This window comes from Coregonus clupeaformis, unplaced genomic scaffold (genome assembly GCF_020615455.1).
Source record: "Coregonus clupeaformis isolate EN_2021a unplaced genomic scaffold, ASM2061545v1 scaf0001, whole genome shotgun sequence".
NCBI lineage: Eukaryota > Metazoa > Chordata > Actinopteri > Salmoniformes > Salmonidae > Coregonus > Coregonus clupeaformis.
In genome coordinates this window covers 1,251,419-1,322,552 of record NW_025533456.1, presented here as the reverse complement: position 1 = coordinate 1,322,552, position 71,134 = coordinate 1,251,419, and the positions used below count along the sequence as shown (strand labels likewise).

Sequence of the window (71,134 nt, the reverse complement as noted above, 5' to 3'; positions counted from 1 at the left end):
ATGCAAAGGTCAAGGACAACGCAAAGCACCCGATTCCCACCACCATTTATTGGGGCAGCTTCAACCGAACCAGGGCTCACAGAAGACATGTCTGAGGGGTGCCAGGCTCTGCCGCTGCCGGAGATCCAGGCCGTTGTTTGTGACTTGTGTACAGAAGACAGGAAGCCAGCACTGAAGACCTGCATCAAATGTGAGATGTCAATGTGTGCCCAGCACTTGGAGCCGCTCCTGACAGTGCCATTGCTGCTGCAGACACATACCCTGACTGAACCCATAGCACCGGGGGCTGGGGGAGTTGAGGCAGCCACCAAATGCCCCCACCACGGTAAGATTCTTGAGTACTACTGCTTGGATGACCTAACTAGTGCATGCATGTCCTGCGCCATCGAGGACCAGCATCGCGCCCACAATATGAAGACCCTGCCTAAGGCACACAAAGAACTGGGAGAGAAGCTGAAGGAAGAGCAGAAGGCTTTGGCCCAGAGAGAGAGCCAGAGCCTGGAGCTAGTCAGGTGGGATAAGGAGCAGAGGGAGAGGTTGGCTAGCTCCAGTGTCCGGCTCATTGAGGGAGTGTCTGTCCTGCGCAACAACACCCTAACCAGCATCAAGACTTCCGTCTCAGCTCGCGTAATGTCCATCAATACCTCCAAGAGGACCATGCAGGCTGCCCTGTCTGATGGGGACTCCTTCCACTTCCTCCAGGGTTATGAAGGGGTGCACCAGGCTGTGGAGAAAGCCCGTGCTGTGGATCTGAGGAAGGGGCTGGAGCCTGGGGCCGACCGGGACAAGCTGGTCCAGGAGCTACAGCAGAGCGGAAGAGAGCTCGTGGAGCAGACAACCCAGCTGTGGAGTTCTCTTCTGGCTCAGGTCGACCCCGAGAACCACCAGGAAAAACAGGGTTCCCCAGGGTTACCTCCCACCACCATGTTGACCTTTGACCCCACGAGCTTGGGAAGGGACATGTCTCTTTCCCAGGACCACAGGAAAGTGTTCTACACCCCGCTTGCCAAACTCACCACCCATACTCTTCTGTGCCAGGATAGCGGCTCTGATGCCAACCTTAGGTGGGTGGTCAAACTATCTAAGGACTGTGATTGGACCGTTGGCTTACGTGTCAATGTTTCATCTGCTGAGACAGTCGATGCTTTTGACTACATTTCATCAATGTTTTTGCTCTGCACTGGCAGAAGGACCAACTGACTTCACAGGCAGACTTCAATTCTCAGTGTATCTATCTTCCTGGGCACTATAGAGTACGGTCTCTATGGAGTGAACAGTCAGCCAGAGCAGCAGTGGGGTTGCCCATGTGGAGCGGTCCATAATCATCCCAAAACCCAGCAGCAGTCTTTCTACGTCCAGCATGTGTCTCACCAGGGTCCCATGTGCACATGTGGGAGGGTTATCGGTACGCCGTATATGGGGGTGTTCTGTGAGCTGGTGTAATGTCTACACTCTTAGAAAAAAGTTGCTATTTAGAACCTTAAAGGGTTCTTTGTCTGTCCCCATAGGAGAACCCTTTGAAGAACCCTTTAAGGTTGCAGTTGGAACTCTTGGGTTCCATGTAGAAGTTTGGATCCTGGCTAGTGTTAACAAATAATTGTGCGCAAGTTTTTCTTGTTTTTTCCTTGTGAGGGGCTCAGATCACAGACAGGTGTGTATACATAGACATTCAAAAAATACATAAACAAAGAATCGAAAGACAGTAGAACATAAGAACAAGGATACAAGCCAAAACACCAAACTAGAACAAAATGGATGGTTAATTAGTTCAAATTAATTAATTAATTAAGGAGTCTGTAATTGTCCTGTCTGTTTTCACATTGGGGCATCCCCACATTATATGCATGTATGTTCCAATGTTGTTGTTTTTGGCCAGTGTGTTGTACTGTAGGATTCTAATGTGTGTTGGACTGACAGTGGTTTGAGGTGAGTTTACATGCAAGGCAGGATTTGTCTCCCCCTGCTGCTCAAGTCACCTACCTATCACAATGTTGTCCCACTATTCCAAAAACATTAACCTTTTCATGCCCCTTAATCACATTTAGCTGACCTCATCATTGTACAATAAATCATGTAAATAGTCAGTTAATTGAATGTTAATGCTGATGTTTCTGTCCAGTTATAAAAAATGGCTAGCTTACAAAATTGTAATACATTGTGATTCATGAAATTACATGAGCTGGTACACAAACAGAGTACAATTGATATATGTACTGTATATTGTATAAATGTATGGATCTTTAATTGTCATCTTTAATTAACTCTAAAACACAAATCATATGGAATGCTCTTTATTGGTCAGAAGTGACAAGACTGAAAAAAAAAAGTGGATTAAAACTGCATAACACGTTTGACTAAAGCCAGATAGATATAAAATGGAATTAACCTCCAAAACACTGTGAAGTAAAGTAAATATACCGTCATAGTGAAAACTAGTCAGTTACAAGTACATAATAATGCATAAACAGAGACAACATTCTCGCAAAGTAACTGAATACACAGTCAAGTACAATAATGTGAAATTCTGATTGCATGGACATTTTATATAGTCTCTAAGCCATTGAGAAAAGTGTGAAATCAACAATAAGTCAAGGTAACACTCAAAGCTGTCCTGTCTCCCTCACCTCTTTAGCCTACTTTAAGTTTCCCCTCAACAATTTGACTGACTGAGTTTCTACTGTAGCTGTACAGTACATGAAACAGCTGTTTGTCAGTAGTTTCACTCTGTATCTATTCCATCCTAGCTTTAATATTTGGTTCGCATGAGAATAACAGAAAAACTTGGAATATTATATAATCTAAAACGTTTGCAAATCATTAAAGTGCAATATATATATATATTTATTTATGTGAGTTTGAAAAGGATTAAGTTAAATAACCAGAAATATCTTAACATAAAAATCTGCAATATTTCTCATTATAATGAATGTTTTCATCTATTGAATCTATCTAAAAAATAAAAACGGATGCTTTTAATTTGGGATAAACTTGACCTGTAATCTTGATATAGTAAATACTTCATACAGTGAAATACAGTATATTTATTTATTGCATATGGCTTTCAAATAGCATGGCGGTGATGTGCATAGAAGTGTTAGGAAAAGATGGGATTGAGAGGTAGAGAGAGAAAGAGAGAGAGAGTGAGAGAGAGTGCTTCAGTGAAATGCTAGGACTTGGTGGATAATAATGGACAGAGAGAAGAACCGTGTACTCAAGGCCTGCAGAGCTGAATGGGAATGATTGAGCAAGATAACACAAAAGTACATCCTGACGTACCACAACAATCCTCGGTTCACTTATTAACAAAGAAATGTCAATTTCTGGTCATTTACAGAAAGAAAGTCAAAAATTTCAAAAATATCAAAACGTAAATAAGACTCTTAGATAAGGGATTGTTTGATAATATACTCTAAAAAGGTTTTGATTTGGCCAACCAAACACTTATCCTAGGTTTACGTTTCTCCAAATAACAGATTCTTACTATCAATGGTTACAATATTTTCTGTATGTGCGTGTGTGTGTGTGCGTGTGTGTGTGTGCGTGTGTGTGTGTGCGTGTGTGCAGTATGTGTAATAGCATCCATGTGACAGGGGCAGGCAGCATTCAAAACACACCACCACCTCTCCCCGACCCTGTTAGGCCCAGGAACCAGCCTGGACCTCGCCTAGTTATCGTTCCCAAAGACGGTGTTGAGCTGCTGGGTAACCCTGATGAAGGTGGTCCTGCGGCTGAGCTCCTTGAGCTTCCCTGCGCCCACGTAGGTGCAGGTGGAGCGGACCCCACCCAGGACGTCGCGTATGGTTACGTCCACGGGACCCTTGTAGACCACCTCCACTGTCTTCCCCTCAGATGCCCTGGGAGAAGAAGAGGGAATGTTTTAGTGAACTCTTAAGCCTAATGTATGTATACCCTACGTACACGACGCAAGAACGATACGCAAAATGGCCATCCTGCATTCTTGCGTCGAGTTATGAATTGCGGGGATGCACACGTCTGCATATTTCTGCTACGCAACGCAATTTTGCGTAGCTACTTGTAGTTCCATGAGTACGTACGTGGGATATAAACTAGGCTTTAGGTTTCAAGTTTTATTAGTCGTATGTACGGGATACACATGGTATACACCGTCTTAACCACATGCTTACTTGCAGGTTCCTTCTTCAAATGTAACAACAATAAGAAATAAGAAAATATAAGAATATGAACATAAAGTAAATGTCTCAGTAGAATAGAATAAACATTTTAGCATAAGTATAATACAGGAAGGCACCATTTATAGTCCAATATTTACCTGTGTATTGGGGAAGGGTGTTTTTCCTAAAGCGTGCTACAGTGTTTAAAGCTGCTCATTTCCTGCTAGGCGGCCAGTAACATCTCTGACCTGTACTCGGCCACGCCCCCGGCGTGTCTCTTCATGGCCGTGTCGGAGCTCATGCCGTAGAACAGCTTGTACTTCTTCCCGTTCTTCTCGATGACCTCGCCCCCGCTCTCTGAGTGGCCGGCCAGCATTCCGCCCAGCATCACAAAGTCTGCCCCCGCGCCTGTGAGTCACACACAACCACAGCTGGGGTCAGACACATTCTCTTGGGACCATCACACAACGTCCTAAGAACCCGGCAGGGGTCGGACAAACCGGGAACTAGACAAAACCTCCAGGGGACCATGACACAACGTCCCACTAACGTCCTAAAATCATATTTGAGGACGTCCCCGGGACCAACTGGGAACTAGACAAAACCTCCAGGGGACAATGACACAACATCCCACTAACGTCCTAAAATCATATTCGGGGACGTCCCCGGGACCAACTGGGAACTAGACAAAACCTCCAGGGGACCATGACACAACGTCCTGACAACTTTAGGCAACCATTTTGTGACATCCCGGGGACATCCTAACGACTCATTATTGTTAGCAGTGTCGTCAGAACCTGGCTATGGGATGCAGTGGGGAAAGTGTGAGGTTAGCACGAGACGACAAATTCAAAGACAGCCTACTTTTCTATACTCAAGGAGAGAAAGAGAAACAGCTAGACTGTTGTTTTACTATTCAACTCAATACTAGTATTGTTTTCAATTTCGTAAAGCAGTTTGTGTTTCTTAACCAGGCAAAGCTAAATAGTACGCTAGTGACTGGCGGTTATGTGGAAGTAAGAGAGTCGCTTGCGCGATGTGTAGCCTATGATGGGAGGCGGAGCCTGCCTGCCTGTCTGCCCACACTCATCGCTTGCTCCCCCGCAGCTCACCAGCTGATGTAGGCTGTGTGTGGCACGTCCTTCCCACTGCTAGAGAACAGAACCCTCACTGCTCTGCGCACCCAGTGCTGCTAATATTATGCTTATCATAGTAGCCTATCCAGTCCAAGTGCAAATACAAGTCACGAGAAGCCAAGTCTGAGTCATCAATGGTTGAGAAGGCGAGTCCAAGTCCGAGTCAGCAATGGTTGAGTCCAAGTCGAGTCACTAGTCCTGAAAATGTGTTGTAGTACTCCAGTCCGAGTCCGGGACTTGAGTACTACAACCCTGGTTGTAGAGTCTCTGTAGGCTGATCAAAGTAAGTACTCTTTGCTCTCCTAGTTTAATTGTTTAATTTTACTGCTACAAAACTCACCAAAAGCCTTGGAGACGTCACCTGGGCAAGTGCATCCGCCATCCTTTATGAGAGAGAAAGAAAGGGGAAGAATAAGGTACTATGCATCTTCAGGCAAAGTCTCTGTCTATTCAACCATCTTGGTATGCATATGTACTGTATGTGTGTATGATGAGGTTCAGGGTGTAACGCGGTGTAGAAAGAATGTTGAGCCAAAAGGATGTGAGTGTATAACATAACTATAAGTGTATCATAATGATGGAGGCTTACAGAGATGATGTGTCCGCCCAGGCCGTGGGCAGCGTCTGCACACTCGATCACAGCGCTCAGCTGGGGATAGCCCACCCCGGTCTTCTTACGGGTGGTGCACACAGAGCCTACACAGACAGACAGATAGAAAGTTAGGAAGTTATGAGTATGATCACACTAAGGCCCCAATTCAATCAATTGCAAAAAAAGGTATGAGGTATGACGAAACAGCAAAACCGCAATGTGACAGAGTCGCCCGATTATGACATCACCTGGTCCGATGCCCACTTTGATGATGTCAGCACCGGCGAGGATCAGCTCCTCCACCATCTCCCCGGTAACCACATTCCCTGCCTGTGGCAAAGACAACACAATCCCTTTTGGTGTCTTAACTGGTGCACTACTCTATAGTGCACTTCTTTTGACTAGAGTCCTATATGGGCTCAAATAACACCCTGAGTGTACTACTTTGACAAGAACCCTCGGGAATAGTGTGATTTGAGACGTATCATCAATATCATCACTGTATAAACACTGCAGGCATAATCACATGCTCATAATCACAAGTTTGCACACTATAAAAGAGAGCGTAGAGGAGTCACTGACCATGATGGTGTGTGTCGGGTACTTCTGACGCACGTCTTTGACAAAGTGGACAAAGTGCTCTGAGTAGCCATTGGCTACATCCACACAGATGTACTGCAGCTGAGGCACAGCGGCTAGGATCTCACCCAGTCTGTCAAAGTCCCCTTCACTTGTTCCTGTGCTGACTGCCACACTCTGAGAGAGAGAGAGAGAGAGAGAGAGAGAGAGAGAGAGAGAGAGAGAGAGAGAGAGAGAGAGAGAGAGAGAGAGAGAGAGAGAGAGAGAGAGAGAGAGAGAGAGAGAGAGAGAGAGAGAGAGAGAGGGAAATAAACACAGAATGAAAAGTTTGGCAAAGTAAGATACTTGTCTTATAGGGTGCTATGTAAATTATATCCCAGACAGCATTGCTTTAATGTACCTGTACACATTCTGGATTCTTTGTTGCAAACTCCTTCCAGTCATCTACTGAATAGTGCTTGTGAATGGCAGTGAAGAGAGTGAACTGGGGGGAGAAAGAGACGTGTTTGTTAAACACCTTTAAATGTATAAAATCTATGGGAACAGAGACTTCTAATAAACATAGATTTGGGCTCCACTTTCTCTGTGAGCCAGTAGGGGATATTTGAGTTGTTTAGTAAAATGAGTTGTTTAGTATTAGAAAGTCTGAGGACGTTGAATTCTGATTTAAGCTATTTTGTTGTTTTTGCTTGTTGCTGTTTATAACACAATATGTATGTCTATGTCTATACCTTGGACAATACCAGGGCCATGTCGAAGGTGCCGACGGTGTCCATGTTGGCTGCAACTATGGGGATTCCTCTGTAGCTTCCCTTGGAGTTCCTGAAGGTGTAACTTCTCATCAGGTCCACCTGGGGGAGAAGGAGAAACAGACATAGTCAGAGAGACAGAGAGACAGAGACAGACAGACAGAGCGAGAGAGAGAGAGAGAGAGAGAGAGAGAGAGAGAGAGAGAGAGAGAGAGAGAGAGAGAGAGAGAGAGACAGACAGACAGACAGAGAGAGACATAAAGACAGAGAGAGAGAGAGACAGACAGAGAGACAGACTGACAGAGAGACAGACAGAGAGACAGATAGGTGGAAGGTAGAGAAAAGGTACCACCATTGAAGAGTGATATACCATTGAAAATGTAAAATACTGTGTTTGGAAAATGACACTACTGGTACAAACTGGTCATTGAATACAATAGAACAATACTGTAGACATAACAGCACATTACAGGAGAAAAGGAAGGAGTTATGCACCTCACTACGGGACTTGAGTGTGCTTCGTTTTGGACGGAGAAGCACGTCTTTGAAGTCCAACTTGATGTCATTCTCAATGCGAGGCATTTCTACTGCTGGTTATCTGTAGTAGGAACACGTTGTATCTTCTTCTGGTCGGTCTGCAATGGGGTCGACAAAATGAACAGGCTGAACAGCACAGAACGGGGCTGATTCACACCAACCCACACACAAAAACAAACAACCAAACACACACACACACACACACACACAGGAGAACATGTGATAAACGCTAGAGATAGTGAACAATGAGTGCCTTACAAATAGGACACAGAATACAGTAGAGTAAGCACATTTTCAAGGTTCCATAACGGTCTGTTCACTCATAAAAATGGCAGTAGACAGGGACTGTTCAAGGTTCCATGAGGGTTCCATGAGGGTCTGTTCATTGTCGCCAGAGTGGTGCGAGGAAAAATACCCCCTTTAAATGTTGCATACTTATTTTAATTGCAATATCCAAATCGGCAATAATGTAATAGTAATACATTAACTACTGACCATTTAGCTAAAGCTGGTCAAATAAGGCCTAATAAACTAGCTACTCGAAAAATCTAGTCAAGAGGCTATCATTCTGTCTGCCTCCATGGCCCTGTCAAAATTCAAGGTTAGCAAATATTTAATTAAAACCGCCAAAAGAGATTAAAGACCTTATATCTGTACGTACAGTTAAGTTTAGGTATATAATTAACCATGTTTCTTCTCTACGAAATGAGGCATAAACTACTTACCTTTATGAAATGTATGAGGAATATTTCTTATTTCAGCAGAACGCTTCCGTTACAAATGCGAGGCAGGAATGTTTAAGAGGGCGGGTCTTTACTGTAAAGCTATTCTTGTAGTTCTATTATTCGGGTATCTGTGCTTCTTCTGTACACCGGGGGTTGAGGAAAGACTACAAATAAATACTTTACGTCACTCCTTCGTCGTAGAGTCTACTAAATTGTAGTTTTACCACTAGTAATGGGCTACCTATAAAGATTTCTCGCACACTAAAATATTTAAATAAACATATTTTATGTAATAAAAAATGTTGATGGAGAAAACATATCTCCGAAGTACCAACGCACATAGCGGAACCTATTCTTGTGAGCAACGTGAATAGTGGGACCTATCTTTGAGAAACACGGGACATTTTTGCGACGAAAGATTGGTGTTGAAATTTGCTTATATTGTGAACTAGAAACCAAATTTAGCTGGTATTACACAGATACCAAATCACTTATAATATAATTAATGTTTTTAGAATACAAAAGAAGTCAAAATGTTGATTAAAGTCAAGGTAAGAGAACGTCAGACACAGATATGCAGCCAGTAGCAAGTTAGCTAGTTTTAGCTTTTAATTCAGCTGCTCAGTGCACACAATCAGTAGCAAGCTAGATAGCTACATGGCTCCATAAATCGAATAACTTGACATGTTAAATGGCTACATAGATCGTAAGTAACTGGCTGGTGCTGGTTATGAGGGGTCAAATAATAGATCATCCTTAACATGATTAAGTATTTTCTAAATGTCTCTCTCGCAGACACTCACAGGGAAGGAAATTGAGATTGACATAGAGCCCACAGACAAGGTATGTATGTACTTTTCCCAGTATTATTCCCTTTGTTCCTGATCAGTGTGTGTGTGTGTGTGTGTGTGTGTGTGTGTGTGTGTTACCATGCACTGATATTATGTACTCATTGTGTGTATTCTGTTTGTCTCTGTCAGGTGGAGAGGATCAAGGAGCGAGTGGAGGAGAAAGAGGGGATTCCTCCTCAACAGCAGAGGTTGATCTACAGCGGGAAACAGATGTAAGCCACAGAGGCAATATCTTGGAATTAATCACGTGGAGATGGAAAAATAGCTTATATATTTTCAGTGTACAAATGACTCCCTTGCACTAGTCTCGGAAATCCCAGACATAGGGCAACAGCACGGGAACATTGTTAATGTGGGAGGCAACCCATCTGCCTAGGTATACTACACCTCCACAGACATACTTTAGACAGTGGTCAGATAACAACAGCCAAAAAGAACAGTTGGTGCATGAAAATGATATTGGCCCTCTTCCTAATATCCCCTTTTTCCCGCTGTTTCTTTCCGTCAGGAACGATGAGAAGACAGCGGCAGACTACAAGATCCAGGGAGGTTCTGTACTACATCTGGTCCTGGCACTGAGAGGAGGGCAGGTCCTCCACTGTCCCACAAGCCTTCTGCTTGCCTTGTAACCACCACACTTGCCTTAGCCCCGTTTAGATGTTGCCCGTAGGCACAGATCTAGGATCAGCTTAACCCTCCTCAAATCCAAACTGTAACCGTTATGGGCGACAAATGCGAAACTGACATTAGATCAGTGCTTGTGGGCAACTTCAGCTCTATCCCCTTGGAATCGGCCACTGTAGAGCTTCTCTGAGACATATTGCAACTGTAACGAGGTGTTGTCCTTTAGTGTTGGGAGTATTGACATGTCAGCACTCTCTCCTGTCCCTTCCTCTTTTGAGAGCATCAATCTGATGCAATGTTAAGTTTACAATGCGTGAAAGTGTGAGAAATTATTATTCTTTAGAGATTGATTAATGTAATGGTTTAGTTTGTCATAAAAAAAAAACATCAGTTATCTGTGATGGTGTTGCATTGTCATTAATTATGTGTTTAATGTTATGGAACTGAGAGGCATGTACGCTTTGTAGGAAAAATTCAAACACCACACCAGTCATCAATTATTTTACCCCAGTATATATATTTATTTATCTCTTGTTACTATAGCTTTGTACATTTATGCTGGAACTCACAAAAATAATCCGTAAGAGAAAAGGAGGTTGGTAGAAAGTTAAACAGTTCTCTTTGAAGTATGTTCAAGTAGGGCCAGGAGTTTCTCTGTCTGCTCATGTGATCAAGAAAAACGTCTGGCCTCACACATGTATAATAAGGTAGGTGGTGGGACTGACACATACAGTCAAAGGCCTAATCCCAAATCAACCCCTACGCCCTATGCACTTGTGGAGATTTGACAGGTGTAAGCAATATGGTACTAGCCCCACCTGTGATAGGCTAGGTGGAAGTTGCACCATATTGCTTATACCAATCAATCCTCTCAAATCTCCACAAGATTTAGTTAAACACTTGTACAAAATAAACCATCAGGAAAAGCATTTGCAGCAGAAAAAAGTATACAGAAAATTGCTTAATTTCTTTTAATGATCAGTCTCGGGGCTCCCAAAGGGGCCAGGAAGATCACATTGCTTGGAACAAAAAAGCACTGAGACTTCACATCATATATTACATGGCTTTTGGAACTTCCATCTATTGTACATCAACACATAGATAGGAATATACCATAGAGATAGATGGAGGACTCATCTTTGTATCTGTGCCATTATAGTGTCTGTGACAGCATGGCCAGCGCCATTGAGGCTATCTCCATCTTAAAGTAGTCAATTTTCTTCTTCACGATTGGCTGATCCCTCCTGATGAACCGGTTGGACATTACTCCAACAGGGTCACCAGGAAGGATAAGCCAATGAAGTTGGAAGTCCCTCCCGGAAGACTACATTAAAATGGTGGAAGCCCTCAATGGCGCTGCCCATGTTAACACAGCCGTTTTGGCCACTAGAGGCCTCTATCATTCTCTATGGCATAGACATAGGCTGGTTAAACCTTACCAGACTGAACGCCGCACACTCACTGTTGTTCCACTTGGTGAGCGCAATGTTCAGTGTGGTTTAAACCAGGCTAGCATTGACAGGATGTGGGCAATGATTTACTGAGGTGTGTTTTGCAATATACAGTATATAATCTACCAATTTTTTTCTATGTTGCAATGCAACACACACCAAGGCTACTACTGTGTATTCCTGAACCAACATTGAAGGCTGGCAGTCCTCTGTTTGGTCCGGGTCTTATCAGTTTAGATAAGGCAGTGATTGAGTAGCCTAGTTCTATCTGTAGTCTTATGTGCTTTAGCCATTCATTGTACGGTATGACAATAATTGTCAGGGTGGGTGGTAGGGCCAGTAATCTGAAAGGTTGCTGGTTTAAATCCCCTGGCCAACTAGTTAAAAAATCAGCCGATGTGCCCTTGAGCAAGGCACTTAATCTTAATTGCTCCTGTAAGTCGCTCTGCATAAGATCGTCTGCTAAATGACTCAAATGTAAATATCTCCAATGATTGTATATACAGTGCATTCAGACCCCTTGACTTTTTCCACATTTTGTTACGTTACAGCCTTATTCTAAAATTGATTAAATCGTTTAAGGCTATGTCAATAACTAAATTTGGACAAAAATGCAGATAGAACCTTTATAGTCTCAAGCTTTCGAAACGTAAATGTAACAATGTTGGCTAAAAGCACACAAATCTCTAAGACCAGGTTGTGTGACCAAGCAGAACTCTGAAATGACCATTATCTCTGAAACTATGTTATTACAATGTTGTTACAATGTTATTACAATGATTTCTCATCGTCATTATTATCACATAATAGTTTAAAATATTATTATTCTACTGAAGGACCTAGCAAAATGGGGATACCATATTTAAGTGGGATACCATATTTAAGTGCTATACCTGTGTTATTCTTCGGCATTAGTACACAAATGCTACACATTGGGTTTTAACAGTGGGTTACCATGAATGCCTACAGTATAAAGCGGTCAACCATGTCTGTAAGCATCATAATATCATTCTGTTGTAATTGTAAAGCCATATTGCTGCTGAGGTGACAGATGATGGTAATGAGATAACAAAGCACAGTTATGTCAATAAAGAGGATACATCACCCACTTCAAATAAAGAAAACATGTAACTTTTTTCTGTGGTGAGTTTCCATACAGTACATACAGTAGAATATATCATTAATGTGACATCTAGTGATATATAGGTACAGAACACATCCTTGTCATACAACTTTCAAAGACATCATAGACCTTTCAGAGCTACAGTATAGGCCTAAGTTCCAGGCTGACTACATTGCAGACGCATGCCAGATCTCACAACGCCTGGATAGGTGTTTAACATATCTGCTAACCACATAGCAATCTGATGCCCGACGGCCCATTTGATGACGTAGCACACAACCATCGGTTGATGGAAGGCAACATCTGCAATGTAGTCGGCCTTGGAACTCGACCTTCAACCTCTGAACCGTGTGATCCTTAAACCTTCACATGGACAACAAGACTACGACCCATACCATGACGTTTGACTTGTGTTAGCACTGCAGAGAGCAAACTGTCCCTATACAAACTGGTTGACTTATCAGAAACCTGTATCTGTACACATTAGCTTCACTGATCTGTCATATACTGTACAGTATGTGTGTGAGGCCCAAATCATTATTATTATTGTACATTCTCTAATGATACAACTGCATCCATGACATTCTTCTTGTATCTGTGTGATCACTAAATGACCATTGGACATAACGTCAATGTGATTTTAGAGGGATTATGTGTGTCTGTGTGTATAAATGTATGAAAGATTAAGACGTGTAGAGGAATGACATCTTCACTGCACTTGACAGAGGTCTTAAGACAAATAGTTGGATTCTCATAAAGCCACCCCTCTATAGAAACCTACCTACGGCTCAATTCAAATTTAAAGGTAATTTCCGATTGAGCCGACATATGCAGTGTTTACCGTGAACGCAGTCTCCACGAACATTGCCTTTACATTTAAATTGCGCTGAACTTCCGCAATACGGATTGAATCGAGCCTTTATAAACTCTTAAATGTTCATTGGCTGAGCGGAGAAGGCAGTAGGAATGTCCTGAGAATGCCTCAAACTGATCATACAAACTGTAGAAGAAGAGGAGTGTGTGTGTGTTTGCATGTGTGTGTGTGTGTGTGTGTGTGTGTTCCAAAGGTCCAATAGCAAGGACATAGTGGGTAGTGTATACTGGGCCACACCACCACATAGTATATCTATACATTACAGTTACCTGACAATAAGCATATTTCTGATTTATATAGGGATGCACATTTAAATCCCTGAAGGCTTTAACGCCACATGTAACTGTACATGTATTTCATGTACCTTTGTGCTCCACTATAGGGTGGCAGGTAGCCTAGCAGTTAAGAGCGTTGGTCCAGCAACCGAAAGGTCGCTGGTTCGAATCCCCAAGCCGACTAGGTGAAAAATCTGTCAATGTGCCCTTGAGCAAGGCACTTAACTCTAATTGCTTGTCTAAGTTGCTCTGGATAAGAATGTCTGTTAAATGACTAAAATGTAAATAACTCCAATTATTGTTTTTATATTATGATCAATTATATTTATTCAAATACCCCTAAATAAAGCACTATCAAACTTTTATAGTGGATTTATACTGAATTAACTTTATGATATACATTTACATAAACACCGAAAAACTTGACAACATTAGAGTAAGCTTAGCTACACACGATTAAACTTGTGTCAATTCTCTCCGTGGAGGTGTGCATGTGTGGTCAATATTGTCGAAAACCCTGCTCAAAATGCTCTTCAGGGTCTGCTAGTCTACCTCTATATTTTGTCTGAAGGTATAGTGAGATTTCAAGATTTTTCAGTTCATTAGTATCTGTAAAGGTTTACACCGTAGTCAGTCTGTACTACTAGTCTTTCATTGAGCAGACAGTCCATCTGTAGTTGATTGTCTGTCTTTAATGAAATCGTTCTCAGGTGTCCAGTAAAATGAAGTCACTGAGTCAATGTGGAATATTCAAAATGGCCACTCCTTTCTTTTTTTCTTCAACATGAAATGTTTTCTGAGCTCTTTAAAAATATCAGAATAAAATCATCTGTCAACATCAATGATAACAAAAACAGACTAAATCCTAAGTACAAAATATATCAGAATTAGGGTGATTAAAGAGTTGGAACTGATTTTGCACCAGGCAAGGATCTGACAGGCACCGAACCAGATTACGCTGTTGCATGATGTAAAAAAAACTTTAAAAAAAAACTAAAACGAACATAATAAAACTAAAATAATAACACTGACACATGATATAAACAATTATGACAAATTGAAAAATCCATTTTGGAAACACAGACAGTATTTAGTGTATTTGACATAGAACATGAAATGAATTTATATTAATTTGATGTTTTTGACAATCAAAAAATCCAGCTTTGGTATGTTTTCAGTAAGACAAGGCAAATTCAAAAGGTGGCAAAAAGAAATACAAACTAACACAGAAGCAATACTGATGATGAATCTGCCACAGTACAGTGCGAGTACTTTAAAATGACTGCCACTCTCTCACTCATGGAGTGCGCAGGGAGTGTGTGAAGGAGGAGGAGGGGGAAGAAAAAGAGGAGTCCTTGTTATTGTCAAAATAAAATAAATCAGGGGATGAAAATATATGTGTATCTGTGAGGATGTCAGGTTGGATATGTCTTCTACAATTCTACAATAAGCCGCATCGAAAGGAGGTTGACTAAATTGTAATGACCAGATATAGGTCTATAATCTTCCCTCTCCTCTAAATGTTTCTCTTCTCCTCCTTCTCACCACCTCCACCTCCTTCTCCTCCTTTTCTCTATTTGGTACAGCATTCGTGATTGAAACAAAGCTACAATCAGATGTCTGAACACATTAAAAGAACAGTGTGTGTCACTGAGTGTTTCCTTGTCTGTGAGTGTGAGTGTTTACTCCCCTCTGCCATAGTGATATACCTGAACCTCTGACTACCTCAACGAGAGTGTGTTTCTCTGAGTTTGTGTGTGTGTGTCTGTGTGTGTATGGTGAGTAGTTGTGGGGGGGGTCTGTGTTCAGCAGTCTGCAGACTTTTGAGCCCGGGACTCCTTCAGCTCCTCGCACTCCTCCCTGCTCCCTGCCTCCTCGGCTCCCTTCGTCTCTCCTGGGTACACCACCACACAGAACTTCTGCCCCAGGTAGGTCATCTTGGCTGGAGAAGAGGAGAGGTTAGGATCCTTGTCTAGAGTACAACAGTACAGTAAACACACAGTAGATATAAAGAGAAGCCAAGGAAGTTAATACAGTATAAATAGTCATAGGGAAAAGATCCACAAGACAGAAGAAGAAACTGTGTTAGTAGTGAGATCTTGTGAATCAACATTCATTATGTCAAGTGACTAGAAAGTCAGTCATTTTAATAATAATATCAATGCTTTTGAAATAAAGTTACATTCATCTTAAAAGTAGACTGACATAGAAATGACGTTTCCACGAGCAGCACCGCAGATATTGCGATGAGAGAGATGCAAGACTTCGTTCTCACACAGTCACACACAGCTTCACGCTGTTCACAGAGTGGTAGCCAGGGCACCAAAAACGGCGGAGAAGTTAAGCCTCGCGCTTCAACGCGCTTAGTTGTTGACCCACTATGCTGTTTACTTTCTGCATCTACGTCATATCGCTGAGTCTACCTTTAATACAGTTACAGGCCATCCTTGTATATACAAAGTTATTCTTAACTGACTTGCCTGCTAAAATAAAGGTTAAATAAATAAATAAAGTTGAAGGAATTTGAACGAGGCTGACGTACCAACGAAGGTGTTGAAGCACTCAGGCTTGTTGTCCCAGTAGACACCCAGGAAGTAGACAGGCACTCCAGTCAACATGATAGCCATACCGAGGCCACACACCACAGGCTCAGAGTACAGGGAGAAGATGAGCAGGAAGGCCCAGAACAACAGGTAGATCACAGGCCACGCCAGACTGATCTGGAGGAGAGAGAGAGACAGATGGTGGAGTCAGTCATTATGCAAACCACAATAAGAATGCATATAATATGCCCTGAAATACCTAGGGTCAGATTGACTAAACATTGAGAACATAACAAAAAGGTCAAATAAAAACTTTGGAGAAAGTCTAGCCCCTATAGAACTTAATAGAACCCAATGCCAGGAATGGGTCTCCTACGAAACTCACCCTGATTGGTCGGTGCATGTCAGGTTCCTTGATGCGCAGCACAATCTGCCCGGCAACAGTGACCCCGTAGAAGAGGTAGTTGATAAAGCCCACGTAGTTGATGAGGGTGTACATGTCACTGGTGCACAGCATCAGCAGGGTGGACAGACACTGGGGGAGAGAGGGAGGGAGAGAGAGAGAGAGAGAGAGAGAGAGAGAGAGAGAGAGAGAGAGAGAGAGAGAGAGAGAGAGAGAGAGAGAGAGAGAGAGAGAGAGAGAGAGAGAGAGAGAGAGAGAGAGTAGAGAGAGAGAGAGAGAGAGAGGTTAGAGGGTGCCAGATTGCTTGCTAGAAGCTTCCCACTGGGCACGGACGTCAGTTTAACGTCTATTCCACGTTGGTTCAATGTCATTTCATTGAAATTCATTGATTCAACCAGTGTGTTCCCAGTGGGTTGTGACAGTGAAATTTAAAAGGCTGGCTTTATTTAACTGTATATTTGTTGCGTGGACAGGGAAATTGCGGATACTGCATGTGGGTATATAGTGTATAGATCAATGGTAAACAGTCTGAGACAGAGAAGGACGGAGCTGGTACTCACAGTGAAGAGCAGAGCAGGGATGGGTGTGCAGCGCTTCACGTGGATCATGGCCAGGAGACTGGGGAGGTGGCCCTCTCTGGCTCCAGCAAAGAACAACCTGTTAGAGAGAGAGAGAGAGAAAGAGAGAGAGGGAAAGAGAGAGAGAGAGAGATAATCAGAATAAACACCCATATAATCTGCATCACAAAATACTGTAAAACACTGTAGAGGAATACATGGTGATATAAAGGTCTGGTGCAGAAGTACAGTAAGAGTGGGGTTCCTAGAGAGAGATTCAGAAGAGAAATACAGTATAATTAGACTAGACATAAGGAGAGATAAGCAGATAACTCCTGGTTGTTAAAGGGATGTTGACACTGACCGTGAGGAGGTGAAGAGGGATCCGTTGACCCCTCCGAAGGTGGACAGAGCCACAGAGATGGGCATGATCCATGACATCACTCCCAGCAGCTTCTCACCAAACGTCTGGAGGGAGGGAGGGAGGGAGGGGAGGGAGGGAGGGAGGGAGGGGAAAAGAGATGTTTAAACACACTCAGACATTCAATGAACTGATACATATCTACATAGACATCACAAACATGTTTATATACTAAAATTGAAAAAAGAGTGGAAGATTGATAATTATTGATAATGTTACTATGATGCTACTACAAGCTTCAATTTTCAAAGTTTAATTTGAGGCGCATTAACTCTTAGTGACCAAAAGGGGCCGCCAGAGGTCTTTTGTAATACTGAATATGAATAAACCCAGAGCACGTCTGTCTGCTTCCTAATCCTGACAGGGTGGTGGGTGGAGCTACTCACCACGGCAACAGCGTTGGAGGCCAGCAGCTCCTGAGGACTCATGGCGGTGACGTAGGCGATGTTGGCGAACACGTAGACGAACGTCACCAAGGGGATGGAGATGAAGATGGCCCGAGGAAGATTCCTAGAATAGAGAGAGGTATGGAAGGATGGAGGATGGGGAGGAAGATAGATAATTCATTAAAGACATCAGGTAATAACAGGTATCAGTCCAGTTCAGAATAGAGAGAGGGATGGAGGGATGGGGGATGGTAGATAATTTATTAAAGACATGTAGATAATAGGTATTAGTCCATTTCTCTCAGAAAAATATCTAAATACGTGTTTTTCCCCCAACATTTATTTATTGGTATGTGCTTTATAATGAACGATTGATGATAATTCTGCTTCAATGCATTCTTCGTATGTTTGAGAACAACAGAACAATCTATGCCAGAGCAGGCTGCGTCCCAAATGGCATCCTATTCTCTATATAGTGCACTACTTTTGACCAGAGCCCTATGTGCCCTATAAAATACTGCACTATAAAGGGAACAAGGTGCTAAATGACGAATGTAAATGTGCCATTTGGTAGGCAAGCGTGTACTAATTGATGTGTCTTACACGTAGCGGTCGACAAGCTCTTCAGTGACGTAGTGACAGAGCCCTATGTGCCCTGGTCAAAAGTAGTGCACTACAAAGGGAACAGGGTGTCATTTGGGACACGCTACTAATGGTAGTGTCTTACACATAGGGGTCGACCAGCTCCTCAGTGACGTAGTTGAGGAAGTTCCATCCCCCATAGGCGAAGGAGCCTTGTAGGAAGGCCAGGGCTATCAGCCCCACATCGTACTCCTGGAAGGGCTCGAAGGCATGGGCTGGCTCCAGCCAATAGTACTCCCCTGGACGAGGAGAGAGGACCAGAGGCTTTAGAATTAGGATTGTATAGAGTTTGTAGGAATTCTTCATCTGTTTGAAATTGGTCAACTGCTATTACAGCAATGCAGATCATTAAACAAACTGCCAGGTCACACATAGGGCATAACAATGATGAGGTGTGTGGCAGACAGACAGATAGACACACAGACATACACACAGACAGAGTATGTACTATTGGTTTGTACACCATGTCTGCTTCGTAGCCCAACCCGTCTGTCTCTCTTCTTTCCCCTGTCTCACCTGTTCGTTGGCATGCCAATATGAACACTACATGTCTCTCTCTCTTCCTCCCTCTCTCTCTCCCTCTCTCTCTCTCTTACTCTCCCTCTTCCTCTGTCATTGTTTGCCTCTTCCTCCCCTCTCTCTCTCTCTCTCTTACTCAATAAATCAATCAAATGTTATTTATAAAGCCCTTTTTACATCAGCAGATGTCACAGAGTGCTATACAGAAACCCAGCCTAAAACCCCAAACAGCAAGCAATGCAAATGTAGAAGCACGGTGGCTAGGAAAAACTCCCTAGAAAGGCAGAAAGAAACCTAGAGAGGAACCAGGCTCTGAGGAGTGGCCAGTCCCCTTCTGGCTGTGCAGGGTGGAGATTATAACACCTCTCCAAGATGTTCAAACGTTCATAGATGACCAGCAGGGTCAAATAATAATCACAGTGGTTGTAGAGGTTGCAACAGGTCAGTACAACAGGAGTAAATGTCACTTGGCTTTTCATAGCCCGGCATTTAGAGGTTGTCTCTCTCTCCCTCTCCCCCCTTCCATCTCTCTCTGGTGGGTGATTCTCCCATACTCTCACCCATTGTGTTCTAACTCTCCTCTCCTCTTCTCTCCTCTCTCTGTGTCTACAGCCCTATTGTCACGGTTGTCTCTGTCTGTCTCTCTCATAACTCACCCTCATTACTGTTATGATAACTAACCCACAGAGACGCGCTGTGATGAAAACTACATTAAAACCCTATTAGCTCTGTGAGTTTTACCAGAGGGAGGCTATGGTTACATCCCAAATGGCACCCTATTCCCTATGTAGTGCACTACTTTTGACCAGGGTCCATTGGGCTCTGAATCAAAGTAGTGTACTATATAGGGAATTGGGTGCCATTTGGGCCCTGACTTTGTGTCCCCAGTGACCCAGTAATGGGATGTCAGTGGGGTTTTGTGTCTCTGTGTCTCTGGAACGAGAGAGAGATTAGAAAGATGGAGAGAACAACAGGCACAGATGGTGTAGAGACACGCACACACACACACACACACAGATGGAACCTAGTCCTACCCTTGCAGATCTGCACGATGCCCATGATAATGATGAGAGCCAGGGCCAGCAGCTTGCCAGCTGTGAAGATGTCCTGGACACGGGTGGCCCATCGCACACTGGAGCAGTTCACCCACGTCAACAACACTGCAAGAGCGAGAGAGAGAGAGAGAGAGAGAGAGACAGAGAGAGAGAGAGAGAGAGAGAGAGACAGAGAGAGAGAGAGAGACAGAGAGAGTGTTATTATTGATTAAATATGTGTTATTTCAAGTTCCAAGTTGATGCCATGATGCTCCTGTACTGCGCGCGTCTGAGTGATGGAAGCGGGGAGAACAGGTCGAGGCTTAGGTGGCTGAGGTCCCTGATGATTTCTTGGCCTTCCAACACTTGGTGTTGTAGGTGTCCTGGAGGGCAGGCAGTGTGCACCCAATGGTGCGTTCGGCTGAGAGTAGCACCCTCTGTAGTGCCTTGCGGTCAGCGGCGGTGGAGTTGTCGTACCATGTGTTTTTGCTGTGGCAATATAAGATAGGGACTTATAATGCCATGAAAGCTTCTTGAATTAAATTGTGAGAAACATTACCGAGATCAACACAATACAACTCACACTGGGCGTTGTGTTACATCCATTCATGTCCTCCGCTGCGCTCTGCTACATCAGACTACTGACAATAACATAGGAACACAATGGTGAATCCCAGTACAATAAACAACACTGCAGACTGGAGGAATTCTCACCATAGAATTCTCACCAACTCAGTATAGAATTGTTGCTAACAATGCACAAAGGGAGACATACAGTACACAGCTACACTATATTTCCCTTCTGTGCTGCTCATGTTCTAGCCTTTGAAGGCTTTACAACAGCAATCAGTGAGAGCATTGGACACATACAGTAGGTAGTGGCGATAGTACTATAAATAATGATGTAAGGAGAGAGGGCTGGAGGGAGAAAGAGAGAGATTGAGAAACAGATAGATATAGTAGTAGCAGGTAGATGGAGAAATGGAAAGAAGGAGAAGAAGGTGTGTGTGTGTGTGTGTGTGTGTGTGTGTGTGTGTGTGTGGGGCGGGGATGTTTTTGTGTGTGTGTATGTGTAGGGGGGATGTTTTTGTGTGTATGTGTGTGTGGCGGAAGTTACAGTAACACACATTGTGCTGCAACTGGCGTGACGTGTCATAAAAGGTGAAAGGCATGCAGCGACCTTTGACCTTTGATACCGCCCCACTCTCTGTACTATCACAATGAACTATGACCCCTCTCTCCTTGCCTATCAACTTCTCTGACACAATGACAATGACCACACCCCAAAGGCTGATGGGTCTGATTTCATCCACAGACACTGACTGGGGATTCAGCGTGTCTGTTCTAGAATCTGTCCCACCTCCACCTTTCTCTCAATACAGCACTACAGTACATTACATCATGGCTAATGTAAGGCCCTGCGATAGACCAGTCTAGGGGGTGTACATCAAGCTGCCTCACGCTACAGAAACAGGAGATAAACTCCTGCCCTATGGGCCGTTCTGGCTCGGCTACTTACTTACTAATGTTAAACATGATGGTAATAAATGAATGAGTGTAGTGGGGGCGGCAGGTAGCCTAGCGGTTAGCATTGGGCCAGTAACCGAAAGGTTGCTAGTTTGAATCCCCCAGCCAACAAAGTGAAGCATCTGTCGATGTGCCCTTGAGCAAGGCACTTAAAGGAATAATCCACTAAAAAACTATATTTGGGTATTTCTTTCATCAGTCAACTGTTTTTACAGTCCCAAAATGTTTTTCATGTCAGAAATCAAGTTTTCAATATATAGCACTTTCAAAAAGCTAATTATCACTTCTCACATCATTATTATTATTAGTGCAGATAGAGGCAGCAGTCTGGGCTAAATAAGGTTTATAGGACATTACAGACACATAACATTAGAAATACCTCCAAGCTGATCTGGTCTGGTCAGTCTGCCAAGGAACAGAGACAGGTTCCTCAGCCAGACACAGAGACAAATTACCTTGACTAACCTGTACCCTCACACATTGACTCGGTACCTGTACCCTCACACATTGACTCGGTACCGGCACCCCCTGTATCTAACCTCTTTATTTTAATTGTATTGTGTTACTTTTTATTTAAAAAATTAACTTTAGTTTATTTCGTAAATATTTTCTTAACTCTTTCTTGAACTGCATTGTTGGTTAAGGGCTTGTAAGTAAGCATTTCACGGTAAGGTCTACACCTGTTGTATTCTGCGCATGTGACAAATACAATTTGATTTGATTTGAAGAGGAGGAGAGGAGAGGAGAGGTGGGGGGGGGTGTTCATAGTTTATAGTTGTAAAAGAGTGTATGGTGTTTAGCAGTTTGGGGAAAGGAGAGGGGGGCAATGCGAGGGAAGGGGTAGGGGGGGGTTGTATGGCCTGATCTGTGGACATGTTGTCAGCTGGTAACACACAGTTAGCTGGTCCCAGGTCTGTACTTTAGCTCCTCTACAATACAGAAGTTGACTAAAGCACATAAAGTGTAGATCTGGGATCAGGCTAACACAAACTGCATCTGCAACAAACTGCAGACACCACTATGGTAGTGGTGTGTGGGAGAGCCAGTGTACTAGTACACCATATGGGATTAGGACTGTGTCTACGCCCTCTGCATTCATAAACAGGAAATACACATACCCACATATGAGCTGAGCAGTGTGTGTGTGTGTGTGTGTGTGTGTGTGTGTGTGTGTGTGTGTGTGTGTGTGTGTTTGTGTTTGTGTGTGTGTGAGAACATATAGCATAGATGCACTCTCGCAGGGTGACGCCTAGCAGCAAGTGTGTTTGCAATCATCTACAGTAACAGTAACCTATGTAATGGAAGATATCTGTGAAAGTTCAGAAATATGCCCGACAGTGCAGTTATATCCAATATGCAGCACTTTTTTTTTTGTTCCTGTGTTGCAGTGCAGGGAACATTTTAAATCATCCCAACTGAATCTCATAGTCCCCGGAATAAAAACAACATGAATCCTACTCCTAACACTCACTCCCACTCTGTTCTACACGTGGTCTGGCTGAGTAAGAGGAACATCCACTGGATAACACCTGGGAAACAGTTTGTTACTGAGTACACACTGGAACATGCTGAGAAGCTCCATAACATGACTGTTCAATAACACGACAACACGCAACCCCGCTCCAGGCCATGGAGACAGAGAGGGGGGGGAGGGGGGGGGGGGCTGGCCTGTCCCAGTGACCAACGAATGGTTAGTGGTTGTGTGTTTAGAAAAACATGAGTGGGGGTACATGAGAGGGAGGGGATCAAGGTAATTCAAGAAAACAAACAGTATATACATGCACTACCAGTCAAATGTTTGGACACACCTACTCATTCAAGGGTTTTTCTTTATTTGTACTATTTTTTTACACTGTAGAATAATAGTGAAGACATCAAATCTATGAAATAACACATACGGAATCATGTAGTAACCAAAAAAGTGTTAAACAAATCAAAATATATTTTATATTTGAGATTCTTCAAATAGCCACCATTTGCCTTGATGACAGCTTTGCACACTCTTGTCATTCTCTCAACCAGCTTCATGAGGTAGTCACCTGGAATGCATTTCAATTAACAGGTGTGCCTTCTTAAAAGTTAATTTGTGGAATGTATTTCCTTCTTAATGTGTTTGAGCCAATCAGTTGTGTTGTGACAAGGTAGGGGTGGGTATACAGAAGATAGCCCTATTTGGTAAAAGACCAAGTCCATATTATGGCAAGAACAGCTCAAATAAGCAAAGAGAAAAGACAGTCCATCATTACTTTAAGACATGAAGGTCAGTCAATACGGAAAATGTCAAGAACTTTGAAAGTTTCTTCAAGTGCAGTCGCAAAAACCATCAAGCGCTATGATGAAACTGGCTCTCATGAGGACCGCCACAGGGTTGGAAGACCCAGAGTTACCTCTGCTGCACTGGATAAGTTCATTAGAGTTACCAGCCTCAGAAATTGCAGCCCAAATAAATGCTTCACAGAGTTCAAGTAACAGACACATCTCAACATCAACTGTTCATAGGGGACTGTGTGAATCAGGACTTCATGGTCGAATTGCTGCAAAGAAACCACTACTAAAGGACACCAATAATAAGAAGAGACCTGCTTGGGCCAAGAAACACGAGCAATGGACATTAGACCGGTGGATATTTGTCCTTTGGTCTGGAGTCCAAATTAGAGATTTTTGGTTCCAACCGCTGTGTCTTTGAGAGACGTGGTGTGGGTGAACGGATAATCTCTGCATGTGTAGTTCCCACCATAAAGCATGGAGGAGGAGGTGTTATGGTGTGGGGGTGCTTTGCTGGTGACACTGTCTGTGATTTATTTAGAATTCAAGGCACACTTAACCAGCATGGCTACCACAGCATTCTGCAGCGATACGCCATCCCATCTGGTTTGGGCTTAGTGGGACTATCATTTGTTTTTCAACAGGACAATGACCCAACACACCTCCAGGCTGTGTAAGAGCTATTTTTCCAAGAAGGAGAGTGATGGAGCGCTGCATCAGATGACCTGGCCTCCACAATCCCCCGACCTCAAACCAATTGAGATGGTTTGGCATGAGTCGGACGGCAGAGTGAAGGAAAAACAGCCAAAAGTGCTCAGCATATGTGGGAACTCCTTCAAGACTGTTGGAAAAGCATTCCAGGTGAAGCTGGTTGAGAGAATGCCAAGAGTGTGCAAAGATGTCATAAATGCAAAAGGTGGCTATTTGAAGAATCTCAAATATAAAATATATAACACTTTTTTGATTACTACATAATTCCATATGTGTTATTTAATAGTTTTGATGTCTTCACTATTATTCTACAATGTAGAAAACAGTAAAAATAAAGAAAAACCCTTGAATGAGTAGGTGTGTCCAAACTTTTGACTGGTACTGTACATACATATATATACTTTATTGTCGCTTTTGTGTATAGTCAGCAAAAGTGGTCACACAGCACCATATACAGGTGCAGCACACACAAACACCACCATCTATGCCTGCTATAGATACAAATGTAGGATCTTAATTTGTTCACTCTTTTGTTGATGAGGATTTTCCTGCACAGCAGGAAATGCAAATGTGTAGGTGTGTTTGAGTTTTAACAAGGCTTCTAACATTTGTAATTTCCACTTTGAAAATTCAGACTTTCCCCTAACGAAAAATGTATCAACCCCTACAAAAATGTCCATCAATTATAATCCACATAATAATTCACATTTCCTGTTGCTGCAGGATTATTTCCCTCCTGTAGTAAACTGTCTTAAATGAAGATCCTACATCTGTATTATATAATTTTTCAAGGGCTACATCGCTATACCTAACAAAACTGAGAAAAATAATGTCTGGACTCTCACGACTCTCCTAGACACATGACATCCCTTGCATAACACAACATCCAGAACGTCCCTGAAACCCACCCTCACCAAGACACAGTCAACCACAGTCAGACATACAGAATGTCCCTGAAACCCACCCTCACCAAGACACAGTCAACCACAGTCAGACATACAGACTGTCCCTGAAACCCACCCTCACCAAGACACAGTCAACCACAGTCAGACATACAGACTGTACTGTACCTGCAGGGGCACAAAGAAACCTAAAACAACAGAGGCGGAGGAAGAGGAGGAACAGCAGAAAGAGGAGGAAAAGAGAGAGAAGGAAGAGGAGGATGGAAAAGAAGGAGAGTGAGAGAAAGGAACTTGTCCTAAAGTAACCCTTCACCCAGTTTTCTTCTTTCCGCCGCCGGCTGTAAGAGGAACAACAGCAGAACACGTAGGTAAAAAACAACAACAATGACTCTGAGCTCAACATTCTGCTTGAAAACATCTGACCAATTAACTTTGAGGAAACACACATTAGGGCTGTCGCCTCGGCCAATCAGATTGCAGTGTTCTAGTACTATTGCACATCGTCATCGGTATAGGAAACACTCTCGGCCAAGGAAAATTAATCTTTTTGGCAAGTCTCAACATATCTTTTCCCAGAGGTATTATGGCTTGCATAAGGCTTCAGGGAAGTAAAAAAGTACAGTGGGGAGAACAAGTATTTGATACACTGCCGATTTTGCAGGTTTTACTACTTACAAAGCATGTAGAGGTCTGTAATTTTTATCATAAATACACTTCAACTGTGAGAGACGGAATCTAAAACAAAAATCAAGAAAATCACATTATAAGATTTTTAAGTAATTAATTTGCATTTTATTGCATGACATAAGTATTTGATACATCAGAAAAGCAGAACTTAATATTTGGTACAAAAACCTTTGTTTGCAATTACAGAGATCATACATTTCCTGTAGGTCTTGATCAGGTTTGCACACACTGCAGCAGGGATTTTGGCCCAATCCTCCATACAGACCTTCTCCAGATCCTTCAGGTTTCGGGGCTGTCGCTGGGCAATACGGACTTTCAGCTCCCTCCAAAGATTTTCTATTGGGTTCAGGTCTGGAGACTGGCTAGGCCACTCCAGGACCTTGAGATGCGTCTTACGGAGCCGCTCCTTAGTTGCCCTGGCTGTGTGTTTCGGGTCGTTGTCATGCTGGAAGACCCAGCCACGACTCATCTTCAATGCTCTTACTGAGGGAAGGAGGTTGTTGGCCAAGATCTCGCGATACATGGCCCCATCCATCCTCCCCTCAATACGGTGCAGTCGTCCTGTCCCCTTTGCAGAAAAGCATCCCCAAAGAATGATGTTTCCACCTCCATGCTTCACGGTTGGGATGGTGTTCTTGGGGTTGTACTCATCCTTCTTCTTCCTCCATACACGGCGAGTGGAGTTTTGACCAAAAAGCTATATTTTTGTCTCATCAGACCACATGACCTTCTCCCATTCCTCCTCTGGATCATCCATATGGTCATTGGCAAACTTCAGACGGGCCTGGACATGCGCTGGCTTGAGCAGGGGGACCTTGCCTGCGCTGCAGGATTTTAATCCATGACGGCGTAGTGTGTTACTAATGGTTTTCTTTGAGACTGTGGTCCCAGCTCTCTTCAGGTCATTGACCAGGTCCTGCCGTGTAGTTCTGGGCTGATCCCTCACCTTCCTCATGATCATTGATGCCCCACAAGGTGAGATCTTGCATGGAGCCCCAGACCGAGGGTGATTGACCGTCATCTTGAACTTCTTCCATTTTCTAATAATTGCGCCAACAGTTGTTGCCTTCTCACCAAGTTGCTTGCCTATTGTCCTGTAGCCCATCCCAGCCTTGTGCAGGTCTACAATTTTATCCCAGATGTCCTTACACAGCTCTCTGGTCTTGGCCATTGTGGAGAGGTTGGAGTCTGTTTGATTGAGTGTGTGGACAGGTGTCTTTTATACAGGTAACGAGTTCAAACAGGTGCAGTTAATACAGGTAATGAGTGGAGAACAGGAGGGCTTCTTAAAAAAAAACTAACAGGTCTGTGAGAGCCGGAATTCTTACTGGTTGGTAGGTGATCAAATACTTATGTCATGCAATAAAATGTAAATGAATTCCTTAAAAATCATACAATGTGATATTCTGGATTTTTGTTTTAGATTCCGTCTCTCACAGTTGAAGTGTACCTATGATAAAAATTACAGACCTCTACATGCTTTGTAAGTAGGAAAACCTGCAAAATCGGCAGTGTATCAAATCCTTGTTCTCCCCACTGTACATTATGTACATATACGAGTGCTGATCTAGGATAGCCTAGATTGTTAGATTATCATCATTTTATGGATCAGCACTTCTATACTCTGAGACTCTTTGTGAATACAACGCCCCCAGATCTTCTCTGATTACTGGGTTCATGATTGGGATGGCACAAAGATGCCCACAGGGAGTCTGTCTGTCTGCACAGCCAAGCTATCATAGTATACTGCTCTATGGTTGAACTGAACAACATCAGGGCAACAGAATAGCCACAGGTGCATTCCAGCTAAAGTGGATACTAGGCTTGAATGGTGACACTAAAGAACAGTTTCCCACAGCAATTATTAGTCAGTCTTACAAGTAACAATTGATCCAGTTACAAAAACCCTATTGGTAAGATCAACTCATTCAAAAGATATATTATTGAACAGTTCTTATGGGTTTTTGGGAAAGAACTCACAGACAGATGAAAACATATTAAAGCGATCTGGGAGGATGTTGTTGCTTTCACAAACTAGCTTCACACTGTCACACTATCTCTGTTCCGTCACTCTCTCTGTCTCTCTCTCTCTCGCTCTCTCTTTCTATGACTCTCTCTCTCTCTCTCTCTCTCTCTCTCTCTCTCTCTCTCTCTCTGTCTCTCTCTCTCTGTCTCTCTCTCTGTCTCTCTCTGGCTCTCTCTCTGTGTCTCTCTCTCTCTGTCTCTCTCTGTCTCTCTCTGTCTCTCTCTGCCTGTCTGAGCCCACCTTGTGGTATTTGGGCTGCGTGTGGGAGGTTTGTAGAGAAGTCCGTCACTACCACTCTCAGAGTGGTGCAAACACATTTATCCATTTGTTTTAACACTCTCACCTACTCTGCTACCTCTTTTTACTCACTCTCTTTCTTACATGTTCTTTGACGGTGGGTCAAGTCACAAGTGGATGTTACAGAAAGAACAGAAGAGAAAGTAGGGCAGGAGGAAGATGTGAGTGAGAGAGAGGAAGAGAGAGATAGAGAGATGAAGAGAGAGAGGGGAAGAGAGAGAGAGGAAGAGAAAGATAGAGAGATGAAGAGAGAAAGAGATGAAGTGAGAGAGAGAGAGATGAAGAGAGAGAGCAAGAGAGAGATGAAGAGAGAGAGATAGATAGACAGAGAGCGAGACAGAGAGAGAAGAGAGAGAGAGAGACAGAGAGAGGAGAGAGAGGAGAGAGATGAAGAGAGAGACCTATCCAGTTCTCAGATCTGTGAAGGAACAATCTGTTGACGTTTCACTCCTCTCTCTTTTGCATGTCCTATTCCCACCCGTTCCACTCTTCCAGCACCAAGAGGCGCTACTACAACACTACTTCACACACCAATACAACAGAATCTTATACGTTTCCTAAAATCTCTCTCTCTCTCTCTCTCTCTCTCTCTCTCTCAACATCCTTCCACCCCCCTCCTCCACCTCTCCCTCCAGGGTATAGGGTACTCACGTAGGCAGACGCCGGCCAGCAGGCGCAGACCATTCTCTGGGGGGAAGCAGGTTGGGAAGAGGGGCTGTAGGACGTAGTTGGAGAAGGTGAGTGCGATCACCGCCTGGTTGGTGGGGTATATCACCAGCACTGCGATCCATAGACGCAGGAACCTAGAGGAGGCGGGAGGGAGGAAGAGAGACAGAGGGAGAGGAGAGGGAGGGGTAAATTAAGGATATGAACAGTAGACACTGACGCACACACATGCGCACGCACACACACACACACACACACACACAGATTGTGTGTTTTAAAACATATAGTAGGAGGAGTACAGTAGTTGGACTGGATAACAATGTATTGTATCATGAAGGGGGCAGAGCCTACTGTTAGAGGGATAGTGATCACTCACTCACTCATTCACTCTCTCACGCACTCAAACACTCACTCACTCACTCACTCACTCACTCACTCACTCACTCACTCACTCACTCACTCACTCACTCACTCACTCACTCACTCACTCACTCACTCACTCACTCACTCAGAGAGTGGATGGTGTGTTTGTGTGTGTGTGTTTGTGTGTGTTAAGGAGGGGGGGGGAGGGGGGTCATTACGCTTCGCTACGTTCCCCTTGGCTGTTACTCACAAAGAATGTGTGTGTGCGTGTTAGTGTGCATGCGTGTTAGTGTGCATGCGTGTTTGTGTGCATGCGTGTTAGTGTGCATGCGTGTTAGTGTGAGCCGGTGTTCAGCCAGTGTGTGTCTATGTGTGTGTTAACAAATGTTCACAAATGTTACAATACGTCTGTAAGATTCAAGTAAAACCCCAAAGCAGAGCCCTCAGTAAAGGAACTGATTTGCTAACACTGTGTGATAGTGTCTCATCAGGACTGTGTGTCACCACCATGGCTAGCCACTGGAATGCTTGGCCTGACACCCCCGCACCACTGGGGTGGGCACATCCACAAACACCTATGGAGACCTGTGGAGAGTCTCTGCGGAAGAGTCCACTCCCCCCATCCCCCCAGCAACGCAGGGGTGTCCTTATCAACAACTTTGTTTCTGCTGTACCCTCCTCCTACTCCTAAACAGTACACCATCAAAACAAATACTCCTTGATCGTAGTTTCGTATCACAGAGAGAAGGAAACAGCGAAAACAGTATGTGCCCCGAAAAACTTCAAACCTAAACATCTGAGGCATCTGGAGGAAACAGTTAGAGACCCATTCTAACATACTAAACAAAGCCTTCAAACAGAAAATATGAGTTGGTTCTGGGTAAAAGTTTCTTTCATTGTAAACTTCTCATTGATCTACTGACGGGACACTAACAATAGTCTGAGGTGTTGTTGGCTGGGTGGATTCCTCTCTGAAAATACTCTGATACAAAATGGATCCAGACTGTTACAACACAAGGTCAGGGCTCAATCTGTGTGTGTTTACCGTCTGGGGGAACACTACAAACACACAGACTGTGTTTAATCAATGTGGACAAAGGATTGGTGATATGGCCTGGGGAGAAGATACCAGAGAGGATAGGAGTGAGTGAGCGAGTGAATGAGTGAGTGAGTTAGATCAGTAAATACAGTTGTGGGTCAAAGGTCACCAAGCACCACAGATCCAGCCACTCACCCTGCCAGTCCTCCGAAGATGTCCTTGACGTATGCGTAGTCTCCCCCTGACTTGGGGATGGTGACACCCAGCTCGGCGTAGCACAGCGCTCCGATGGCTGTGATGATACCAGTGACGATCCACACGATCAGCGCCAGACCCACGGAGCTGGCGTTCTCCATCACACCCTTAGGGCTGACGAAGATCCCCGACCCGATGATGTTACCTGGAATAGAGAGAAGAAGAGGGGATGGTTATTGAAGTGTCACCAACAGTTATTTGAAGCACTGAGGAGAAGGGGGGGCGGTTATTAGCGTGACAACAGTGCCATTCACAGGCAGGAAGATTTGAAGGGGGTCGGAGAAATTAGGGTGAGAACATCAGTTCCACCATCTAATGACGAGGGGAGAGGGGAATGTTATCGATGTGACACCAGCATTCGTCACTGGGTGCAATCAGGAGATTAATTGGGGGTTACAGAGTGGAACCAATGGAGACAGTTTAAAGACGGATTCTTAACAATATGTGTAACAAAAGCACAGTTCAGAATCCCTATTCCAATCATGAGTGTACTCTATACCACTGAGAGACAATACTGTGTTACCATACCCATAGGAGGACGCATTTGATTACTCAGCCTTTTAGCTGATTTCCTCAAGAGAGAAGAAGAGGGAGAAAAACACAACATTGGGATTTAAAGAGTGGTGTAGTGAAAAATGGATGACAGAGGGAAAATGTGAGAGGACAAAGGAGACAGATAGAGAGATAAAGTAGAAGAAGAAAGAGAGAGAGAGACAAAGAGAGAGGAGAGAATGTAGCTTTAACAGCAATGAGCAGCCAGCCAGCAGACAGACTGGAAACGCAATGTGCTGAGTTAGCACTGAGGATGAGGAGACACAGAGAGAGAGAGAGAGAGAGAGAGAGAGAGAGAGAGAGAGAGAGAGAGAGAGAGAAGGGGGGAGAGGTGACAGAGTACAACGAGGAACGACGAGGCCTGTGTGTGTGTGTGTGTGTGTGTGTAGTAAGGAGGCCCCTACACTCCATCAGAACAATTCCCTGACCGCCTCTATAAGCATCAGACAAGTAAACATGACAGAGACTGTGTGTGTGTGTGTGTGTGTATGTGTGTGTTAGGTTAGACTTGGTTCAGATGACAGGTTAACGACTCGCACCCCATTAGTGATCTGACAAAGCAGTAGGGGTCAGAGGTCGAGGGTTGAGAATCAGATTCAGCTGACTGATTGGCTCATAAACCTCGACAGAGAATAGGGCGTCAGGGCTAAAGGTCGTACATTTGAACTTACAGAGTCAGAGTTGAGTGAGGAGAATACACAGTACAAAAGCCAAAGGTATTGATACAGACTTTTTTTGTGTGTGTGTGTGTGTGTGTGTGTGTGTGTGTGTGTGTGTGTGTGTGTGTGTGTGTGTGAGTGTGTGTGTGTGTGTGTGTGTGGAGTGTGTGAGAGTGTGTGTGTGTGAGTGTGTGTGTGTGAGAGAGTGAGTGAGTGAGTGAGTCCGTGAGTGAGTGAACATGTGCAGAAAGTGTCTGGAAGCACTAACCTACACACACACACACACACCTAAACACCTGTCCTGTATTGTCCCAATGGTTGCTATGATGTAGATGAACAGTCTGAAACCACAAGCCTTAAAATGCTCCATATGCATCAGGAACTGTACTCGCTGGTGCACTTATGTAACGTTGACTTAGTGCCTGAAGGGTAAAGGATGATTCATCTCAACCTTGACTAAAGGAAGTAACTGCTTCCAGTTAGTTTACTACATCTTTGAAACTGTGCAGTCAGTGTCAGCTTTACAATGCTTCAGTTCAGCAACTTTGTGTGTGACCCTTGGATGGTGAGACAATGAGAGGGGACTGGGTTAGGTTATAGGCTCACTGGTGAGACAATGAGAGGGGACTGGTAGGACTGGTGTAGTCATTGGCTGGAGGTAGTTTCCACCATAGTTAACTCCATGAAGGGGAGTTTGCAACCGAACACTTTGAGAGCATGGTGGAGAATCGGGAATGAAACCTAAAGGTCTCTGGAAGCACTAGAGCATGTACGAACTAAACCCAGCATGTGTAATCTCCAGGAGAATGTATACAAAAATATCACTGGCCTCAAACAAAGCTGGTAGGCCTAGAGCTCAGACATGTTCATGTCATGCGCTAGACTTACTTACTCAGACAAAGGCCACGTCCCAAATGGCACCCTATTCCCTACACAGTGCACTACTTTTAAGGGAATAAGGTGGTATTTGGGACGCAAGCATAGCTTACTTCAGCCTTATGATCCCCTTTCATGAACAATGTGCTGTGTAGTGTGTGCTAGTCTACTGCCCCCTTACCAGAGGCAGAGCCCTTAACCAGAGCTCCCGAGCAACAAGCTATGATGAACCAACAAGCATCCCAGAACAACACAGACAGGTGAACGCTGAGCACAGATGTAATGTGCAAAAGCCTCTCCAAGTCCTAAAACTTAGACTGGGTCAAACTATGTGCCTGCTCAGGCTTTGAGAGGGTTTTGCACATGTCATGCTAGATAGAGTGTCTGCAGCTGTGTAGTGCTACAGTTGTAGGGTGAAGTTGCCCCTAAAAGCTGATCTTGGGTTAGTTTTGCATTCCCCCCACTAATGGTTAAGGTTAGGATTGGGGGAGGGGAAGCTGATCCTAGATCTGTACCAAGGGGACTTCACCCCAGAGCATACTACTACAGCTGAGAGCAGGTTCTGTAGTATTACAAAGACCAGGGAGATTAGCACATTTGTACTTCCTCCCTGTCCAAAGCCCTCTACAAACTCCCCAGCTGAGGCAACCTGCTGCTTGGACACTGGCCAGAAGCTCTCCAAGGACACACACGCGCGCACATGCACACACACTCACACAGGTGCACATACACACACACAGACACTAAGACGCATACACACACAGACGCTAAGACGCACACATACACACACACAACTCCGAGGGCGCTGCCATCAGCACTTCTCATTCCAGCAGTGCCCAGCTTTGAGTTTAATGGGCCCCAAGTAAAAGAGTATGGAGGTGACGAATGAAGAAATAATGAAAGGAGGAAAGAAGGAGGGGGGAGAGGTGAAGAATGCAGTGAGCTGCTGCCATCCCCATCATCCACCTGACTGTAACTCCTGCCTGCTGACTCTGATTAGGCCACCTCCCCCTCCTCCTCACCCTCCTACCCCTCCTCCAAAACCTCACCCCGCTCAGTCCTCAGACCCCCCCCCTCAGTCCTCACCCCCTAACCCTCCTCACCCCTCTCACCCTCCTCACCCCCCTCACCCAGAAGGGGGTGGAGGTGGACTCAGAGGACAATAGATCTGACTGACTGTACCTTTAGCTCATAAAAAACTCCCTCCCTCAGCCCCCTTCGAGGAAACTCAGTGAAACGGACAGAGAACAAAGGCTGAGGGAAGAGTTGGAACTTGGCAGTTTGAGTTCAGTCATCTGACGATAAGGCCTCTCACGTGAGATAAGAGGAGAGAGCAGGGTTGTGTTCATTTGGCACCGAACAGAAGAAAACAGATTCAAACATGGAGGGACAGTACCTGAACTTGTCCAATAAGAAATGTTCGTTTTCGTTTTCTGTTGCAAACCATTTTGCTTCGGTGTGTATTAATGAACACGGCCCAGATGTGTTCGTGAATGAATGACCTTACAGTAGGCTAGGTTGTCTCTGCTGATCGACCACCACTATGTCTGAATGACTGTGGACTATGGATGGTGATAAACATAGAGTGTCATCATGACATGTAGCCTACTACGGTAATCGTTGGCTTGCTCTTTTAAACCTTAATGATTGGAGTTAAATGATGTGGGTTAAACTGTTAATGATATTTGGAAGATGAAGAACCTATGGACCGGGCGGGTGCAATTCACTACTCTAGTCTCTTCACTCTTTTACAATTAAAAACAGCAAGGGCTGCGACCCAAGTGACACCCTATTCCCTATATAGCACACCACTTTGGACCAGGGCCCATAGGGCCCATACGGCTCTGGTCAAAAGTAATGCACTTTAAAGGGAATAGGGTGCCATTTTAGTTTTTTAACCCTTCTGTTTTAATGATGGCGAGTCTAGTACTTATGTTGGAGATTAATTAATGATATTTGAATGGAGGAGAGTCTATGGGGCAGAAGTCAGGACATAGAGGCTCTCTTCATACAGGCTCACTCAATAGAGCTCAAAGGAGAGGGCCAACCAAGGGCCTACCCTTTAATATCTGCTTCATTTGCTGTTAGCTGTAACTCTCTCTCTCTCCCTCTCCCCCTCTTTTGTTTCTCTCTCTACCTCCATCTCTCTCTACCCCCCAATCTGTATCTAACCAGAAAGGCCCCTCCGACTATCCAGACCGTTCAGTTACCATGGAAACCTGTCAGCGAGTGAGTCATCTCCCTCAAGGTTGAGAGACCAGAGAACAGAGACCACACCACTGATTCACCTGGACCTCACAACAACACATCCTCTGTCTGTGTATCGATCTACACAGCATTGCATTTAATTGAACGACTGGTAACTGCTGAAGTGATGCAATAGCCATCAACGATAATTAGCCTACATTAGAAGATGCTGAAAATTATCCACTAATAAAGTGCCATTTTGAGTATGTGGGAGAGTGACCTTACGCTACCCAAACCAAATCTTATGAATAATGGCTCTGAGTCATGCCATTCTTCAAAGCAGCTCTCAGCAACTCTGAGCAGTGGTCAGTCCAATTCACTTTCATAGCACTGGTTGTCCAACTAGTTATGCACGGACGCGCGCGCACACACACACTTTCTCTGAGTCAATCAGTGTACCTAAAGCTCAGGTGGGTCACAGTAGGCTATTATTCAAAATCAACTACGCCTATTAATACTTTTTTCGCAAACCAGCCTTTGCAAATATGCATGAACATTATTAGAGACATTATCCATTCCAATGTTTGATTTTTGACACTTACCAACAATAATTCCGCAGGCGCTCACAAGGCCGATCTCTTTCTTCAGAGCCACCCCTCCTCCTGACTCCTTCCCGGACTCGGCGACAGCATCCCCGCTAGACGCGGCTGCGCTGCCCCGTTGCCTTGGTCCGTTCGTCATTTTGGTGATAAGAGTTGTTCAGTCCTCGCTCTGACACTTGCTGCTGCAGCTATGCCTGTGGTCACTCTCAATTGACAGCTAAAGAGCACTTGGACGTAGCAACTCAATGTGCGCTTCGGTAAGAACACACAGCACACTTCACAACACTTGTTGCAGTATTCTGGTGTAGCCTATTCAATACCTCACGAATCGAATTGAGCCTTCAGATGTTATGGGCAACGTACTGCCACAAATGGTTAATTTATATATACAATAAGTCAGTGCACTTACACTTTATGTAAACTTTGTTTTTAACCCTGTATCCTCATGTTGCTGTTGTCCAGGATACCAATGTATTTGTTGTTATAATGTTGCACTCGTGCACTACCCGAGCGCTAAGGAAATTGCAACAATGTAGCCTACCTAATCAATTTAATAAAATACAAAAAATGCCTAGTTTGCACTGCGGGCAACGACAACAAAAACATGAGATAACAGCTTTCTATCTCGTATTGACCGTTAACGCGACTGTCTAATTTGAGTAACAAAGTTGTGATATTTCACTGGTAATCTATTTTCACTGTTAGAGATATCATAAAAAAAACGTATTGTTGAAAATATCTAACCAAACAAGTAACATGTATTCAATAGTCCATTTAGTGAACAAGAATGGCGTATTCCAGTGACATACTGCGAAAGAAACCTCGTGTCACAATTTTTTTTGTCGTTTTGAAACAAAACTAAGAAGACTTTCACTGCTTCCAGGTGAGCGCTCGAGAGACCCGCCTTAGAGCATCCCTTTAAAACTGGTTGAAAAACACACAACTGTGTCTCCCACCCCAAAATCGAACCTCAATAAAAATGTCCTTTCTGGTCTTCAAACATGAGCTGTATCCTCGCAGCTTGGTTTGACTCAGCAATGAGCAAGATATTGGGTAAATATACATATCCCCTTAATTTGAGTACAGTAGGACCGCCCCCTTACCGCGCTAGCCCCTCCTCTTCTCACCACAAGGCTTTTCTTCCATCAGTTCGGCTTGTACTATATACCCTCCCCTCCTCCCAATATCCCCCTCCTCCCCCATATTCAAGTAATCAGCTTTTCCTCAACCCCCCTCTGCTTCATACAGTACGCCCCCATATCCCCTCAAATAGGGGTACTCATCGAAGAAAACACCAAACAAACATAGTGGAGTACTACACAAACTCTCTCTCCTCCTTTCTCTCTCGCCCCCTTTCCCTTTCCCTTTCCCTTTCTCTCTCTCTCTCTCTCTCTCTCTCTCTCTCTCTCTCTCTCTCTCTCTCTCTCTCTCTCTCTCTCTCTCTCTCTCTCTTCCCCTTTCTCTCTGTTTCTCTCTCCCCCTTTCTCTCTCTCTCACTCCCCCTTTCTCTCTTTCTCTCTCCCTCGTTCTCTCTCTCTCACTCACACCTGACTCTAAATTTAGCACGTTCACTTGCACCTCTTGTGTTTGCTAGTGGTGGAGTAGGCTATACCATTAGCCTACATATATATGTAACACATGGTGGAGAGAGTGCATTTTTCTAACTTCAGGGTGACGAAAGTCCTCTAAATTCCCCTATGACGACCTTGTTGTCATTGCACACACAGACCATACACACCACACACACAGTTCACACACAACACACCATGCACACTGTGTGAATGTACATGTGTCTCCAGCAGGTCTCTTGGGTGTGGCTGACATGCCACTCTTGTGCTCCTATCCTTGATTATCTGCTGTGTGTTTTTGTGTTTTGTCTTTGTGTGCATTTGTGTGTGTGTGTGTGTGTGTGTGTGTGCGTTTGTGTGTGAGTAAAACAGGTGTTTATTTGCAGGCAAGCTGTCTTTCAAGATGTATAGCTGACTCATAGCAGGTGTCCAAGGGCTTGAAACTTTGGCATTGTAAACTGTGTACATCGTGAGCCTCACCTCGGCTGTAAAGGACATCATTGATGTTTTATAGTGGTGAGATGCTGTAACAGAGAAAATGAACCATGTGACCAGTCAAAGTCTAGCCATACCATCAGACTAGAGTGTCCAGCTGGTTGGTTCTGGATGGGTTATTGCTGAGATAGGCTTGCCTCTACCAGATTATCCAACTCCTATTCCTAACCATAACCATTAGGCCGATCAACAAATATCTGACCCTGGATCTGTGGTTAGGAAACTCCCTGACACAAAGCTGTTCAGTGTTTCTGAGTGGCCCAGTAACCTGCTTCCCCAGGCATGCCCAGTGTGCGTGCCAGTGTGTGTGTGTGTGTGTGTCAGTGTGTGAGGTCTAAGTAAAGAGAGATCTTCTTCCCTACTCGCCACCGCGTTAATGGCCTCAATGACAGACAAGTGTCAGTGTGTGTGTTTGTGTGTCACTGTGTGTGTGTGTGTGTGTGTGTGTGGTGCGTGTGCGCATGCGTGTCTGTGTGTGTATGTCAGTGTGCGGTCACTGTGAATATGACCCACTAGGTAATATTTATGTTCTCTCCCACTCAGCAGTGCAGTCCTAAGGTCCCAAATGGCACCCTATTCCCTATATAGTGCACTACTTTTGATCAGAACACTATATAGGGAATAGGGTGCCATTTGGGACACAGCGTACTGAAGGCTATTTTGAGAAATCATTAGTTGAGGTTATGCAACTGTTAACACTGGTTTGATGAGCTAAATCAGCTTTGCTCATTTTAATTTGATACGGTCTAGTCATGACATGTTCAATAAGACTCATAGACAGTAAACTAGCACACCTTAACATGCTACAGTGGCTTGCGAAAGTATTATTTATTATTTTATTATTTTTAGTCATTTAGCAGACGCTCTTATCCAGAGCGACTTACAGGAGCAATTAGGGTTAAGTGCCTTGCTCAAGGGCACATCGACAGATTTTTCACCTAGTCGGCTCGGGGATTAGAACCAGCGACCTTTCGGATACTGGCACAACGCTCTTACCCACTAAGCTACCTGCCGCCCATGTATTCACCCCCCTTGGCATTTTTCCTATTATGTTGCCTTACAACCTGGAATTAAATGATTTTTTGGGGGTTTGTATCATTTGATTTACACAACATGCCTACCACTTTGAAAATGCAAAATATTTTTTCTTGTGAAACAAACAAGAAATAAGACAAAAAAAACAGAAAACTTGAGCGTGCATAACTATTCACCCCCCCAAAGTCAATACTTTGTAGAGCCACCTTTTGCAGCAATTACAGCTGCAAGTCTCTTGGGGTATGTCTCTATAAGCTTGGCACATCTAGCCACTGGGATTTTTGCCCATTCTTCAAGGCAAAACTGCTCCAGCCCCTTTCAAGTTGGATGGGTTCCACTGGTGTACAGCAATCTTTAAGTCATACCACATATTCTCAATTGGATTGATGTCTGGGCTTTGACTAGGCCATTCCAAGACATTTAAATGTTTCCCCTTAAACCACTCGAGTGTTGCTTTAGCAGTATGCTTAGGGTCATTGTCCTGCTGGAAGGTGAACCTCCGTCCCAGTCTCAAATCTCTGGAAGACTGAAACAGGTTTCCCTCAAGAATTTCCCTGTATTTAGCGCCATCCATCATTCCTTCAATTTTGACCAGTTCCCCAGTCCCAGCCGATGAAAAACATCCCCACAGCATGCTGCTGCCACCACCATGCTTCACTGTGGGGATGGTGTTCTCGGGGTGATGAGAGGTGTTGGGTTTGCACCAGAGTACCTTCATCCATATGTTTGGGGAGTCTCCCACATGCCTTTTGGCGAACACCAAATGTGTTTGCTTATTTTTTTCTTTAAGCAATGGCTTTTTTCTGGCCACTCTTCCGTAAAGCCCAGCTCTGTAGAGTGTACGGCTTAAAGTGGTCCTATGGACAGATACTTCAATCTCCGCTGTGGAGCTTTGCAGCTCCTTCAGGGTTATCTTTGGTCTCTTTGTTGCCTCTCTGATTAATGCCCTCCTTGCCTGGTCCGTGAGTTTTGGTGGGCGGCCCTCTCTTGGCAGGTTTGTTTGTTTTGGTGCCATATTTTTTCCATTTTTTAATAATGGATTTAATGGTGCTCCGTGAGATGTTCAAAGTTTTGGATATTGTTTTTTCCCCAACCCTGATCTGTACTTCTCCACAACTTTGTCTCTGACCTGTTTGGAGAGCTCCTTGGTCTTCATGGTGCCACTTGTTTGGTGGTGCCCCTTGCTTAGTGGTGTTGCAGACTCTGGGGCCTTTCAGAACAGGTGTATACAGTGGGGAAAAAAAGTATTTAGTCAGCCACCAATTGTGCAAGTTCTCCCACTTAAAAAGATGAGAGAGGCCTGTAATTTTCATCATAGGTACACGTCAACTATGACAGACAAATTGAGAAAAAGAAATCCTGAAAATCACATTGTAGGATTTTTAATGAATTTATTTGCAAATTATGGTGGAAAATAAGTATTTGGTCACCTACAAACAAGCAAGATTTCTGGCTCTCACAGACCTGTAACTTCTTCTTTAAGAGGCTCCTCTGTCCTCCACTCGTTACCTGTATTAATGGCACCTGTTTGAATTTGTTATCAGTATAAAAGACACCTGTCCACAACCTCAAACAGTCACACTCCAAACTCCACTATGGCCAAGACCAAAGAGCTGTCAAAGGACACCAGAAACAAAATTGTAGACCTGCACCAGGCTGGGAAGACTGAATCTGCAATAGGTAAGCAGCTTGGTTTGAAGAAATCAACTGTGGGAGCAATTATTAGGAAATGGAAGACATACAAGACCACTGATAATCTCCCTCGATCTGGGGCTCCATGCAAGATCTCACCCCGTGGGGTCAAAATGATCACAAGAACGGTGAGCAAAAATCCCAGAACCACACGGGGGGACCTAGTGAATGACCTGCAGAGAGCTGGGAACAAAGTAACAAAGCCTACCATCAGTAACACACTACGCCGCCAGGGACTCAAATCCTGCAGTGCCAGACGTGTCCCCCTGCTTAAGCCAGTACATGTCCAGGCCCGTCTGAAGTTTGCTAGAGTGCATTTGGATGATCCAGAAGAGGATTGGGAGAATGTCATATGGTCATATGAAACCAAAATAGAACTTTTTGGTAAAAACTCAACTCGTAGTGTTTGGAGGACAAAGAATGCTGATTTGCATCCAAAGAACACCATACCTACTGTGAAGCATGGGGGTGGAAACATCATGCTTTGGGGCTGTTTTTCTGCAAAGGGACCAGGACGACTGATCCGTGTAAAGGAAAGAATGAATGGGGCCATGTATCGTGAGATTTTGAGTGAAAACCTCCTTCCATCATTAAGGGCATTGAAGATGAAACGTGGCTGGGTCTTTCAGCATGACTATGATCCCAAACACACCGCCCGGGCAACGAAGGAGTGGCTTCGTAAGAAGCATTTCAAGGTCTTGGAGTGGCCTAGCCAGTCTCCAGATCTCAACCCCATAGAAAATCTTTGGAGGGAGTTGAAAGTCTGTGTTGCCCAGCGACAGCCCCAAAACATCACTGCTCTAGAGGAGATCTGCATGGAGGAATGGGCCAAAATACCAGCAACAGTGTGTGAAAACCTTGTGAAGACTTACAGAAAACGTTTGACCTGTGTCATTGCCAACAAAGGGTATATAACAAAGTATTGAGAAACTTTTGTTATTGACCAAATACTTATTTTCCACCATAATTTGCAAATAAATTCATTAAAAATCCTACAATGTGATTTTCTGGATTTTTTTTTCTCATTTTGTATGTCATAGTTGATGTGTACCTATGATGAAAATTACAGGCCTCTCTCATCTTTTTAAGTGGGAGAACTTGCACAATTGGTGGCTGACTAAATACTTTTTTCCCCCACTGTATATACTGCAGAGCTTGCTCAGGAATGGCAGCAGGCAGGTGTGAGTGCAACTGCACGCACAGTGAGGCGAAGACTTTTGGAGGATGGCCTGGTGTCAAGAAGGGCAGCAAAGAAGCCACTTCTCTCCAGGAAAAACATCAGGGACAGACTGATATTCTGCAAAAGGTACAAGGATTGGACTGCTGAGGACTGGGGTAAAGTCATTTTCTCTGATGAATCCCCTTTCCGATTGTTTGGGGCATCCGGAAAACACCTTGTCCGGAGAAGACAAGATAAGCGCTACCATTAGTCCTGTGTCATGCCAACAGTAAAGCATCCTGAGACCATTCTTGTGTGGGGTTGCTTCTCAGCCAAGGGAGTGGGCTCACTCACAATTTTGCCTAAGAACACAGCCATGAATAAAGAATCGTACCAACACATCCTCCGAGAGCAACTTCTCCCAACCATCCAAGAACAGTTTGGTGACGACCAATGCCTTTTCCAGCATGATGGAGCACCTTGCCATAAGGCAAAAGTGATAACTAAGTGGCTCGGGGAACAAAACATTGACATTTTGGGTCCATGGCCAGGAAACTCCCCAGACCTTAATCAAGAGGCGGGTGGACAAACAAAAACCCACAAATTCTGACAAACTCCAAGCATTGATTATGCAAGAATGGGCTGCCATCAGTCAGGATGTGGCCCAGAAGTTAATTGACAGCATGCCAGGGCGGATTGCAGAGGTCTTGAAAAAGAAGGGTCAACACTGCAAATATTGACTCTTTGCATAAACTTTATGTAATTGTCAATAAAAGCCTTTGACACTTATGGAATACTTGTAATTATACTTCAGTATACCATAGTAACATCTGACAAAAATATCTCATAACACTGAAGCAGCGAACTTTGTGAAGACCAATACTTGTCTCATTCTCAAAACATTTGACCACGACTGTATGTCATATCGTAGAAAAATAAACCGCATTCACACAGATTTGCACAAAGTGGGCAGTTCGGATTTGTCACTTCAAGCCCAAAGACACTGAGTGAACAAAACATTAAGAACACCTGCTCTTTCCATGACATAGACTAACCAGGTGAATGCAGGTGAAAGCTGTGATCCCTTATTGGTGTCACCTGTTAAATCCACTTGAATCAGTGTAGATGAAGGGGAGGAGACAGTTTAAAGAAGGATTTTTAAGCCTTGACACAATTGAGGCATGGATTGTGTATGTGTGCCATTCAGGGGGTGAATGGGCAAGACCAAATATTTAAGTGTCTTTGAACGGGGTATGGTAGTCCGTGCCAAGCGCACCGGTTTGAGTGTGTCAAGAACCGCAACGCTGCTGGGTTTTTCACTCTCAACAGCTTCCCGTGTGTATCAAGAATGGTCCCACCACCCAAAGGACATCCAGCCAACTTGACACAACTGTGGGAAGCATTGGAGTCAACACGGGCCAGCATCCATGTGGAACGCTTTCGACAGTTTGTAGTCCATGCGCCGACAAATTGAGGCTGTTCTGAAGGCAAAAGGGGATGCAACTCAATATCAGAAAGGTGTTCCTAATGTTCTGTACACTCAGTGTATGTCATACTTTGACTAAAACAATGACTTATTGACTTAAATCCTTGTGCAACATAATGGGTAAGCTCTGGCTATGATTTCTATTGGTGTGTACGTTTAAACAGTCATCAGAAATTATGAGAATCTCTTCTCGCTGCTCTGAAATCGGTTAAGATTTGATCAATACAGTATATTACCTTATTTGAATGCACTTACAATAAATTGCTCTGGATGAGAGAGTCTTCCAATGACTACATAATGCATTGCTTTTCTATTCCTCTGGTAATACCTGATAACTCTTGATCAGGTTTGAGAGTGAAACCCAGGGAACATTTCTGTTGGTCCTGTTTGCAGTGATTGATTAAATCCAACTGACTCTAACTGCCTTTTTTGTTTGGAGTGGCACATGACTTTGATAATAGATTACAATGAATGACAACAAGTGATTAGACAAGTGATGCAATTGGTAAATGGGTGATTAGCACTTAATAAGTCAATCAATTGATCAAATCTATTTATAAAGCCCTTTTTACATCAGCAGTTGTTACAAAGTGCTTTTTACCATAATCACAGATGTTTGTTAAGTGTGCTGTGTTAATCTTATCGACAGTAGTCTTAATACCATACGTGTGTGTGTGTACTAATTTGTTTTCTAATCTCATCTGTGTAGGGACAATAGACAGTGAGTTAGACCAGAGAATAGTCGCAGTGTTTTCCTTCTGTCTTGATCATTGTGACAGAGCAGTGAATAGGTTAAGAAGGATATGTCTGTTTGCAGAGTGGCTTGTTGGCACACATAATAGACCTGCGGTAGAGACAGGCTCTTGTGTGCGGAAGCTGGGGTGTGTGTGTGTGTGCGTACGTGTGTGTATGGCTGGATGGCTATGTTTGATCTGACCACTGGACCGTTAGGGCAATGAGATAAGGACAGACAATGCCTGCTCACACCCAGGAGATGGAGGAGAGGGAGAGAGAGGGAGAGAGAGGGATAGAGAGGGAGAGAGAGACGGAGAGAGATAGGGAGAGAGAGGGAGAGGGATAGCAAGAGAGAGAAAGACAGAGAGAGAGAGGGAGAGAGAGAGAGAGAGAGAGAGAGAGAGAGAGGAGACTGAGAGAGATAGGGAGAGAGAGAGAGAGAGAGAGAGAGAGAGAGAGAGAGAGAGAGAGAGAGAGAGAGAGAGAGAGAGAGAGAGAGAGAGAGAGAGAGAGAGAGAGAGAGAGAGAGAGAGAGAGAGAGAGAGAGAGAGAGAGAGAGAGAGAGAGAGAGAGAGAGAGAGAGAGAGAGAGAGAGAGAGAGAGAGAGAGAGAGAGAGAGAGAGAGAGAGAGAGAGAGAGAGAGAGAGAGAGAGAGAGAGAGAGAGAGAGAGATAGAGAGAGAGATAGGGAGAGAGAGGGAGAGGGATAGCGAGAGAGAGAGAAAGACAGAGAGAGAGAGGGATAAAGAGAGAGAGAGAGACGGAGAGACGGAGAGAGAGATGGAGAGAGAGAGGGAGGAGCGGGATAGAGAGAGAGAGAGAGGGAGAGGGATAGAGAGAGACGGAGAGAGAGAGGGATAGAGAGAGAGAGACGGAGAGAGAGAGGTATAGATAGAGACGGAGAGAGAGAGGAAGAAAGAAAGGGAAGAAATAATTGGGAATGATCAGTGATCAGTGAAAAAAAAAAAAACTTAAACCACAAATATCCAGGACAAAAAGAAAGGAGTGTTAAAATAAAGGAGTGTTAGTGCTGTGCTGTCAGAATGTACTGAGTGTGAACTGCAGTGGCATGTCCTGACTCAGCGGTTCTTGTGCTTTTATCATGGTGATATCATAAAGCAGTCCTCTTTAAACACACACACACGCACGCACACACGCACACACACACACAGACACACACACACACACACACACTCCATCTCTCTGCCTCTGTAGGTGATGAAACGCAAGGTAAAAGGCAGAAAGATTCTCCAGATATGGAGGGTTAATGTGTAACCAGGCTTTTTAACCTGTTTACTGCTCAGTGGCTGGACAATTTGAACAATAACATGCAAACACAGAGGTAATGGCTGTGGTGCCACTGAGACCAGCGAGAGGGTCTAGTAGTCAACCTAACCTAACAGGCCATTAGATCCAGTCTGTACGGGTACTACCACAATCACAACCATCCTACCAGACACAGCCATTAGGATCCTATGGAGATGATATATCGGGGTTGAATTACAGCTAGAGTCAGAGTGGAGAAAGGGCAAGGTGATAAACACTTTACTGTCTCATCGTAATAAAGGGATCATAAGCAATCTGAAAAAGTGAACTGTCCCCTTTATTTTGTACCCATCTACAATAAAAAGGAGAGTGGAAAGGAAATCTATTTATTGTTAAAACAAGTATGTTTTACTACATGTAATAACTTCCATCCCTCATTATGATTGGACTGTGCATTGTCTATCTATGGGCTGATTGATGTGATAAAAGAGATTGTTAAAGTTGATGATAGGATTAGTTGTAAAGTGAGAGTGTAGCAATATAATTCATAGAATGGGAACATTGACTCCTCAGACCATGTCAATAGCATAGAATGGGAATATGTGTTCCTGTGTTCCAGGAATTCTAATTCTATGGGTTTATTAGAGTGAGGCCAAGGGGTTCCACCTGTTAGTTCCACCGGGACTAAGAACTGCTGTGATGCAATCGGCAGAGTGCTGAGGCTAGGGTGAGGAGGAGAGGTGGGGTGGGAGAGTGTGTGTGTGCAGCCGTTTACCTCCCTTATGGAAAAAACACATGCATTTCACGTGATCACATGTGATTTAATGTGAAGCAACATGTGATAACATAAAACTACACATGTGACAACATGATCTGATGTGAAATTAATGCGAAATAAATGTGACAACATGATCTGATGTTAAATTAATGTGAAATAAATGTGACAACATTGGGAGGCTAAATCTCAACATGTGATAACATGGAACTACACGTGACAACATGTGACCACATGTGAAAACATGATCTCATGTAAAATAAATGTAACAACATAGGGAGGCAAAATTTAAAAGTGAGACCGTATTTTTACAGCTAATTTAGGGTGTTAATGTGAAAGGATATTATGATGCTGTATGCTGATTACTTGGGACTCAATCTCTCTTGGAATTTGCACTCACAACCTCTTCGTTGCTAGCTACCTGAAGTTCCTGCTGCGCCACCAGGTCTGTACACATAATGGAGATCGACTATATATTTATTGCCAAGAATACACTTCTGCACTTTGCCTAAAGTTGCGGTAAAAATAAAGTAAATACACTATATACACGAAAGTATGTGGACACCCCTTCAAATTAGTGAATTCGGCTATTTCACCCACACCCGTTGCTGACAGGTGTATAAAATCGAGCACACAGCTGCCCCGGTCAACTGTAAGTGCTGTTATTGTGAATTGGAAACATCTAGGAGCAATAACGGCTCAGTCGCAAAGTGGTAGGCCACACAAGCTCACAGAACGGGACCGCTGAGTGCTGAAGCGCGTAACGCATAAAAATCGTCTGTCCTCGGTTGCAACACTCACTACCAAGTTCCAAACTGCCTCTGGAAGCAACATCAGCACAAGAACTGTTCGTTGGGAGCTTCATGAAATGGGTTTCCATGGCTGAGCAGCCGCACACAAGCCTAAGATCACCATGCGCAATGCCAAGTGTCGGCTGGAGTGGTGGAAAGCTCGCCGCCATTGGACTCTGGAGCAGTGGAAACACATTCTCTGGAGTGATGAATCATGCTTCACCATCTGGCAGTCCGACGTACGAATCTGTCCGAATCTTTCCTGTTTCAGCATGACAATGCCTCCGTGCACAAAGCGAGGTCCATACAGAAATGGTTTGTCGAGATCGGTGTGGAAGAACTTGACTGGCTTGCACAGAGCCCTGACCTCAACTCCATCGAACACCTTTGGGATGAATTGGAACGCTGACTGCAAGCCAGGCCTAATCGCCCAACATCAATGCCCGACCTCAATAATGCTCTTGTGGCTGAATGGAAGCAAGTCCCCGCAGCAATGTTCCAACATCTAGTGGAAAGCCTTCCCAGAAGAGTGGAGGCTGTTATAGCAGAAAAAGGGGGACCAACTCCATATTAATGCTCATGATTTTGGAATGAGACGTTCGACGAGCAGGGTCCACATACTTTGATCATGTAGTGTATATACAAAAACTTGAAGGTGCTATTTCTATAAAATGACAGTATGCTGCAGTATTCTGATTTCAATTACTGTAAAATATTTTGCACTGTGACCTCAATTGGGACTTAGCCTTAAAGTTGCAATATGTAACTTTTTGGGAGTCCTGACCAAATCCACATAGAAATGTGTGTTATAGATCTGTCATAATCATTGAAATCAAATCTAATAAGCGGTATATATGTTCTATGTGCCCTATTTCTATGCTTCCGTTCTTAAGTTTGGTTTTTACTTTCAGTTTTGTACATAAGCTTCAAACAGCTGAAAATACAATATTTTAAGTTAATATTTTAGGATATGAAAAATATATTTCACAGCGGTTTAGATGGTACAATGATTCTCTACACTATAGTTCCTTGTTTTGTCACATAAACTGAAATTAGGCAAAGTATTTAAATTTTAGCCACCAGTAAATGGCTGAGCGATTTCTGCATTGTGCGTCTTTAAATGGCATTCAAACTCATAACCTCTCAGTCGCTAGCAACCTGAAATGTCCTGGTGCAGTGCAGCTACACCACCAGATCTGTGAGCGTGAAAGAGATATGGGAGGAATGCATTTCTGCACATTGCTAAAAGCTGCCCAGAATCAAGTAAATAATTGTCACCACCAACGTAACATTAACCTAGCAGTGTACATAAATTCTTCGAACTTCCAAACTCTTGGTTGGGAGTGCGTCGATGTTTCTGCAGAGCCAACAGGTTCATACTAAATGCTTGGAACATATATTAACACACTCTCAAAAAATAATGGTTTGGTTAGGGTACACTACAGTGTTGTACCCTGGGGTACAAAAAGGTCAAAGGGACATTTCACAGGTACACATATGAACTCACATGGTACAGTTCAGTACCTTGTAGGTATAAAGGGACATTTTTCTACCCAATATATTGAATATATAATTTACGATCATCACTGCGCTTTAAAATATAGGTGGGGCCAATGTACTGGTGGGGTACATTAGCATATTTGGGGGCATGGTCAAATATATGTGATTTGTGCCAACCGTGAAGTGTTTGGTGTTATGCCAATGTAAGTTAATCACATCCTTTGACACTGTCTGTTCTGCAAACTTTGTAAGAGAATGTGTCAGTAATGAGAGTCATTGTAAGAGGTTATTGTGCATTTTCCACTAAGTTCATGGCAACTTTGTTGCTGTGAATTTGTCATTACTTTCTTTGAAACCACTAGTAAGTAAGTTTTGGAAAATTCACAGTAACCTACATGTCACTTGCTGCCACTAGCAATCCTTGCCAGTAACGTACTGTGACTTCACTGACTCTTCTCTTCACAACATGCGCATCACTTGCTGATTGGCAGCATACTGTAGCAGCGGCAGTCTTTAAGAAGATTGCAGGTGTAGCTTATTGGAGGCATGGCTTTCAGCAAACTCTTTTTGGTCTGCCATGAGAGGGAATGTCATCCCAGTTAATGTGCTCTGTTGTATTCTATTCATAAACGTAATGCTGCCAGTTCAGCAGCCTTATTCAAGGCTGACATAACTGCATGTACTACAAAAGAATTACTGCAATTTGATATTTCATTTCTAGCTAGTCACCATCTCGTTGTAGTACACACTTCCCTACCAGACCATCAGGTCAGTGAGTGTGATGGATTAGCTACAGCTAGCTGACATTACGTTATTGAAAATTAATCATTGACTTGAGCTGCCATTGCGCTACTGGAAAATTCACAGTAACCTCTTCACAATGCAGCTCTTACAAAGATTACAGAACTGTCAATAGGAAAAAGTGCTCAACATTCCGACCTTCTGGTACAACATTCCGACTGACGGTTGGTACAGATACAGCATATTCTAGACCATGCCCCCAAATATGCTAATGAGCCCCTGCCAGCACATATGCCCACAACTACATTTCAAAGTGCAGTATCACCACGTTTACATGCTAGTTGGAACTAGCAAACTCAGACATTTCCGACTTGCTAATTCATTCAACGTGGCACGTGATTAACTAGAATCAGTTAGCAAGTTGGACATTTCTGAGTTTCCTAGCATAATGCTGCGTTCGTAACCAAGTGGGAAGTGGGATTTTACCACATACGACTGGGAAAAATCCTCTTGAACGGCCCTCCAACTAGTAATTACTAGTGGGAAACTCGTCTATCATCCTCTGCTCCCACTTCACCCACATGCTGACCTCTGACGTAAACTACTAGGGAAATTACCTTTATAACAGCATTTTCTGCAGTTAAATGCAATAACAAAACATTATTAATAAAAAGCAATCATTAATATGGTTTTTGAACACTATAATCTGTTTACAAGCATGATAGTTGTACTTTTAGTTTAGTTTACGCAGCTTGTTGGCCATTAGCTAATCAGCGATTCTCAATGAGTTCAAAGCACGTGAATGCATCCAACTGGTATTTACAACTGGTAAATTCCCACCTCACACATGGTTACGAACACAGCATTGAATTGAATATATTGGGTAGAAAAAATTTACCATTATACTAGATTATCCGCACATGTACCCTAAAAGGTACCAACCGGTACCATATGAGTTCCTAGGTGTACCTCTGAGGGTACCTTATGTGTACCTTTGACCTTTTTGTACACCAGGGAACAACACTGTACCGTAACGCAGTTACACCTCCGACACTGCCTGAACTTAATGTCAAGTTTCCCTGAGTACTGCTTCTTTTTTGTTGCCGTTGTCTGATAATTGCACAATTATTTACTTGATTCTTGGCAACTTTTAGCAAAGTGCAGAAATGTATTCTTGCCAATAAATCTGTGGTCAATCTCTGTCATGGCCACAGACCTGATGGCAAAGCAGTAAATTCAGGATGCTGGCATCTTAAAGGTTGTGACTTCAAATCCCAGCTGTGGCAGCGTCACAAGTTTGCTAACCAATGTTTGCAAGTGAGGCAAGTGAGGCATGCCAAGTTAATTTGCAGGAGGTGCCAAAAAGTAGCCTACCCAAGTGCATTGCCATTACATTTTTTGCAAAACACTAATACAGTATCCTATTACTGTAGAAATGCACCGTAAAATGACAAAAATGTCCCTACAAAATTAACAGCAATGGCTAACAGTGTAGTTTAATGTTGAACCACATAATTTCACATGTGGAAAATTGGAACACTTCATGTGACATTTCACACGTGTTTTAGGAACACTTCACATGTGTTTTCACGTCTTATTGCTGTTAAGCTAAAGTATGATCCTAGCAGGGCTCTGAACTAACCACCTCAGAATATGAGGTACACTGACCTTTCTTCTGTGCCACAATGTCTGTAGTGTTCACGTACACATTCAATACCTATAATACATCTCTGCATGTAGCAAAAGTGTGCCATCTGCACTGCTATTTTAGTTATCAGTTAATCTGACTATTCTCTCATCATCGATTACATTTACTGGATTCAGCAATTTGAGGGTTTTCTGTATAATTGTCTAAAGTTGGTGGCGCATATTATTCTGTTTTTAATGTTACTCCTGAATCACTATGATAAATATAATCGTTTTCCTTGAGTGTATTTTTAACAAAGCTGAGACGTACTTCGAAGTCCAAAGTGTAGGAATACAGTTGAAATCAGTTATTGACATAGACATGTTGGCGTAGCAGGATGATCGGAATGCTGTGAACCAAGAAGTTGTGAGTTCAAATCCCAGGTAAGGACATGTTGAATTACAGTATAAATAAACATTCAAAATGTAGTCGAGTGTCAAATGTGTAAGTTGAAAGTGCTAAGTGTCTCACAGCGACACATTTTTGATTGCAGGGCATCACCTGTGAATTCTCATATGAAAATGTGAATGCACATGTGAAAGGTTATGCGATGACGTGAAACTTCATTATGAGGAGTTTTTCCTCCAGTGGAGGCTGCTTGAGGGCAGGACATGTCAAAATATTGGCTGGAATGGAGTGGAATGGCTTGAATGGAGTGAATGGAATGGTACCATGAATATGGGCCCTGAAGTCAAGTGATGACTCCACGATGTAGGCTATTCTCTGAACCCTGTCTAGATGTGTAGACATGGGAGGGGGGTTATGGCACGTGGGGTATTCACGGTATGTTTAGTGACATAACATGATTCATCACTGGATGGTATAAATACTTTACTTGCCAAACACAAGAGGGGTCTACCACAGCCACACTGAGTTGCCCAACAGACTGGGTGCTGGGGAAAGAAGGGAAGATGGGAGAGATAGAGGGATAAAGGAAGATGAAGGGGAGGATGAAAAGAAGAAAGGGAAAGAGAGAGGGAATCTTTGTGAAGGAGAGAAGTTTGAGACCCCTGCACAGGAGAGGGGAATGTGTGTATTTACAGAGAGAGAGGGAGAGAGAGAGAGAGAAAGAGAGAGAGAGAGAGAAAAAGAAAGAAATTAAGAAAGAAAGAAAGAAAGAAAGAAGGATTGGAGTGGGAGAGAAATTGAGGAAAGAGAAGGATGGTTGGAAGAAGGAGAGAAGGAGTGTAAGAGGCGTATAGTGGAGGAGTGGAGGAGTGTAATTCGAGCCATGTGTTTTCCATGTAGCTGAGGAACACATGGTCCAGGAACAACATGTTCAAACAAACTTCTGGACCACATCGTCATCTTCCACTATCTGTTTACCGGCTCTCTGATTATCCTCTAACCTACTGCGGGTGCGTGTTCATGTAGTTTGTACTTGTGCCTCTGCCCAAGGTGAAACTGAGTTATTGTGCCAAAGCTTTTGTTTGTTTGTGTGTCAGGGCACCATTAGCACCTGTCTGTGGGGTCTGTTTGTGTTTGTGAACAGAGCCCCAGGACCAGCTTGCTTAGGGGGCTCTTCTCCAGGTTCATTTCTCTCTCTCTCTCTCTCTCTCTCTCTCTCTCTCTCTCTCTCTCTCTCTCTCTCTCTCTCTCTCTCTCTCTCTCTCTCTCTCTCTCTCTCTCTCTCTCTCTCTCTCTCTCTCTCTCTCTTCCTTTACTTCTCTCTCTCTCTCCCTCCTCCTGACACCATGTGACTTTAGCACTACCATGAGGATTTCTTTAGCCAGCAAACTGACAAATTGCTACATGAGAGAGAAAGAGTGGAAAATGGAGAGTTACTCTACAGAATGTGGTGAAGTGTGGGAGTGTGTTTGTGTGTGTGTGTGTGCATGTGGATGTGTGTGCAGGGGAGAGGGCAGATTACAGTTTTTTTCAATTGTTTAAGCACAATTTTGAAAACAGGGCCCGGTTTGTCAAAACACTACACACAATTAGCACAACCCTACACCAAAGTAGCACAACACTTCAGATCATTTGCAAAATGGAACACTTTTGTCAAAACTATACACGACTTCATAAAAACAATATTTTGTTACCATACGAAACACACACATTTCATATGACTTCAATCTTTTTGAACCAGTTACACACTGCTGTTGCTAACCTAAAACACTTTTAGCAAGTCTAATTCTCAGTGATTAGAGTACTGTAAATGAAGTACACAGAGAAAGTGCAACTATACAAACACTACAAAAGACCAATGCTGCAGACTGAGGAAAATATCATTTATTTCTCTCCATATACCCAAATCAGTCAACATGTCAACATGGAGAATCACAACAAAACAGTTTTCATGCTACTACAGTAGTGTGCATAACACTGTTAGCTCAGCAAACAACAGAACAAACGTAAAATACTGTCACGCCCTGACTCTGGGGACTCGTATAGGTTGAGTCAGGGTGTGTATGTTCTATGTGGTGTAATTTCTATGTTGGGTTTCAATTATGTGTAGATCTATGTTGGCCGGTGTGGTTCCCAATCAGAGGCAGCTGTAGCTCGTTGTCTCTGATTGGGGACCATACTTAGGCAGCCTATTGGCACTAGTGGGTTGTGGGATCTTGTTCCGTGTTAAGGTATGTTGTGTTGTGCTGCCTTGGACTTCACGTTTCGTTTTGTTTGTTATTTTGTCGTTGTGTTTAATATTTAATAAACATGTATGCATATCACGCTGCGCCTTGGTCTGACCCGTTCATCAACGACCGTGACAGAAGATCCCACCAAACGAGGACCAAGCAGCGTGCCCAGGAAGAGCGAATAGCCATGTCACAGGTGGGAAAATGGTGGTCATGGGAGGAGATATTTGCGGGGAAAGGGCCATGGGCGAAGGTAGATGCCCAGGCAGGAGAGGTGAAACGGCGCCAACCGTGCCGACGACGGAGACCCGAGAGGCAACCCCAATAAAACATTTTGGGGGGGCACACAGGGTGGATGACGAGGCAGCAGGAGGCCGTTAAAGGGCGGATCTGCAGGTTAGGAGAGGAGGCCACCATGTTACGGGTGCTATTGGTTCAGAGGGAGCAGGAGTTATTCGGTCAGAGGGAGGTGCTACAGGAGGCTAAAAGGGCGAAGGAAAGTGTAGAGGCACGTCGAGAGGAGCTGGTTAGGCAGCAGAAGGAAAGTGGTGCGTGTCGCCAGTCCGGTCCGGCCCGTTCCTGCTTCCCGCACTAAGCCAGTGGTGCGTGTTCCCAGTACGGCCCGACCCATTCCTGTCCCTCGCACCAAGCCAGTGGTGCGCGTCGCCAGCCCGGTCCGGCCTGTTCCTGCCCCTCACACCAAGCCAGTGGTGCGCGTTGCCAGCCCAGCCCGGCCTGTTCCTGCTCCCCGCACCAGGCCAGTGGTGCGCGTCGCCAGTCCGGTACGGCCCGTACCTGCTCCCCGCACCAAGCCAGTGGTGCGCGTCGCCAGCCCGGTCCGGCCCGTTCCTGCTCCCCGCACCAAGCCAGTGGTGCGTGTGTCCAGTCCGGCACGGCCCGTGTTCCACCGGTGCCTGGTCCGGCACCGGTCAGCTGCTCCACTCCGGAGCCAGAGCAGTCCGCTCCACCGGTGCCCAGTTCAGCTCTGGTCAGCTGCTCCACTCCGGAGCCAGAGCAATCCGCTTCACCGGGGTCCAGTCCAGCTCCGGTCAGCGGCTCCACTCCGGAGCCAGAGCAGTCCGCTCCACCGGTGCCTGATCCAGCTCCGGTCAGCTGCTCCACTCCGGAGCCAGAGCAGTCCGCTCCACCGGGGTCCAGTCCAGATCCGGTCAGCGGCTCCACTCCGGAGCCAGAGCAGTCCGCTCCACCGGTGCCTAGTCCAGCTCCGGTCAGCGGCTTCAGTCCGGAGCCTGTGCAGTCCGCTCCACCGGTGCCCGGTCCAGCTCTGGTCAGCGGCTCCAGTCCGTCAGCCCCTCTCCAGGTTCGGGGTCTCCCACACCAGGGTCCAGACAGGGCTTGGTACGTCGTGGGAGGAAGGAGAGGGGAAGCAGCGCGCCGAGGTCCAGACCAGACCAGGGGCGCAACAGGGAGGCGGAGAGTAAGTGGTCTTCACGCTCTGAGCCGGATCCGCCTCCGAGGCGGAATGCCCACCCGGCCCCTACCCTGTTATGTTTATTTTGTGCGGTCGGAGTCCGCACCTTTGGGGGGGGGTACTGTCACGCCCTGACTCAGGGGACTCGTATAGGTTGAGTCAGGGTGTGTATGTTCTATGTGGTGTAATTTCTATGTTGGGTTTCAATTATGTGTAGATCTATGTTGGCCGGTGTGGTTCCCAATCAGAGGCAGCTGACAATATTGTACAGAAAATACTACAGTAAACATACTATACATTATCTCTTCGCCTAGCTGGATCTGGCCAGAGAATTTCATCAACATCACAAGCAATATCCTCATTAGCAAGACAACGCGGGAAGAACCGTCTTGAATGTCGAATCCATCCTTGCACAGCTGCGGCGTCGACTTGGTCACAGGCGTCCTCCATGGCCTGAATGAGGGGTACCTGAGCCTGGGGCTGGAGATCGTAAACCTTCCACCGCCATGCAGAGAAAAACTATTCGATAGGGTTTAGAAACGGAGAGTATGGTGGAAGGTATAGTACTGTCAACTGTGGATGGTGTTGAAACCAGTTCTGGACCAAAGCAGAGAGGTGGAATGACACATTGTCCCAGATGACAGTGTATTGCATCTGGTGCATTTCATTACCTGCTGTGACGATGTGGGGCAATCGGTCCAAAAATGCGAGAATGTGAGGTGTGTTGTAAGGGCCCATTTTGGCATGACGGAGGAGAACCCCATGCTGTGAAATGGCAGCGCAAAGGGTGATGTTACCCTCACGTTGCCCTGGGACATTGATTATAGCCCTGTGGCCAATGATATTTCTGCCTCTCCTTCTTGCTTTTGTGAGGTTGAACCCTGGCTCATCAATATATATGAATTCATGCAGGATTTCCTCAGCATCCATCTGCAAAACTATCTGAAATACAGTGAAAGACAAGATTGTGTAGTTCAGGATAGGTCTAGTATACAGTCAATGTACAAAGTCATGTGTGCAGTATGCAACATCACAGTGCTAAAGTGAACAATACAAACCTCCACATACTCATGCCGCAGACGTTTGACCCTCTCTGAATTCCACTCAAAAGGCACTCGATAAAGTTGTTTCATTTGAACCTGATGTCTTTTCAGGATGCGTGCCAGTGTTGACTGAGAGACTTGATGGACATTATTGAAAATGGCATGGTCACCGATAATGTTGGCTTGTAGTTCTCTGAGCCTGATTGCATTATTGGCCAAAACCATGTTTATTATCTCTCTCTCTCTTGTTCTTGCGTGAATATGGGCCCCCTTCCTCCTTGTCGTTCCCGACCCTCAATCCTATGTAGAGAATAATACATGTAACTTACTGTACAATGTCACAGGAAGGGGTATCACAAGTGCTGATATGGTGCATACAATAAGCGGCTGATTACTGTAACTGTAGACAGATCTTCTTTTACCTGTTTTCCTGTTGAAAAGTCCTTATGACAAATGCCACTGTATATCTGCTAAGATTTGGCTGAACTCTCAGTCCAACCTCCCTCAGCGTCAATCCATGGTTCACAACATGCTCCACTAGTGTTGCACGAATGTAATTTGATAAGTTTTGTCCTCTTCTTCTTTGTGCACGTTCTCCTCCTGCTTCAGGTCTTCCTCGACCTCTGGCTCGGCCTCTGCCTCTTCCTCTACCTCCTTCTCCTCCTCTGTGTACTCCTCCTCTCACCCTCACTCTTCTTCTGACTCCTTCCATTTAGGTTGAAGGCAGGTGAACCTACCTGCTGCATTTTTATAGTGCTTAAACCTGATTGGTGTGTCTACAATTTAGCAATCATGTGTTTGTGCACCTGATGGCTGTGTTTAACAGATTGGCTCATAGGTGTGGTAATTTGACAGTCAGTGCTTTGAAATTGCAAGGAAGTGACATCATGATATACTTCTGTGTCTGATGTATACAAGTGTGTTTAGTGTTTTGCAAATCACTGTGTGTAATGTTTTGCAAATAGTGTGAAGCTGACAATGTGCTTACAGTTGTGCAAATCTAGCCTTGTGTTTTGCTCCTTGAGTGTAAGGTTTTGCTAATTGTGGGAAAAGTTTAATTTTAGTGTGTAAGCAATCGTAAAAAACTGTAATGGTGTGTGTGTGTGTGTGTGTGTGTGTGTGTGTGTATGTGTGTGAGTAGGCTACCTACAGTATAATGTCAGGGGAATGTGAATGTTTTGATGTACGTGTGTGTGTGTGTGTGTGTGTGTGTGTGTGTGTGTGTGTGTGTGTGTGTGTGTGTGTGTGTGTGTGTGTGTGTGAGTGCGTGTGTGTGTGTGTGTGCTCCTGTATGTGTAGGAGCACTGTAGAAAGAAATTACATTTCTCTGTGAAATGTTACACTATGCATCTGTGTGGACACTTCCCACGATGCAGCTCTCCATGCATTCAGCTGTGTGTAAGCTCACATGTGTGAGCATACCCGTGTGTTTCCGTGTGTCTTTGTGTATGCATGTGTGTGCATTTGTGTGGATTTAAGATATAAATACTATGTACAACAGTATGTATCCACATTTCATATTTATAAGGCTGTTTGTATGCATGGAAGCAAGCATTCTATATGACAATGACGTCATGTTATAGCATTCTATATGACAATGACGTCATGTTATAGCATTCTATATGACAATGACGTCATGTTTTAGCATTCTATATGACAATGATGTCATGTTTTAGCATTCTATATGACAATGATGTCATGTTGTAGCATTCTATATGACAATGATGTCATATTTTAGCATTCTATATGACAATGACGTCATGTTTTAGCATTCTATATGACAATGACGTCATGTTGTAGCCCGTCGTGCTCATGGTGCGGCTGGCCTTATGAAATATGCATTATGTGTGACTGTGTCTATAGCCTAGTCTATTAATAAACACATGAGAACATACACCACATATAGGCTACCACTTTAACCACCTTCAGCAACATACATACGGTCTCTCACATACTTATAGAGAGACTTATATTTGTCAACGTAAGGCTCTGGGCCTAAGTATTAGGAATCATGTGTTTTAGTCACAACCTCCTCTCTTCCTCAAGATTATCAACAGAGCACTACAACACACCACACGGTTATCAACCGCACATTAAAACCACACCACATATCTAGGACATTATAACAGGATGCAGCTGAACCACTTTCAGCACACTCAACAACATACAGACACACTGTAGGCCTATCTCCCTATAATAATACATGCCATCTAGCAGACGTTTTTATCCAAAGCGACTTACAGTCATGTATACATACATTCTATGTATGGGTGGCCCCGGGAATCAAACCCACTATCCTGGCATTGCAAGCGCCATGCTCTACCAAATGAGCTACAGAGGGCCTCCCTAGCTCTCACATAAGTACTGTAAGCCTATGTATCAAGACTCATGTGTTTTAGGTTTCACCCTCTCCTCCAAAACATGATAAAATTAACACTTAGACAGCACAGTAAGCACACATATTAAGACGTTCTGGTGTAGGGCCAGGAGTTTCCCTGGTCAGGAAAAACTCCTGGCCTCACTCTTTTCTTCAAGATTAGAGACTGCATAGTAATTATTACTGAAGTGAAAAGGTCAGTTTTAACCAAAGCCAGAAGCAGGGGCAGGTGTACAGAACGTGATGTAGTGATGCTTTGCCAGCAGCTGAATAAATGTGTGGTGTGTCTCAGTCAGCAGAGTTAAAGGTGAAGTCGTATGTGGTATGTGTTTGTATGTAGCACCGTTTCTCTCTGTCACTGCCCCTTACTCATTTAGCTACTCTTACACACACACACACACACACACACAGACAGACAGACAGACAGACAGACAGACAGACAGACAGACAGACAGACAGACAGACAGACAGACACACACCCACACATACACGCACAGAAACCTGTGATGACTAAGACACTTTAATTGGCTAGTAGTAAGCATTATTACATGGGTCAAGAAGAGACATTATACTGTTCCTCAGCTGTTTTGGAGGAGCTGTAAGACTCCAAATATGGGCTTTTCTTTCAAAGTGACACAATTTCACCAATGCTGCCCTCCCTGTTAGTTACCTATTTGACTTTTTAAACAGTGAGTTAATATTATTATGCCACCTAGTGGACAAAGACTGTGTGATGGCGACAGACATGCCTGTATCACTCACAATGAGATCATTCTGCCTTGTGTGTTCTTTATTAAATTATGACATGACTACTTTTAGAGGAGTAGGCAGCCCTTCTGACTCCATTACATAGGAGTTATTGAAAGCTTGGAGTCATTGAAAGTCTGTGAAAGCTTGTATGGTATGTCTACAGGCTGGTCTGCGTACCCAGACCGAGGAAAAAGCATGTTTTAGACAAGATTAATCATCTATTTTCACAAAAATGATGTGGCATTTACGGGAGGAGGGTGGGTAGGGGTTTCGACCGTGGGAGCTCCAACCTTGCGGGACATAACGAAACGAGTAGACCTAGCTGCATGTCGAGTGCTTACTTTGGGTTCATCCTGTGTTTGTTGCCGCTTCTCAGAGCTCTGCTCGTGCACGTCCGCGTGCCTTAGAAGCGAGCACCCTTTTTCCTGCGGGTTCTGTCATTTTTTTCAATGTATTCATTTACCAAACTGAGATCTCTCGTATTAAAAATGTACAGGCCTACCAGTTTTCATTGAGAAAGGCCTGTGAATATAACTGAACTAACACAATTTGTCCCGTAGAGAGCAGTGTAACATAAGTCTATATTTTCACGTTCCAATGTAGGCATTCAATCTTTATGGGGAATTGAAACTGCATATTTTAACAGTGACACACTGACTCTTACCCCAATCGCATCATTAATTTACGTTAATCTCCTTCTTTGTGACCCAAATAACTAAAACACAGCTTTATAAATAGAGGGTGTTGTGTGGTGTAGTAGCAGTGTGTCCTCACTATTTTAAGCTGCTATTTAAAACTAGCCTGGCACTGGGCTAGTTAAACAATTAAAGTGAAAGCTTTTAATTATCTTGTTAATGCGGTTTTAATCTCGTGCTCATGCTCTCTCTTGTTTTTTATGGTGTTTTGTTGATAATTAACTGATCCAGTTGGTGTGGAGAGTCCAATGGTTGTTGGTTGTGTGTGAACTATGAAGTGAGTATATTTGATACTCTCATTCCCACTATTGGTAAGATTTAATTTAGTACTGCTAAACCATTTTACTAGGAAGTAAAAGTGTTTTTCAACCGTGTTTACTGTGTAGAACTGTGTATAGCCTATATTGTGAGAGAAGACAGTGGGTGTTATATGTTTCGCTTAATGTGAATAATCTTATTTTATATTATAAACTGGGTCGTTCGAGCCCTGAATGCTGATTGGCTGACAGCCGTGGTATATCAGATTGTATACCACGGGTATGACAAAACATTTATTTGTACTGCTCTAATTACGTTGGTAACCAGTTTATAATAACAATAAGGCACCTCGGGGTTTGTGGTATATGGCCAATATACCACGGCTAATCGCTGTATCCAGGCACTCCGCGTTGCGTCGTGCTTAAGAACAAACCATAGCCGTGGTATATTGGCCATGTACCACACCCCATCATGCCTTATTGCTTAAATATACTACTAGTACTGTTCTCTTGAGTTTTATCTTCCTCTCTTCCTCTCTTCCTCTTCCTCTTCTCTCTTCTTCTCTCTTCTTCTCTTCCTCTCTTCCTCTTCCTCTTCTCTCTTCTTCTCTCTTCTTCTCTTCCTCTCTTCCTCTTCTCTCTTCTTCTCTCTTTGGACAGCTATGTGAGGAATGTGTTGTTACTTGCATCTGCCCTGCCAGTCTTCAGTTGCCGTGGGAGATAAGAAGGACAGGTGAGGAGGCAGTTAACGATCTGTGTCAACGTGTGTGTGTGTGTGTATATCTATGTTTATGTGTGTGCTATGCATATGCCGGGTGTGTGTGTGTATATGCATGTACTGTATGTGCTAATATTTGCGTGTGTCCGTGTGTGTGTGTGTGTGTCGGACCTCGGCCTTGCACAGCTCGTTGCCCTCTGTGCTCTGCAGTCTGCCTGGTGACTATGGACAGGCTGTGTTTTTGGTCAAGACTGACTGAGGAGTTTATTTACAAAGAGTGGAGCAGCAGTGCTGTGTGTGTGTGTTGCACCACAGAGCTCTAACCACAGGAATACATATTGTCAGGCCCTCAGACAGGCTCTATGGGATACACACACAGAGAGAGAGAGAGAGAGAGAGAGAGAGACCGAGAGTGTGTGTGTGTGTGTATATGTGTGCGTGTATGTGCGTGCGTGTGCGTGTGTGTGTGCGTGGTACTTTGTATCCACAAAGCAACTGGGTTTACAGTGTATGTGTCTCTGTACATGAAATCAAATGAAATCAAATTTGATTTATCACATGAGCCGAATACAACTGGTGTAGACTTTACAGTGAAATGCTTGCTTACGAACCTTTCCCAACGATGCAGAGTTTAAAAAACAATTATAAAAAATTAAATAGTTACTAACACAAGAGGAATTAAGTAAAATTCACAAGAATGGAGCTATATACAGGGAGTACCAGTAACAGATCAATGTGCAGAGGTACAAGGTATTTGAGGTAGATATGTACATGAAGGCAGGGTAAAGTGACTAGGCATCAGCATAGATAATAATAAGAGTAAAATAAAGAACAGAGTAGCAGCAGCAAATGATGAGTGTAAAAGTGTATGTGTGTGTATGTTTGTTTGTGTTGTGTCGGTATGCATGTGTATATATTGTTTGAATGTGTGAGGGATTTGTGTGGGAGTGACAGTGTAGTGTGTGTGAGTGAGTGAGTATGTATATAAAGTCTAGTGAGTGTGCGTAGGATTAGTGCAAGATAGAGACAGTGGAGATAGTTTGGGTACCATTAGTTGACTATATAGCAGTCTGGCTATTTAGCAGTCTGGCTATTTAGCAGTCTGGCTATTTAGCAGTCTGGCTATTTAGCAGTCTTATGGCTTGGGGGTAGAAGCTGTCTCGGAGCCTGTTGGTCCGATAGCCGATGCTCCGGTACCGTTTACCGGACGGTATCAGAGTGAACAGTCTATGGCTTGGGTGGCTGGAGTCTTTGGCAATTTTTCGGCCCTTCCTCTGACAGCAAGTCTGATCATATAAACCAGCTCCTCTTTACTGATTTCATGCTGGATCTTCTCTCAGACCACCGATTGTGAGGATCTTCACACAATCCCCCTTTTCCCTTACCCCCGTCTCCCATCACCCTACATCCCTCTTCACCCTCACCCCCCCCCTCAACCCTCCAAACAGTCCCAGGCAGGCCTGTGGAAGGGTGTGTGGTGCCAAAAGCAGGAAGTCACGGCTGTGCTCATCAGAATGTGTGTGTGTCTCTCTCTGTGTGTGTGTGTGTGTGTGCGAGCGCGCGTACGTGTGTCTTTGTCTACATTCTGAGTGTTTCGGTGTCTCTCTGTTGACTCTTCCTCTGATTAAATGAAGCAATGTCCTCCACTGTGATGAGCTCTCAAAGCTTTGTTAAGACGCACACGTCCTGCACCTGAACCAAGTGGGATATATAATATTGTCTCTTTCATTGTCTGAGCCTATCTCTGCTCCCTCCAAGCCACTGAAGTGAAGCTGCCTTACTTATCTGGTGAGTATGGTTGCTTCCCAAATGGCACCTTATTCCCTATATAGTGCACTACTTTTAACCAGAGCTCGGGTCAAAAGTAGTGCACTACATAGAGAATAAGGTGCCATTTGGGAGACACCCTATGATGCTGCCTTCTATTCCCACGTCTCAGACTAGAAGTTTCCAGTGTTGTTAAGGTTTATAGGGGCTCATAAACAGTTGTTTTGCCTCCTCCTCCTTTCTCTCTCTCTCTCTCTCTCTCTCTCTCTCTCTCTCTCTCTCTCTCTCTCTCTCTCTCTCTCTCTCTCTCTCTCTCTCTCTCTCTCTCTCTCTCTCTCTCTCTCTCTCTCTCTCAATTCAATTCAATTCAATTCAATTCAATTCAATTCAATTCAAGGGGCTTTATTGGCATGGGAAACATATGTTAACATTGCCAAAGCAAGTGAAATGGATAATAAATAAAAGTGAAATAAACAATAAAAAGTGAACAGTAAATATTACACTCACAAAAGTTCCAAAAGAATAAAGACATTTCAAATGTCATATTATGTCTATTTACAGTGTTGTAGCAATGTGCAAATAGTTAAAGTACAAAAGGGAAAATAAATAATTCTGGGTTGTATTTACAATGGTGTTTGTTCTTCACTGGTTGCCCTTTTCTTGTGGCAACAGGTCACAAATCTTGCTGATGTGACTGCACACTGTGGTATTTCACCCAATATATATGGGAGTTTATCAAAATTGGATTTGTTTTCGAATTCTTTGTGGGTCTGTGTAATCTGAGGGAAATATGTGTCTCTAATATAGTCATACATTTGGCAGGAGGTTAGGAAGTGCAGCTCAGTTTCCACCTCATTTTGTGGGCAGTGTGCACATAGTCTGTCTTCTCTTGAGAGCCAGGTCTGCCTATGGCGGCCTTTCTCAATAGCAAGGCTATGCTCACTGAGTCTGTACATAGTCAAAGATTTCCTTAAATTTCGGTTATTCACAGTGGTCAGGTATTCTGCCACTGTGTACTTTCTGTTTAGGGCCAAATAGCATTCTAGTTTGCTCAGTTTTTTTGTTAATTCTTTTAGTTTTTTCATGATTTGGTTGGGTCTAATTGTGTTACTGTCCTGGGGCTCTGTGGGGTCAGTTGTTTAGGAGACTCTTCTCCAGGTTCATTTCTCTGTAGGTGATGGCTTTGTTATGGAAGGTTTGGGAATCACTTCCTTTTAGGTGGTTGTAGAATTTAATGGCTCTTTTCTGGATTTTGATAATTAGTGGGTATCGGCGTAATTCTGCTCTGCATGCATTATTTGGTGTTTTGCGTTGTACAAACAGAATTCTGTTTTTCCCATTTTGTGAATTCTTAGTTGGTGAGCGGACCCCAGACCTCACAACCATAAAGGGCAATGGGTTCTATAACTGATTCAAGTGTTTTTAGCCAGATCCTAATTGGTATGTCAAATTTTACGTTCCTTTTGATGGCATAGAAGGCCCTTCTTGCCTTGTCTCTCAGATCGTTCATAGCTTTGTGGAAGTTACCTGTGGCGCTGATGTTTAGGCCAAGGTATGTATAGTTTTTTGTGTGCTCTAGGGCAACGGTGTCTAGATGGAATTTGTATTTGTGGTCCTGCCAACTGGATTTTTTTTTTAACACCATTATTCTTGTCTTACTGTGATTCACTGTCAGGGCCCAGGTCTGAGAGAATTTGTGCAGAAGATCTAGGTAGCGCTGTAGGCCCTCCTTGGTTGGGGACAGAAGCACCAGACCATCAGCAAACAGCAGACATTTAACTTCAGATTCTAGTAGGGTGAGGCCGGGTGCTGCAGACTGTTCTAGTGCCCTTGCCAATTCGTTCTCTCTCTCTCTCTCTCTCTCTCTCTCTCTCTCTCTCTCTCTCTCTCTCTCTCTCTCTCTCTCTCTCTCTCTCTCTCTCTCTCTCTCTCTCTCTCTCTCTCTCTCTCTCTCTCTTTCAGTATTTCCAATTCAGATGTTTCTGCTGGTATCGGCTGTGTGTCTGCTGTGCGCGGTGGTACATGACTATAAGTCGCATTTAGCGTCTGCTAAATGACATATATAATATAATAGAGGGAGGGAGAGAGGGAGGGGGAGAGGGAGAGAGAGAGAGAGAGAGAGAGAGAGAGAGAGAGAGAGAGAGAGAGAGAGAGAGAGAGAGAGAGAGAGAGAGAGAGAGAGAGAGAGAGAGAGAGAGAGAGAGAGAGAGAGAGAGAGAGAGAGAGAGAGAGAGAGAGAGAGAAAGGAGGAGGAGGCAAAACAAATGACTTCACAGCTGTGACTGCCCCCTTTTCCCTCTGCCTCTCTCTCCTTCTCTCTCCCTGTCTTTCTCCCTCTTGCTCTCTTTCTCACTCTCACTCTCTCAATCAGAACTTTTTTTCATTCTTTTTAAATGATTTTTAGAGAGGGGGAAGAGGCATTTGGATCCTGGCTGGGTGCAGGAGCATGACACACACAGGAGCCTGAGGGTAGAGAGAGAGAGCGAGAGAGGATATGCTATAGCCATCTCCTGGTGGGACAGACAAGACGGACAAGACAGGCAGACAGAGAGACAAACGCCTCACTGGACCTGCTCAGCCAAACGCCTCTCCACTCAGACACCCTCACTGTCAGACGGAACAGACCAGGACTCATTCCAACAGAGAAGAAGACAGACAGACAGAGCCACAGGACAAGTATTTCATCATCATCACTGCTGCTATTCTCTTTTTGGAACTGCTTTTTGGAAGTGCTTTTGGATAAATTCTTATTTTCTGGCGTCCCTACTGGAGACAAATAGGAACATAGGAGAACACCACCATCATCAAAGACTTGTCATCATCACTATTGGACATCCTCTTTCAAAGTGTTTTAGAATAACTCTTTCCTCTGCTGACACCTGGCACTGAGGACTACAGTACAGGACAGTACAGGTCAGTACAGAACAGTACAGTACAGTACAGGACAGTACAGGACAGTATGTCTACTGTAAGGAATTCTGTAGCGTATTGGACCTCTCTCTTGCTTCTATGGAGCTTCCTGGTTAGTAGGACTTCATCCTGGCCGGCTCTTGAACACCTCCAACAGCTCCACCAGCTCGGCTCACTCCGCTCCGGACCCCCAGCCTCCCCGGCCCTCCTCAACCTCACCCTCTCTGAGAGCGCCGAGTCCAAGGTGGAGCGCCTGGGCCAAGCCTTCAAGAAGAACGTGCGCACGCTCCGGGAAAAGAGTGCACGTCTGGACCTGGTGTTCCTGGTGGACGAGTCATCCAGCGTGGGGGCCAACAACTTCTTGAGCGAGCTGCGCTTCGTACGGAAGCTCCTCTCGGACTTCCCCGTAGCCCCCGAGGACACGAGGGTCGCCCTGGTTACGTTCTCGTCCAAGACCCACGTGGTGACCCGGGTAGATCATGTCACGGCGCCCAAGTCGCATCAGCACAAGTGTTCTCTGTTTAACCAGGAGATCCCCTATAGAGGAGGAGGGACATATACTAAAGGAGCCTTCCAAAGGGCAGCGGTGAGAGATTTAGTGTGTGTGTGTGTGTGTGTGTGTGTGTGTCTATACCTGATTGTCTGCATGTATGTGGGTTGTGTGTGTGTATACATCTCCGATTCTTTGTGGTTTTATGGTTTATTGTGTATGAGGGGTGTGTGTGTGTGTGTGTGTATGTGTGTGTGTGTGTGTGTGTGTGTGTGTGTGTGTGTCTGTATCCTAGATTATTTGTGGTTGAGTGTGTATGAGGGGTGTGAGTGTGGTCTCTCTGTGGTTGAAGGTAATAAGGTCCAGTGTGGAACTGCTTATTGCTCTAAATTACAAACTAGAGATATGTGTAATGACTGGTGATGAAAATACCAGAGGAGTACACGCACGTGCACACACACACACACACAAACGCCCACACACACACACACACAAACGCACGAACGTACGCACGCACGCACACAACACAAAACATACAACACACAATCAACACACACATGCTCTAACATATGGCGGAACCCATCAGTAAAGGGAGACTCAGGTGTTTGAGCTGAAGTAATTGACTTGTGGCTGTATAAACACACTGATATTGTCATGATACTACACTGATTGACTTGTGGCTGTATAAACACACTGATATTGTCATGATACTACACTGATTGACTCGTGGCTGTATAAACACACTGATACTGTCATGATCCTACACTGATTGACTCGTGGCTGTATAAACACACTGATATTGTCATGATACTACACTGATTGACTTGTGGCTGTATAAACATACTGATATTGTCATGATACTACACTGATTGACTCGTGGCTGTATAAACACACTGATATTGTCAAGATACTACACTGATTGACTCGGGGCTGTATAAACACACTGATATTGTCATGATACTACACTGATTGACTTGTGGCTGTATAAACACACTGATATTGTCATGATACTACACTGATTGACTCGTGGCTGTATAAACACACTGATATTGTCATGATCCTACACTGATTGACTTGTGGCTGTATAAACACACTGATATTGTCATGATACTACACTGATTGACTCGTGGCTGTATAAACACACTGATATTGTCATGATCCTACACTGATTGACTCGTGGCTGTATAAACACACTGATATTGTCATGATCCTACACTGATTGACTCGTGGCTGTATAAACACACTGATATTGTCATGATACTACACTGATTGACTTGTGGCTGTATAAACACACTGATATTGTCATGATACTACACTGATTGACTCGTGGCTGAATTAATACACTGATATTGTCAAGATACTACACTGATTCTACAATGAGCAGATGGGATCAACTCTGCACTAGCAGACACTAGCTCAATAGTCTCAACAGACTTGCCTCAAGACTAGCTTTAGCGCTAACATGTCTACCCTGTGGTCTCTCTGAGGTTGAAGGTAATAAGGTCCTGTGTGGGACTGCTTATTGCTCTGAATGACACACTAGAGATATTCAGAGTGAGGTGTCTGGGGTAATTGTGTAATGACTGGTGATAACAATACCAGAGGAGTACGCTCGCGTACACACACAAACGCACGTACGTACGCACACACACTCGCGAACACCCCCCCCCTTCCCCCGGCTCCCCGGGTCTTCCCCTATGGACATTTCCTGCCCCCCATCAACGGACATTTACTGCTCCCACCCCAATGGACATTTATCATTGCCAAAGTTGTTAATATGTATATTATTATTATTTCTATTTTTATTATATTTGTATTGTTTTATTTCACTTTGTCCTGTTGGAGCTCGGAGCTCAACAATTTCACTGTACCGTGTAATTATATCTGCAACCCTGTACATGTGACTAAAACTCTCTAATCTAATCTCTACCCCATAGCTAGGCTCAACAGACTTGCCTCAAACTTAGCTTTAGCGCTCCGCTAACAGATCTACCTCTTTAGCCTGGCTCGGCGCTAAAAGCTTTGCCCTGTAGTTAGACTTAGTAGCGCTAGGCTAACTGTTTTGGCTGTGTATGATAAGAAATGAGTAGGGCTGGCTGTGGCCCAAACAGCTAGACTCCCATTAAGAAAAGTGGCTTTGGTACAAAAATTCCATACCTTATCGTTACTTGGAATGGTTTGGAAAAAGTATAATGTATAGATGAGTGTCAAGCACTCTCTATTTTTGTAATTTGTCTTGTTCAAGTTTTTGCTTTGCCTCTAGGTCTTATTTGGAACTGGGAGACAGTGTCTCGGGAGTGGGTATTGTTATAGTAAATTATAAAGCTGTAAATGAGTGATGAAATGCATTACAGTGCTTGCGTGTGCGTGTCTGTGTCTGTTTATGAGGACCAATGTAAATGTAAATACCTTTTCCATACTGAAGCCGGGGTCATAGGCCAGTCTGATTACTAGAAATATACTTCAATTTCGCACATTTGAAAAGCTCCTGAGAACGATGATATACAGTGCATTCGGAAATTATTCAGACCCCTTGACTTTTTCCACATTTTGTTACATTACATCCTTATTCTAAAATTGATTAAATTGTTTTTTTTTCCCCCTCTTCAAACTACACACAATACCCAATAATGACAAAGCAAAAACTGGTTTTTAGAAATTTTAGCAAATGTATTAAAAATAAAAAACTGAAATATCACATTTACTTAAGTACTCAGACCCTTTACACAGTACTTTGTTGAAGCACCTTTGGCAGCGATTACAACCTTTATTCTTCTTAGATATGACACTACAAGCTTGGCACACCTGTATTTGGGGAGTTTCTCCCATTCTTCTCTGCAGATCATCTCAAGCTCTGTCAGGTTGGATGGGGAGCGTCGCTGCACAGCTATTTTCAGGTCTCTCCAGAGATGTTGGATCGGGTTCAAGTCCGGGCTCTGGCTGGGCCACTCAAGGACATTCAGAGACTTGTCCCGAAGCCATTCCTGCGTTGTCTTGGCTGTGTGCTTAGGGTTGTTGTCCTATTGGAAGGTAAACCTTCGCCCCAGTCTAAGGCCCTGAGTGCTCTGGAGCAGGTTTTCATCAAGAATCTCTCTGTACTTTGCTCCGTTCATCTTTCCCTCAATCCTGACTAGTCTCCCAGTCCCTGCCGCTGAAAAACATTCCCACAGCATGATGCTGCCACCACCATGCTTCACCGTAGGGATGGTGCCAGGTTTCCTCCAGACGTGACACTTGGCATTCAGGCCAAAGAGTTCAATCTTGGTTTCATCAGACCAGAGAATCTTGTTTCTCATGGTCTGAGAGTCCTTTAGGTGCCTTTTGGCAAACTCCAAGCGGGCTGTCATGTGCCTTTTACTGAGGAGTGGCTTCCGTCTGGCCACTCTACCATAAAGGCCTGATTGGTGGAGTGCTGCAGAGATGATTGTCTTTCTGGAAGGTTCTCCCATCTCCACAGAGGAACTCTGGAGCTCTGTCAGTGACCATCGGGTTCTTGATCACCTCCCTGACTAAGGCCCTTCTCCCCCGATTGCTCAGTTTGGCCAGGCTGCCAGCTCTAGGAAGAGTCTAGGTGGTTCCAAACTTCTTCCATTTAAGAATGATGGAGGCCACTGTGTTCTTGGGGACCTTTAATGCTGCAGACATTTTTTGGTACCCTTCCCCAGATCTGTGCTTCAACACAATCCTGTCTCGGAGCTCTACAGACAATTCCTTCGACCTCATGGCTTGATTTTTGCTCTGACATGCACTGTCAACTGTGGGACCTTATATAGACAGGTGGGTGCCTTTTCAAATCATGTCCAATCAATTTAATTTATCACAGGTGGACTCCAATCAAGTTGTAGAAACATCTCAATGATGATCAATGGAAACAGGATGCACCTGAGCTCAATTTCAAGTCTCATAGTAAAGGGTCTGAATACTTATGTAAATAAGATATTTCTGTTTTTTATTTTTAATGAATTTGCTAAAATTTCCAAAAACCTATTTTCGCATTGTCATTATGGGGTATTGTGTGTAGATTGATGAGGAATTGTTTTTATTTAATCAATCTTATAATAAGGCTGTAACGTCACAAAATGTTGAAAAAGTGAAGGGGTCTGAATACTTTCCGAATGCACCGTATGCCTTCCTCGGTGCTCACACATAAAAAAAGAAAAAGATTGCACAGCACTGGGCGCGAATGAGTGGTGCTCGGAGCTGAGGCGCGCTGCTCCACTGAGCTATGGCACAGTGGCGGTTCTCATGGCTAAGGTTGAGTGATGAGTGCTGATGTGCATGTGAGGTTGAGATGAAAAGATAGGTCAAGTATTTAGACAGATGTGCAGTACTGTTTTTCCATAGGCGGTACACACGCTATAGATATTGAACTATCAATGAGTAATGGTAGTAATGGGGCATGTAAAGGTGAGACAGACAGAGATCTCAGCAGATGTCTACAGATGTCTACAGGACCAGATAGCGCCTGACTAATTCACATTGATGTTTACACTCTGTCTGTCTGAGTATGACTAACTGTTGTCTGAGAGGTCTGCGCTATTTTAGAAAAATGGGTTCCAAAAGGGTTCTCCGGCTGTTTCCGTAGGAGAACCCTTTTTTTTGTTCCAGAGAGAACCCTTTTTGGATCCATGTAGAACCCTTTTATGTTCCATGTAGAAGCCTCTGTGGAAAGGGTCCTACTTGGAACCCAAAAGGGTTCTACGTAGAACCAAAAGTGTTCTTCAAAGGGTTATCCTATGGGGACAGCCGAAAACCCCTTTTAGGTTCTAGATAGCACCTTTTTTTTCTACGAGTGTATAGAAAATAGGGTGCTATTTGGGACACACCCGAGATATTGGAAAACAGACCTTCTATGATTTATCACTCTGCTGCTTTGTTATATTGCTGCTTCAGCAACTTCTACAGTCGTTCTCAAGACAGCCCAAACAGATCTGGGACCAGGCGAAGCTTAGCTAATCCCTCTTGTTGGGAAAGTATAGTTTAATATTTTTTTCCGTTATTAACACCATATAGCGTAGTTAAATATGGCCTCACTAACGATAATCTGCAAGGGCATCCGGTTGTCACGCTCTACTGTTAACCTAGCACAGCAGGACAGCGTCTGGTACAGTGTGCGTGTGTGTGTGTGCGTGTGTGTGTGTGTAACTGCAGAAAGCTGGGATCCATTACTGAGAGAAAATAGGTTTTCCTGGTCCAGTGTTGAGACAGACTAGGGCTCTCCTCCAGGCTACTTCTCTCTCTTTTAGGGTGACTTTATTTACATTTACATTTACATAATTTAGCAGATGCTCTTATCCAGAGCGACTTACAAATTGGAAGGCCTTTATCAGAGGGCTCAGAGAGGGGGATGAGCGAGAGGGATGAGAGAGGGGGATGAGAGAGAGGGATGAGAGAGAGGGATGAGAGAGAGGGATGAGAG

The 71,134-nt window shown here is 44.1% G+C and overlaps 5 protein-coding genes across 9 annotated transcripts in view; 3 read left to right on the top strand and 2 right to left on the bottom strand.

The window, feature by feature from the left end:
* The window catches only part of si:dkey-183c6.9 (E3 ubiquitin-protein ligase TRIM7), a 13,481-nt gene extending 11,957 nt beyond the window's left edge, over positions 1-1,524 (top strand). Inside the window, exon 2 of the mRNA XM_045212201.1 lies at positions 1,298-1,524. Coding sequence (XP_045068136.1) covers positions 1,298-1,443 — 146 coding nt within the window. The 3' untranslated portion in view covers positions 1,444-1,524. The remainder of the gene's footprint in view (positions 1-1,297) is intronic.
* A 751-nt stretch (positions 1,525-2,275) lies between these two features.
* On the bottom strand, positions 2,276-8,535 carry LOC123482962 (GMP reductase 2-like). The gene is made up of 10 exons (XM_045212202.1): positions 8,452-8,535; positions 7,685-7,824; positions 7,172-7,291; positions 6,841-6,924; positions 6,444-6,617; positions 6,110-6,191; positions 5,859-5,965; positions 5,610-5,652; positions 4,382-4,541; positions 2,276-3,854 (listed from the first exon to the last, which is right to left on the bottom strand). The coding sequence occupies exons 2-10, from the start codon at positions 7,769-7,771 to the stop codon at positions 3,665-3,667; spliced, it is 1,047 nt and encodes a 348-aa protein (XP_045068137.1). The 5' UTR covers positions 7,772-7,824; positions 8,452-8,535; the 3' UTR covers positions 2,276-3,664.
* Positions 8,536-8,823: 288 nt separating this feature from the next.
* Positions 8,824-10,327, top strand: LOC123482922 (NEDD8). The gene is made up of 4 exons (XM_045212154.1): positions 8,824-9,002; positions 9,247-9,294; positions 9,432-9,514; positions 9,811-10,327. Exons 1-4 carry the CDS (start codon positions 8,985-8,987, stop codon positions 9,929-9,931), a joined length of 270 nt encoding a protein of 89 aa, XP_045068089.1. The 5' UTR covers positions 8,824-8,984; the 3' UTR covers positions 9,932-10,327.
* Positions 10,328-14,321: 3,994 nt separating this feature from the next.
* LOC123482921 (large neutral amino acids transporter small subunit 2-like) lies at positions 14,322-36,787 on the bottom strand. The gene is made up of 11 exons (XM_045212153.1): positions 35,769-36,787; positions 30,833-31,037; positions 29,221-29,372; positions 20,155-20,280; positions 18,687-18,840; positions 17,960-18,083; positions 17,517-17,620; positions 17,156-17,252; positions 16,578-16,727; positions 16,192-16,369; positions 14,322-15,591 (listed from the first exon to the last, which is right to left on the bottom strand). Exons 1-11 carry the CDS (start codon positions 35,905-35,907, stop codon positions 15,455-15,457), a joined length of 1,566 nt encoding a protein of 521 aa, XP_045068088.1. The 5' UTR covers positions 35,908-36,787; the 3' UTR covers positions 14,322-15,454.
* Positions 36,788-64,666: 27,879 nt separating this feature from the next.
* The window catches only part of svep1 (sushi, von Willebrand factor type A, EGF and pentraxin domain containing 1), a 164,289-nt gene continuing 157,821 nt past the window's right edge, over positions 64,667-71,134 (top strand). For 3 of the 5 annotated variants that reach the window (XM_045212195.1, XM_045212194.1, XM_045212196.1), the window contains exon 1: positions 64,668-65,811. In XM_045212195.1, coding sequence (XP_045068130.1) covers positions 65,275-65,811 — 537 coding nt within the window. In that variant the 5' untranslated portion in view covers positions 64,668-65,274. Of the gene's footprint in view, positions 65,812-71,134 lie in introns of all 5 variants that reach the window. The other 2 variants (XM_045212199.1, XM_045212197.1) reach the window with 1 other exon arrangement.

What these genes read in the sequence shown, in the direction of transcription:
- LOC123482962 (XM_045212202.1), bottom strand. Translation starts at nt 7,771, where the DNA reads ATGCCTCGCATTGAGAATGACATCAAGTTGGACTTCAAAGACGTGCTT. An exon ending in CACTCAAGTCCCGTAGTGAG is followed by an intron (nt 7,292 to 7,684) that starts GTGCATAACTCC and finishes CTTCTCCCCCAG; the next exon opens with GTGGACCTGATGAGAAGTTA. An exon ending in GGGGGCGTGGCCGAGTACAG is followed by an intron (nt 3,855 to 4,381) that starts GTCAGAGATGTT and finishes TTCTTCTCCCAG; the next exon opens with GGCATCTGAGGGGAAGACAG.
- LOC123482922 (XM_045212154.1), top strand. An exon ending in ACATAGAGCCCACAGACAAG is followed by an intron (nt 9,295 to 9,431) that starts GTATGTATGTAC and finishes TGTCTCTGTCAG; the next exon opens with GTGGAGAGGATCAAGGAGCG. An exon ending in ATCTACAGCGGGAAACAGAT is followed by an intron (nt 9,515 to 9,810) that starts GTAAGCCACAGA and finishes TCTTTCCGTCAG; the next exon opens with GAACGATGAGAAGACAGCGG.
- LOC123482921 (XM_045212153.1), bottom strand. Translation starts at nt 35,907, where the DNA reads ATGACGAACGGACCAAGGCAACGGGGCAGCGCAGCCGCGTCTAGCGGG. An exon ending in TCCCTCTTCACCTCCTCACG is followed by an intron (nt 17,253 to 17,516) that starts GTCAGTGTCAAC and finishes TCTCTCTAACAG; the next exon opens with GTTGTTCTTTGCTGGAGCCA. An exon ending in TCCCTGCTCTGCTCTTCACT is followed by an intron (nt 16,728 to 17,155) that starts GTGAGTACCAGC and finishes TCTCTCCCCCAG; the next exon opens with TGTCTGTCCACCCTGCTGAT.